This window comes from Bos taurus, chromosome 18 (genome assembly GCF_002263795.3).
Source record: "Bos taurus isolate L1 Dominette 01449 registration number 42190680 breed Hereford chromosome 18, ARS-UCD2.0, whole genome shotgun sequence".
NCBI classification, from domain to species: Eukaryota; Metazoa; Chordata; class Mammalia; order Artiodactyla; family Bovidae; genus Bos; species Bos taurus.
In genome coordinates, this window is record NC_037345.1 from 974,884 (window position 1) to 1,046,972 (window position 72,089).

General features: G+C 41.6%; 1 protein-coding gene and 1 long non-coding RNA gene across 2 annotated transcripts; one reads left to right on the plus strand and one right to left on the minus strand.

Moving 5' to 3' along the window:
- Nucleotides 1-22,450: 22,450 nt before the first annotated feature.
- Nucleotides 22,451-27,215, minus strand: UQCRFS1 (ubiquinol-cytochrome c reductase, Rieske iron-sulfur polypeptide 1). Its single transcript, NM_174813.3, has 2 exons — nt 26,931-27,215; nt 22,451-23,271 (listed from the first exon to the last, which is right to left on the minus strand). Exons 1-2 carry the CDS (start codon nt 27,142-27,144, stop codon nt 22,661-22,663), a joined length of 825 nt encoding a protein of 274 aa, NP_777238.2. The 5' UTR covers nt 27,145-27,215; the 3' UTR covers nt 22,451-22,660.
- On the plus strand, nt 27,190-48,968 carry LOC101902240 (uncharacterized). The gene is made up of 3 exons (XR_812527.4): nt 27,190-27,379; nt 39,395-39,444; nt 48,213-48,968. It is a non-coding gene; the product is annotated as an uncharacterized lncRNA (long non-coding RNA).
- The last annotated feature ends 23,121 nt before the right edge of the window (nt 48,969-72,089 follow it).

Genomic DNA, 72,089 nt, shown 5'->3' on the forward strand with positions numbered 1-72,089 from the left:
AACTGGTTCTTTCAAATTGTGGTGCTGGAGAAGACTCTTGAGAGTCCCTTGAACCACAAGGATATCAAACCACTCAATTCTAAAAGAAATCGATATTCATTGGAAGGACTGAGGCTGAAGCTCTAATACTTTGGCCACTTGACACAAAGAGCCAACTCACTGGGAAAAAACCTTCCTGCTGGGAAAGACTGAAGCCAAAGGAGAAGAGGGTGGGAGAGGAATGAGATGGTCAGACAGCATCACTGTTGGACCCAATGGACATGAGCTTGAGCAAACTCCAGGATATAGTGAAAGACAGGGAAGCCTGACGTGCTACCGTCCATGGAGTCGTGAACAATTTAGCAACTAAACAACAAAAAACACGGGCAGTCCAAAGGAGGTCAGGAATAACTAATTGGAATTGAGCTCAGAACTCAGAGCATCAGCTAAGTTGAGAAAGTGAGAGGCCTTTTGAAAAGTTTTGAATGGTATAAGCCTGTGCCTCATTAAGGGAATTATGTAACAGTAGCCCTGGAAGAATCCTCATCCAAGTTAGCATCTAGAGAGATGATATTGCTCTAGGTGGTGGGGGCGGGGGGAGTGGGGCGCTGTGGCAGGAGTACAGAGTTTCATCCAACTGTAAATTAACCATAAGATCTCAACAACTTAACACACAGCTCCATCTGTTAAATGAGAAAGCTTGGCTAGACCAATCGTCAACATTTTGGGGTACCCAAGTTTGCAATCACCCTCCAGGAAAGAGTCCACAAACCTACAGCATCTGTCTGTACTTGAGGAGGCTCCCAGCGGTAGAAGACTCCAAAGTCAACTGCAAAGAGTCAGCCTAGCTTCAGCTTCTCTGCTTGGTCCTCAGAGCCTTGAAACACAGCACCTGGGAGAGGTCTTTGAACAGACAGGTGAAAACTAACATCTAAGGAAGACCACATCACCTGGGAGCTTCCTTTGCTTTGTGTGATTAAAATAGTATAGAAATATTTCACAGGACTATTGCTAAGATAGCAATAGTTCTGTTTGAGAAATGTAACTAATATTGGGACTTTGGGGACTGAAAAAGAGCTTTCCAACATCAATTAATAGACTGTTGGATAATGTCATAATTAAAGTTGCTAGAGTGGTCATTAAAACAGCATAATTATGCTAAGTAGTTTGTAAAAGAAAAAAAGAGAGTGAAAGAGTAATGGAACACACCCATGGCATGAACTGGTAGGTAATTGGGCTGATAATTTATTCCAATAATCCTCACAAGCTGTCATCAAGTCAAATTATTAAGGGTCTTCCCCATAAGCTAATTTGACAGCTGGCTTTAAAAGGTGACAGGATAGGACAAGGCCTGGACTAAACACAAGGGGCAGGGGACAAGGTGCAAAGTGACAGGCAGCCACATTGAACTCTCGTTTCACTTTGGGAGGCCTGGATAAAGACAAACTTTGCAACTCTGAGAATCAGAATCTACCCCTGTAGTTTTCTAGGACCAGGTTTGGGTGTTTTCTGCTGACCACTTCAAGTTCTTCCCTTCAAAATCAAATACCATACTGGGTGAAGTAAGTCAGACAGAGAAAGACAAATACATGATATTGCTTATATGTGGAATCTAAAAAGTAGCACAAATGAATTTATTTACAAAACAGAAATAAAGTCACAGACATAGAAATCAAACCTATGGTTACAGGGGGAGAAGGGATAAACTAGGAGATTGGGATGGACATATACATACTATTGTATATAAAATAGACAACTAATGGGGACCTGGGTTGGTGGCTCAGACGGCAAAGCACCTGTCTACAATGCAGGAGACCTGGGTTCGATCCATGGGTCGGGAAGTTCCCTGGAGAAGGAAAAGGCAACTCACTCCAGTACTCTCGCCTAGAAAATCCCGTGGACGGAGGAGCCTGGTGTCCATGGGGTCACAAAGAGTCGGACACGACTGAGTGACTTCACTTTCTTTCAATAGGGACCTACTCCATAGCAGAGGGAAATCTACCCACTACTTTAATAACTTATATGGGAAAAGAATCGTAAAAAGAGTAGATATATGTATAACTGATTAATTTTGCTGTACAAAAGAAACACAGCATTGTAAATCAACTACAGTTCAGTTCAGTCGCTCAGTCGTGTCCGACTCTTTGCGACCCCATGAATTGCAGCATGCCAGGCCTCCCCGTCCATCACCATCTCCCGGAGTTCACTCAAACCCACCTCCATCGAGTCGGTGATGCCATCCAGCCGTCTCATCCTCTGTCATCCCCTTCTCCTCCTGCCCCCAATCCCTCCCAGCATCAGAGTCTTTTCCAATCAGTCAACTCTTCGCATGAGGTGGCCAAAGTACACTCCAATAAAAAAATTTTTAAAGCAAAAACAAACAAACAAACAAAAAAAGTCAAATGCCTTACAGAAACCAGAGCTGACCCAGATGAGTTATGGCTGTGATAGGCTGTGCAGACTGTTTTATAGGCAGCCTTCTCCCTGTTAGTATTTCAAGAATATCCTTACTCTAAATTACTCTGTAGAGGGGATATAATTTGTATTAAGAAAAGCACCTAGATTCATTTGTAGGAAAAAATACTGAAATTACACACATCCAAATATTAAGAGTGTTTATCTTTGGGTAAGATTTTGGTGATTTCACTTTTTTGTGCTTTCAAGGTTTTCTTATTTTCTATTTGTGGGAAAAAAAAAAAAACATATAAATTAAGTGCTGCCTTTAACTTTTCAGGTAATACATAAGAATGTTTTACACTTTATGCTATAACTGTTTTCTTCCCATGAAAAGTTTAATAAAAGAAAAATATTAGATCTTAAATGATCTCTTGTTCCACTCTCTAGTTGAAGACCCAGCTTCTTCTCTTCAAGTCTAATAAATAAAAGAAAACCACCCAAAGGTATAAAACCCACAATCTGTATCTACAACATTTACTATTGGGATTTTTCATTTTCTTATTAATCTACCTCTTGTTGTTTCCTTTTCCTCTCCCAGAAAACATTAACTCCTGAGCATGGCCCTGCATTTTTTTTCTGACAGTTCTACTCAGATATCTCATCTCACTTGGCCACAAAAGTGAAACTCCAGTTCTTACTGATGTTGTATCTACCCACTCACTCAACTATCTTTTCCAGGAACAACCACTTCAGCCAAGTGGTGAGGGCAAGTGACAAATACACCCTTTTCCTTCGGTAACATGATTTATACTGACCTTCCCCACTGAAATGCCATTCCTGAAATGCAGCAGTAATGTGGCGGCTGCAGAAACATACTTCCCTTTGGCCCTCTGCCTCCTCATTCTCTCACACTTGTAATTCTTCTGTGTCAATCAAACAACTTGCAATCCTTTTCTTCCTTGTAACCTCAGTGTTTCAAAAAGCCAGATCCCAAAGTCTTCCTGTTTTGCAGGTTCTGTTGGAGAGTCCCCACTGGCCACTAGATGAAACTGTGTGTTTCCAAGTGTTTTGGATCAGATATGCTCGCACTGACTGACTACAGGCAAAAGAGGGCCTCTATTTTTCTCCCTTGTGCCTAATTTGCTGATTATATGATAATTCTAGACTGAACCCAGCACACAGAAGCCAGAAATAGAGCTCTAAATTCATTTCAGGTTCTTTGATCTAATTCTTTCCTGAAAACATTGACTTCCCTTGGGCCACAAATTCACAAATTTAACTTCACATTAGAATTTATTGGGGGCTTTAAATAATTTCAGTGTCTAAGTTACTTCCATACCATTTTTAATGAGTCCAGAACAGTTTTTTAATCACATATATATGTAATGTAAGCCCTGACAGTTTTTCCTCCCATAATGCAAGTGCCTGACTTAAGCTTTGATTGCCAAAGCATCCATTTCAAAGAGGCATCCACTTCAAAGCAGATCTCAAATAAATACACAATTAGATAAAGAGCAAAGCCAGTTGTCTTCTCCCACTGAGACTCCTTTATTTTAGAGATCTTGGTTGATTTTGATAACTAACCATTTGAGCCACTTGTTTTCTCTTTTCCTGCCCTTAGATAAAGAAAATGTAACTATACGTCAATGAACACAGATTGTTTCTATACCTTGGCTATTGTAAATAATGCTGCAATGAACATGGGAGTGCAGGGATCTTTTCAAGTTAGTGTGTTTCTTTTTTCTCTTCAGATAAATAACCAGACGTGGAATTGCTGGATCATACGGTAATTCTATTTGTAACTTTTTGAGAAAACTCTATACTATTTTCCATAGTCACTGCACTAATTTACATTTCCACCAATGGTGCACAAGTGTTCCCTTTTCTCTACATTCTCACCAACACTTGTTATTTCTTGTCTTTTTGATAATAATCATTATAAAACAAGTGTAAAATGATACCTCTTTGTGATTTCGATTTGCATTTCCCTGATGTTTAATGATGTTGAACATCTTGTCAAAGACCTGTTGGCCATCTGTGTGTCTGTTTTGAAAAAATGTTTATTCAGATCTCAGTTTTTGGTCAGATTATTTTTTTTGCTACTGAGTTGTATGACTTCTTCATATATTTTGGATACTAGCCCCCTATCAGATATATGATTCGCAAATATTTTCTCCTACTCAATAAGTTTTCATTTTGTTGATGTTTTCCTTTGCTGTGCAGAATCTTTTTAGTATAAGTATGATGTAGTCTCGCATATTTTATTTTTCCTTTTGTTGCTTTTCCTTTTGGTGTCAGATTAAAAATACAATTGCCAAGACCTGTGTCAAGGAGTTTGCTCAGCAGGAATCCCTGAAACCAATGAAGTCACAATCTCCAGGTGTGGATTGGATGTCAGGGGCTTTTTAAGTTCCCAGATGATTCTAATGAGCAAACAAGTTTGAGAACCACTTCCTTAGGCAAATCCTTTCATGAAAATTATAGGGAAACCTCCTGGTGGTTCCCTCACAAGAGGAAAATTGACTCCTTCTCTTGGACCTCCTTCCCCACCTATTGGCAAATGTCCATTTTTCCCATAAAGCTCATTGAATTTAATTCTTCCCTAATAATTTTTTCTTTTCTTAATTTTGGGGAACAATTGACCAATATCATTGCATATATTTAAAGTGTTCAACATGATTTGACATACTTACACACTGTCAGTTGATTATCAAGATAATTAATGCATCCATCACATCATACAGTTGATCCAGTTAACTTTGTAGGGCGGGGTGGGGTGGTCCAGTGAGAATGCTTAAGATCTACTCTCAGTAATTTTCAAAATGTACACTATCTTATTATTAACTGTAGGAACCATGCTGTTCACTGGATCCTCAGAATTTATCCTTATAAGTGAAATTTTGTACCCCTTTACCTACATCATCTCATAGCCCCCAGACCCCAGCCCATGTATTCCCTTTTTTAAGATTACATGTCATAGTTTAATTAAAACTAAAATTAAATGAAATTTAAAGTTCAATTCTAGATACATTAGTACATTTCAAATGCTCAGTAATGCATACGGCTAGCCACAAAATCATCTAATTCTTCCAGTTCAGATTTTAGAACATGTTCTTCATTGCAGAGAGTTCCATCAGACAGCTCTGGTCTAGATAAGAATACATAATTATTTGAGAAGATGCAAATGAATTTTCTGCAGTTACTCTCCATCCTTCTTCCCTTCATATTTGAAAGAACCAAAACAAATTGTGATTTGATACATGAGTAATACAAGTAAAGGTTTCCAGTGATTCAAATGTAATACATTTATTGTGTTCTTTATTTCTATTATTGTTACATTGTGATATATAACAAAATAATTGTACAACTCACCATAATGTAGAATAAGTGGGAGTCCTGAGATTGTTTTCCTGCAACTAGACAGTCCCATCTGGGGTTGATGAGAGACAGTGACACCCAAAGTGTGTTGCTTATGTCCAGTCTACTCTGTAATCTCGTTTTGGCTGCTGTCACTGCAGAAAACCCTGCTTCACAAAGATAGGATATTGGAAATGGGAGCAGGCTTTTCGGTACTTTTGTGGAAATCTCAGTGTATTTCGCCTTGACTTTAATCCGGAATGTATGGAGATATGAAGCTGTATCAAACATAATTTTAAGGCCACTGTCATTTGCAATTTTAAGCAGTTGATCCTCTTATAGTGTGGACAAAGTTGATTCACCTGGCTTATTCACAAATAGGTCATGGTTCCATTCCTTCCCAGTTTGGGGGTATTTTGTGGTTGGGAAGTAATGCCCAAATTCTTTTGAAAGCTGAGATAAGGTGATCATGCACCAGCTTGGAGAAAGAAGGCCCTGGCTCAGTCTCTTTCGACCTCTGCTAATGTTTGAAATGTCAAAAATCGCAATGCTCACTTGTCCCCATAATTCCAGTTTGGTTTTGAATGCAGCCACTTTGTCTAAAGCTTGAACACAGTTGTCCTTCTCCCTAAAGTGGTGGATTGAGTCTGTCGAGTAGGTTAAATGTCACATAAATAAGCAAGATTTGTGACCCATTCTGTGTCATTGAAGTGTGCTGCCAGTAGTGACTGTTTTTCTGAAAGAAATCTCTGAAGTGACTCTAGTAATGCAAACACTCTGGCTGTGATCTACCTTTAGACAGCCATCTCACTTCTGTGTATAAGAGAAGACATGCACTGTATCCATCTCCTCTCCGAGCTGTGCAGACAGACCTTGGTTAAGGGCATGTACTTTACTGTGGTTGACGATTTTAATTACATCCAGCAAAACATTGTTCAGTCAGGGTGACATTTTTTGGCTAGCCACCACTTCTCTATGGATGAAACAGTGTGTAGACTCACATTCAGAAGCAACCTATTTGATCCAAGCAGTGAAACCAAAAAGCTATCCAGTTGTGACAGCTTCCCCATCCATGCACGTGCAGACACAAAGGGACCAATGCAGAATTTTCCTGATATGTAATCAAAGACTTGAGTAGTTCTGCATCTGTGGGGTTGGTTGGCAACAAAAGTGCACATAACATATCCTCCTGCACATCCTCCTGAAAATATATCACACAAAACCAAGCATTGTTGCCTTGTTGTCAACACCGGTGGACTTGTCAAGTTGGATTATGTACCATGGTGATTCATTAATCCTCTCTAACAGTTGTGCCTCTATTCTCTTCTATTCCATCAATTCACCTAGTTATGGTGCTAGCCAAAAGTGGAACAGGTGCTGCCTTTTTAACTGAAGTCTCTCCTAAAAGTTCACAACAAATGTCCTTAGCAGCAGGCGGGATCAATTTTTTTTCTTCTGAAAAACTCCAAAGTTTTGTCTTTTAATGCAGGATCCTTGGTCTCCATGTGGCAAAGCGATTTTGAAGTTTCATGGCTTTGTTGTGTTACCTGGTCGCCACATATTATAGAGTAGGCTTGGAGAATGTGAATCACCTATGGCAATGAACCCATAATTCCAGAAGGACTCTTGGTATTTTCTTTAAAATGCAGCTGTCTTCTTCTTCTTTTTGGGGGGGGGAAGTCTTAAAACTTCTGTTGTCTCATCATTGGGTCTTTCCCTCTTTTCAAAGAAGCTCTCTGGCGATGCTTGTTTTTCACTCATTTTGGCAAGGGTTAGCTTGTGGGCTTACCAAAACCATGCCTGAGACAGTGTGCAGCGCGGGAAAGAGGCACAGACAAAAGTGGGAAATAAAATAACGGGCCGGCCGTGCGTGGATTCTGACTTAAAGCCTGCCACCAGAAGCAGTTTGTCACTTGCCACTCACTGATAGGGCTTTGATATGAGTCTGCAAAAAGTTGCTTCACTATGGTCTCTGCAGTCAAACGTCTCTGCTAATGATGATCTATATTTGCAGCCACTCCCACCACTAGCCTCACTGCCTCAACTCCACCTCAGATCATCAGGCATTAGATTCTCGTAAGGAGCCTGCAACCTAGATCCCTCAAATGCACAGTAGGGTCCAGGCTCCTGGGAGAATCTAATGCCACAGCTGATCTGACAGGAGGTGGGGCTCAAGCAGTAATGCAATCAATAGGGAGCAACTGTAAATACAGATGAAGCTTTGTTTGCTCACCCACTGTGCACCTCCTGCTCTACAACCTGGGTTCCTAACAGGCCAGAGACCAGCACAGACTCCTACTGGTCCGTGGCCTGGGGCTTGGGGACCCCTGTTATACACTTAACTTTGCAATGTCCTCTTTTTCACTTACCAAAATGTCATAGATATTCTTGAGGGTCTATAGCTATGGATATAAGTCCCTTTTGCTCCAGTCTCTTTCCGCGTATATATAGACAGATTTGCGCATATACACTTATATATTCATAAATATATATACACATACAGGGGCTTCCCAGGTGGAGCTAGTGGTAAAGAACCCGCCTGCCAATGCAGGAAATGTAAGAGACGCGGGTTCAATCCCTGGGTGGGGAAGATCCCCTGGAGAAGGGCATGGCAACCTACTCCAGTGTTCTTGCCTGGAGAATCCCATGGACAGAGAAGCCTGGCAGGCTACAGTCCAGGGGCTCACAAAGAGTCAGACAACTGAAGCAACCTGGCACACACAAGCACATATATACACATACGTATTATTTTACAAACTGGGCTACTACGTATGCTGGGCATGGGCAGGCAGCAGGTACTTAGTGGCATTTTCTTGCTTCTTCCTTGTTGGCTTGTTTCCACACACCCTCTGCCACCTCTTCTGACCTCTCCATATCTACCTTGCCAACTAAGGAATAATAGCCACCTGGTTCTACAAGAATCGAGTCAATAGCCACTGCAATTGCTGACTTACAGTACACCCTGACAGGAATTCGGGGCAAAGGTCAGGATGAGACACTCTGCTCTGGGAAAACTGGCAGAACAGGCCCTCAGATAGTTAGATATTTTCAGGAAAATTTTATAAACCTGGATTCTTGCATATCTCGTCCTGTGCTTAGAAAAGATTAAAATCATTAAAAGAGATGTCTGTTCCTTGTGACTAGCACTAGCATTCTGCCAAATGTGTGCTTGATCGCATGTGCCTCTTGGCCAAAAGCACATGTATACTGACCACTCCTGTCACCTCTTTGGAGCAGTTCCTCGGAGCTCTCAGTGAGTCCTCAGATAAACCTGAAACTCACAGCTCTCATTTTGTACACTTGTTTTCAGTCAACAACCTCAATTCCAGATAATCCATTTTAGCACCTGGTATTCTTCCACACTTTTCCCACACTCATAAAATCATATGCAGAAGCATTTATACATTTTTATTGTTTTTATCATTGTCACTTTGTTTCTAGTTTGGACCTATTATAAATTCACCAAAACAAATACTTTTACCTTCATCTTCCCATAATTGTGTTTTTATTTCTATGAGGCATGTCTCAGAAAAGTGACTGCGGCACCAATAAGTATGTGTATTTTTGGTTTTGGAAAAAAGTCTCGAGAAATATATTAAAATGATCTATATCTGCCAGCAATGTGTGAAAGTGACATTTTCTCACACTTATTCAATAGCCAAAGATACTGTTTTTCTGTAAAGTTTTGCCTGTATAATGGATGTAAAATGATACCCCATTACCACTGTGCTTAATCTGACAATAGGGAGATTTTATACATTCTTATCTATTTACTGGTCACTCAGATTTACTTTTCCTCTATTTGCTTATGTATTCCTTTTTCTCATTTTTTTTCTGGAGTTTTGTCCTTTTCTTGTCAATTTATAAAATCTCTCTCTACATTATACATATTAACTAATCCTTTCATTAGAATTTTAATAAACTCTCTTATTTGATTTGGCTAATATCTTTTGTTATTCAAAACTTGGGGGTTTTTTACATAGATCTATCTGGTCTATCTTTTCTGCTATAGTTTTTTGTTATTTTTTTTTTTAACTGAAGAACAATTGCTTTACAGAATTTTGTTGGTTTCTGCCAGACATCAACATGAATCAGCCAGGTGTACCTATGTCCCCTCCCTTTGAATCTCTCTCCCATCTCCCTCTCTACCCGACTCCTCTAGATTGTTACAGAGCCCCTGTTTTGAGTTCCCTGAGTCAGACAGCAAATTCCTGTTGGCTACCTATTTTACATATGGTAATGTAAGTTTCCGTGTTACTCTCTCCATACATCTCATCCTCTCCTCCCTCCCCTTCTCCCCGTGTCCATAAGTCTGTTCTCTATGTAAATGTCTTCATCGCTACTCTGCAAATAAATTCATCAGTACCATCTTTCTAGATTCCATGTGTATGCATTAGTATACAATATTCTCCACGATATGTATGATATTAGATACGATATTTCTCTTTTTGACTTACTTCACTCTGTATAACAGGCTCTAGGTTCATCCACCTCATTAGAACTGATTCACATGTGTTCCTTTCAATGGCTGAGTAATATTTATTATACACATGTGTACCAGTTTTTCATTATCCATTCATCTGGCAATGGACATCTAGGTAGCTTCCTTGTTCTAGCTATTGCAAACAGTGCTGCAGTGAACACTGGGCTACATGCGTCTTTTCCAGTTTTGGTTTCCTCAGGGTATATGCCTAGTAGGGGGACTGCTGGGTCATATGGTGGTTTTATTCCTAGTTTTTTAAGGAATCTGTATACCGTTTTCCATAATGACTGTATCAATTTGCATTCCCACCAACAGTGCAAGAGGGTTCCCTTTTCTCTACACCCTCTCCAGCATTTATTGTTTGTAGACTTTTTGATGATGGCCATTCTGACTGGTGTGAGGTGTTATTGTAGTTTTGATTTGCATTTCTCTAATAATGAACGATATTGAGCATCTTTTCATGTGTTTGTTAGGCATCTGTATGTCTTCTTTGGAGAAATGTCTGTTTAGGTCTTTTTCCCACTTTTTGATTGGGTTGTTTGTTTTTCTGGTGTTGAGTTGAATGAGCTGCTTATACATTTTAGAAATTAATCCTTGTCAATTGTTTCATTTGCTACTATTCTCTCCCATTCTGAGGGCTGCATTTTCACCTTGTCTATAGTTTCCTTTGCTGTGCAAAAACTTTTAATTTTAATCAGGTCCCACTTGTTTGTTTTTGTTTTTATTTCCATTACTCTAGGAGGTGGGTCATAGAGGATCTTGCTTTGATTTATGTCATCAAATATTCTGCCTGTTTTCCCTCTAAGAGTTTCATAGTTCTGGTCTTACATTTAGGTCTTTAATCAATTTTATCTTTGTGTATAATGCTAGGAAGTGTTCTAATTTCATTCTTTTACATGTAGCTGTCCAGTTTTCCCAGCACCACTTACTGAAGAGACTGTTTTTGCCCCATTGTATATTCTTGCCTCCTTTGTCAAAAATAAGGTACCCATAGGTGAGATTTATCTATGGGCTTTCTATCTTGCTCCATTGGTTTGTATTTCTATTTTTGTGCCAGTACCATACTGTAGTTTTGAAGTACAGTCTGAAGTCAGGAAGGTTGATTCCACTAGCTCTATTCTTTCTCAAGATTGCTTTGGTTGTTGGGGATCGTTTTGTGTTTCCATATGAATTGTACATTTTTTGTTCTAGTTCTGTGAAAAACACCATTGGTAATTTGATAGGGATAGCACTGAAACTGTAGATTGCATTTGGTCATATAGCCATTTTTTACAATATTGATTCTTCCAAATCAGGAACATGGAATATCTCTCCATCTGTTTATGCCATCTTTGATTTCTTTCATCAGTGTCATTTAACTTTCTGTATACAGTTCTTTTGTCTCTTTAGGTAGGTTTATTCCTAGATATTTTATTCTTTTTGTTGCAATGGTGAATGGGATTGTTTCTCTAATTTCTCTAATTTTTCATTATTAGTATATAGAAATGCAAGTGATTTCTGTTTGATTTTGTATCCTGTAACTTTCTAAATTCACTGGTTAGCTCTAGTAATTTTCTGATATTATCTTTAGGATTTTCTATGTATGGTATCATGTCATCTGCAAGCTGCAAACTTTTCTGCTACAGGTTTTAAGTGTCCTGTCATGATTAAGAAGGCCTTTCCATCCTCAGATTACATAAACAGTTTTTCAGATTTCTTAAATTTTTTTGTCTTTCACACATTTTAACCTCCCTAAAATTTATGTGTAATAAGAGCTTAGATCAACTGTTTTCTTTGAAACAGATAGTAGGTTTTGCCAGTACCACTTATGAAACAAACCATTTTTTCCCCTCTGAACTGAATGCTGTTTTCCTTGTACTAAATTCTCATATACCCTGATATCCAGTTCTTGATCGTCTGTTTTGTTCCACTGATCTGTTTGTTCTCATGTCAATGTCATATTAATATAACTACAATTATTTTATGGTAGCTTCTCATATCCTAAGCAAATCTTCATTCTTTTTTATATTTTTCTTGGCTATTTCTGGATATTTCTTCTATATAAATTTCATGACCATTTTATCCTAAATAAAAGAAAGTAAACAAGAAAAAAAGAAAGGCTGTAGCAATCCTAAAGCGCAAATTCACTAAATGTACATGTTAATTTGGAGAGAATTTGCCTTTTAATGAAAATAATTTATCCCATTCAAGAGCCTTTCCATTTATTTATATCTTGATTTAGACTTTTTTTCTATATTCCTGTATGTTTCTAATGAAATGCATTCATGTTGTATATTCTTTTGGTCATAGACATATTTAACAAATATTTATTTAGCGTCTACCATATATCAAGCACTGTTCTAAGTGCTGAGAATACTGACTTAAAAAGGCAATCTTCACCCAAGGGTAGCTTACATATTATAAAGTGAATCTGAAAGTCACTCATTCATGTCTGACTCTTTGCAACCCCATGGACTATACAATCCATGGAATTCTCCAGGCCAGAAGACTGGAGTGGGGAACTGTTCCTTTCTCCAGATCTTCCCAACCCAGACCAGGGATTAAACCCAGATATCCCACATTGCAGACAGATTCTTTACCAGTTGAGCCACCAGGGAAGCCCAAGAATGCTGGAGTAGGTAGCCTATCCCTTCTCCAGTGGATCTGCCAGACCCAGGAATCGAACTGGGGTCTCCTGCAATGCAGGCGAATTCTTTACCAACTGAGCTACCAGGGAATCCCTTACATATTATAAAAGTAATTATTTCCCCCATTTTCAGCTTTAGGAGCTTTACTTCTGATGTAGTGAAAAGCTCCAATTTAGAATACTTGTCTTACAGCACCTTACCAAATTTTTAATTCTTTTAATTAGGACCTTTAGGTTTTCTGGAAATATTGCATTATCAACAGGAAAATATTGTTGTATCTCATTTTCAAGGATTTGTACCAATTACTTCATTTTCCTGTCCTATATTTTCTAGAAACTCCAAAACAGTGTTAAATAATGCTAGTGATAGTGGGCATCACTAGCTAGTCATAATCTTTAGAGTTATCCTAGTGTTTCACAATTTAGAATATTTGCTACTAGTTTTGTTAATTAGCCTCTCTCACATTTCAAACTTCTCCTTACCTATTTATTTATATTGACGTTAGAAATTATTTTTCCACATCCATTGCTAGCTTTGTGTATTTACTTCTTCTTTGTTTTTTTTGTTTGTTTTGTTTTGTTTTTATTTTTAAACTTTACATAATTGTATTAGTTTTGCCAAATATCAAAATGAATCCGCCACAGGTATACATGTGTTCCCCATCCTGAACCCTCCTCCCTCCTCCCTCCCCATACCATCCCTCTGGGTCGTCCCAGTGCACTAGCCCCAAGCATCCAGTATCGTGCATGGAACCTGGACTGGCAACTCGTATCATACATGATATTTTACATGTTTCAATGCCATTCTCCTAAATCTTCCCACCCTTTCCCTCTCCCACAGAGTCCATAAGACTGTTCTATACATCAGTGTCTCTTTTACTGTCTCGTACACAGGGTTATTGTTACCATCTTTCTAAATTCCATATATATGCGTTAGTATACTGTATTGGTGTTTTTCCTTCTGGCTTACTTCACTCTGTATAATAGGCTCCAGTTTCATCCACCTCATTAGAACCGATTCAAATGTATTCTTTTTAATGGCTGAGTAATACTCCATTGTGTATATGTACCATAGCTTTCTTATCCATTCATCTGCTGATGGACATCTAGGTTGCTTCCATGTCCTGGCTATTATAAACAGTGCTGTGATGAACACTGGGGTACACGTGTCTCTTTCCCTTCTGGTTTCCTCAGTGTGTATGCCCAGCAGTGGGATTGCTGGATCATAAGGCAGTTCTATTTCCAGTTTTTTAAGGAATCTCCACACTGTTCTTGACACCAAATTACATCACATTTCTAGAATAAACCTTACATGGTCCAAGTTTACTATTCTTTTGCTACACTGATTTTGGGAGGAGGGGGCAATGCTGGGTATGGTGTATTTTATTAATAGTACATGGTAAGGTAGGGTTCCCTAGGACCTTCCTCTTCTTCAGAGTCTTAAATGGAAACTATACTGGCATAGGAGGTTCTTGTGTGTTGGGGGATCGAGTTGGGGCAAGGACTCCACAACTGAGGGCCCCTCACTGTGCCTGGTGGTCCAGGACTTCTACTCTGTAGAGGCCATGTGGACCAATAACAGCCACCACCCTCTTGCTATAGTCAAATACACCATCCTATCAGGAAAGAAACTTGACAAAGCGGTCACTGAGGGCGTTTTCCTACCTGTGTTCAAGATGGAAGAGTAGGTTTCAGTGCTAAACTTGCAAGAGAACCTGGTTGTCAGTGTAGCCCAGGATAAACTTTTGGGGGCCCTCTGATGTCTCACCATCTTCTTGACGTCATCATGTTTAACAGGTTTTTCTAGATGGCAGGCCAGATCCACATTAGGGGTGGAGATATGAAAAGTCATGTTAGTGAGCTTCCCATTCAGCTCGGAAAACCTTGCCTACAGCCTTGGAGATGGGCTTTCCATTGATGAGCTTCCCATTCTCAGCCTTGACTGTACTATTGAACATGCTATAGGTGAAATAATATTGGAATATGTTGACTAGAATATGTAGACTAAGTGGGCTGCCCAGGTAAAGAATCTGCCAGCCAATGCAGGAGACATAGGAGACACAGCTTAGACCCCTGGGTCAGGAAGATCCCCCAGAGTAGGAAATGGCAACCTGGGGTTCCAGTATTCTTGCCTGGAAAATCCCATGGACAGAGGAGCCTGGCAGGCTATAGTCCATGGGGTTGCAAAGAATTGGACACAACTTAGCAACTGAGCATACATACACATATGTTGACTAAGTAGCTGATATCAATGAAGGGGTCAATAACAATATCCAAAATATCCTGTGAGAGTTATAAACAGCCCTGACGACCAGGTGTTTAGTACAGCCAAATCCATTTACTCCACACTTGATCATCATGTCTCAAGGATGGTGTGACTGTCTAAGGGGAGGAACAGAGAGCCCAGATTTCCGTTACTGGTGAAAAAAATACCATAAAATTGCACTTATTCAGTAAATGAGACTGATGTCTTATTTTTATATATTTCATATCAGGCTTTTAATATTAAATTTTTATACTTAATTTGATCTCTGCTAATTGGTACATTCAAGGTTTCCACTTCTTGGATAAATTTTGGTGTATTTTGCTAGTAAATCATCTGTAACACCTGAGCTTTGTAACTCTGTTGTAGTAGAGCTGCATTCCTTTATTAGTAACCTCTTCCATCAAGTGACAATGGTCAGCTCTTTTGTCTCATGTATTTTTGTTCTGTCTCATTTTTATTTTCTTGGTCTTCTCAAATAACCAGACTTTGGATTCAGTTAGTAAAGTCCTTGGATGTTAAAGGGGGCAGGGAGGTCTACAATGTGAACCATTAACTGTAGAGGAATTTAGCTTTGCTCTCTATTAGCATCAAAACCATGTACACATGCAAATCTGAACTTCCAGGGAAGAACGCAGGAATACCAATCTTCAGTTGATAAAACAGTCTTGAATATGGATACATTTTCACCTAATCACCTTTCTACATACTTAATCATATTCTAAAGACATATTCATATACCTCGTTGGTATACCTCACTACAAGCTGTTGTATGTTTAGTTTATTTACCTTTCACACCCTTTACCTCATTTGAGATTTATATTTAAGAGGGTCTAACATAAAATCCTTAACCAAAGGGAAAACGGTCCCCAGTCTGATTTTTCTATCCTGATATCAGTTGGAATCTTCAGAATGCACTCTCCCTCCAAATGGCCAAACGGGCCACAGGAGAGACTGTGTCTTTGGGTAGAGCTAAGAAAGCCTGCATTCCCTCAGAAACAGAAGAGACTGGGTTAGAATTTTATCACACACAGATTAAAGAAAATGGCAGATTTCAGACACTCACCCTAGACTGGATGATTATGTGAAATGTGTTAGCATTTTTTCCCCTCCAGTTAAGGAGTCCAAGTTTTGTTTGCTCTTTTAAAAATGTATGAAAAATCTATTACTTATTCTTTGATTACCTTTGCAAATATTCTATTAAGAATTTCAAAAGTCAGATTATTGTAAGCTTTTGTACTCACATTGGCCCAAGTTTAGGCAAAAATATCAAGTGTAGTTTATTGAATTTGTGATTTTCATTCACTGATAAACCTGTCATGTGTTGTTATGGAAAAATTATTACAAAGATGTTGCTAAACCTCTTCACAAAATTAATTTTACTTTTGCACTCCAACTAGAGATTTTCAATCTCTAATTGAATGAGTAAGCACTTGAATAGTCTTATGTGATATATTTTGGTCTCCTTTAAGTAACTAAAGTAGAAACCATCTCAACCTTGCATTCCTGGCAGTACTATATTTAGGACATTTTTTTTTTTTAATTTTACATAATTGTATTAGTTTTGCCAAATATCAAAATGAATCCGCCACAGGTATACATGTGTTCCCCATCCTGAACCCTCCTCCCTCCTCCCTCCCCATTCCATCCCTCTGGGTCATCCCAGTGCACTAGCCCCAAGCATCCAGTATCGTGCATCAAACCTGGACTGGCAACTCGTTTCTTACATGATATTTTACATGTTTCAATGTCATTCTCCCAAATCTTCCCACCCTCTCCCTCTCCCACAGAGTCCATAAGACTGTTCTATACATCAGGGTCTCTTTTGCTGTCTCGTACACAGGGTTATTGTTACCATCTTTCTAAATTCCATATATATGCGTTAGTATACCGTATTTATGTTTTTTCTTCTGGCTTACTTCATTCTGTATAATAGGCTCCAGTTTCATCCACCTCATTAGAACTGATTCAAATGTATTCTTTTTAATGGCTGAGTAATACTCCATTGTGTATATGTACCACAGCTTTCTTATCCATTCATCTGCTGATGGACATCTAGGTTGCTTCCATGTCCTGGCTATTATAAACAGTGCTGCGATGAACATTGGGGTACACGTGTCTCTTTCCCTTCTGGTTTCCTCAGTGTGTATGCCCAGCAGTGGGATTGCTGGATCATAAGGCAGTTCTATTTCCAGTTTTTTAAGGAATCATTTTTAACCCCAGTAAGTAGTGCTGACTATTAATAGAGAAAATAATCCATCCTTCCTACCTCAGAGAAGAACTGATCAATTCACGTGCTTGATACTTTTCCTCTCCAAGCAAAATGGCCCCTTCCTAAATCCCAGGATGCAAAGTGAATAGAAGAGGGAAAAAATGGTAGAAATAATGATGTCAATTACATTTAAAAGTTTTGAAAATAAAATTAACTAAAGAACAAACCTTTTGACATTGAAATCTTCCATGGGCCAAAGAAAGGTCATTATGAAGTAATTGAAAATAAAGTACAATATTATAATACCAGATTTTCTTTAAATGTTGAATTATTTACTCTCAATTTTTTCTTCTGGGAATGAAGTCTAAATTTAAATCCAAAATATCCTGTACTATATATAGTTCCTTCCTCAATACCAGAAAGGTAAGATACACAGATGTTACATGATTGTTCTAGTTTTTAAAATGTCAAAGCTGATATTTACAAAGTACGCCCTAGAAATCTTTCCTTTCAAATGCCACTCAGAAATTCACCTCTTTCCCCCGTTCAGAATTCAATTCCATGACTGAGTACTTGCTATGGGCCCCAGCCTCTTGTCCAGTGGTGGGGAGACAAAACAGGATAGTGAATGTTACAATGAAGTAAAATATAAATATCTAGATGGATATGCCCTGGTTATTTTGGGGAAACTTGCTGAAGCGTCTACGCGATTTAAGTGCAGAGTACCACACCAGGTCTTAAAGGCAGAGGTCAGCCTAGTTAATAAAAAAGAAAGGAAGGGAAACAAGGCAAAGGGTCAGTGTGGGAAGAGGTTAAAAGGAGAACAGCAGTGACAACAAGCAAGTCATGTTATTGGAGCAAAAGGTTTACTGACGGGATGCAGCCAAGTAGCACCTTACAGAGGTTCTATGTTCAGGAGTTTCGAAGTCATCTCTTGACCTACACTAATGCATTCATTCATAAAGAAACACCTTGAGGGTATTATTTTTCAGATGAAGGGAAGCACAAAAAGATGAAGTGATTTATATCAGATCACCTAAGAAATAGCAGAGCCAACACTGGAACCCAGGAACCACACCCATACTCTTCTGGTAGCTATGTGGAGGATGGATGGGTTTTTAGGGGACAGGATTGGAGGAAAGACCTGCTTGGAATCTTGCTGCAATTAGACCAAGCAAAAATGGACAAGAAATTGGTATAGTGCTTTGAGATCTTTTTCAATTATATATATATGATGGCTATCAGAAATACAGGCTCTGGGCTCAAGACACCTTGGGCTGAAATAAAACCTACCAGCTGTGATTGTCAACAAGAAACTTCTGCATGCCTGTTTCTCTTGTAAACTAGGAATAGCAACCAAGTTTTGTTGGTTGTCCTCCCTGATAGGATTTGTTGTTTTAAATGTGATAATACACATAAAGTACACTTAGCCTGGGTGGCTAGGAGACAGTGCTCTAAAAGTTTGTCATTACTAGAATGCTACAGATTGTCGTCAATCCTAAAGGAAAGCAACCCTGAATATTCATTGAAAGGGCTGAAGCTGAAGCTCCAATACCTTGGGCACCTGAAGCCAAGAGCTGACTCACTGGAAAAGACTCTGATGCTGGGAAAGACTGATGCAAGAGAGGAGGTAACAGAGGGTGAGATGGTTGGATGGCATCACCAACTTGATGCACATGAACTTGAGCAAGCTCTGGGAGATGCTGAAGGACAGGAAAGCCTGGCATGCTGCAGTTCAGGGGGTTGCGAACAGCCAGACACAACTTAGGGACTGAAAAACAGATTGCTGAGACAGTTACGGATCTGTTTTATTAAGAAGACAATTAGCAGGGTTTGTGGATTGACTGTAATGGAAAAGGAGGCAGGAGGGACTAGAAGTTTTAAGCCTGCCAAGTGCAATGAAGTTGGCTTCAGAAAGACAGGACTTCCTTTTCTTTTGGACATTTTGAGTTTCAGGTGTTAATGCAACATCCGTGAACAGATGCCAGCTAAGCAGCTGAATGGAGTATGAAGTTTAGAGAAGTGACCAAGGGGAGTCATTAGAAAATACAGATGAGAATGTGTCAGAACAGTGGGTCAAGGATATCAGTCTTAAAAAATATGGACATTTTGGGTTAATATAAAAAATGCAATGATATTCACATGACATGAAAGTACAGAAAATGAGTTTCAGCAGCACCGGAATGAAGAATGACTTCTCTGAAATTCAGACAAACAGTACATTCCCATTGTTCAGAAAAATTACAGAGTACTTAATAGCCCGTTTTGATATCAGATAAGGACTCAGACTGAGTAAAAGATTTTCCAAAGGTATGATTTGAAAGATCATGGTAAATCTGGTGTTATCTCTAACAAATTCTTTTTTAAAGAAATACTCTTTCCTAAAACCCCTCTTTTAAGAGCATGTGGCATGGACCTCAAGATTGCCCCAATTCCCTGTATAGAGAAGTACATGCTAATAATCTCACATCAGGGTGCCAACTGGTCAGGTTTCCCTCATTTTTCTCCCTAATATCTAGGATTTTGTTTCAGCAAACTAATAAAAAAGCTAACAGACATCTGCTCTATCCACTCACTTAGCAAAGTAGTATAAAGTAATTTTACTTGTCCAGTCACTTGTGGAAAAATCATCTTCTTAAAAATTAAATGGGATACTGGGATTTAATGGTTTAACATCATTAGTCAAAGTACCATGAAAGACATAAGCAGCCCACCATATACAGCAATTCCGGCACAAAATGCCTGTGAAATATCCAGGAATCAGTAAATTGCCTATTTTTGTCCCCCACTTCCAGGTAGCCTCTAATGCAGTTGTGTTTCAGCATTCTATTTTGAGGCATCACTTCAGGGTAGGAGAAGAATATAACTTTTCTCTACAGAAAATGGTGCAGTTAACCTTTTTGGCAGCACTTTTTCTTCTTCCAGCACGTGGATCTGTTTTCCTCAACTGAGCATATTACATTCCTCAGAACCACCTCCCGCAATACTGAAAGCACCCTGCAACCACTATGACATCCAACGATGGCCACAAATGCCCCGTAAAGCAGCAGAGCTGCCCCGGCTGAGCACGGGTTATGAAAGGTTGGCTCTGTTAATTAAAATTCTGAGTCTGGACCAAATACAACAAATGCTTATTTAAGGAAGTCAATTCTATTACGGAAGTAAGATTAAGGGGCTCATAAAATTTTAGTTGGAAGGATTTTTAGAGAACAACTGTCCTAAGGAGAGTAAGTGACAGGCCCGTGCTGAGGAAATGGCGAAGCCAGAAAACCCTCAAGTTCTAGTTTAGTACTTCTTCCACTACACCACGCCCCCAACTCATGCAACTAACAACTAGCAACTACCTGCTGGATACTGAGCTCAGCAGCTTCAATTATGTACAAATAACAGTTATCAATACTTTTTGACATAGGATGACAAATGAACAGTCACACAATTTGCTGGGTTCTAAGGATTCATTCAATGTTTCAAGGTCTCTACTCAAGGTTTAATTCACCTTCAAATTAAAAGTTGAATCTTTATCACCCCACAAAGTTCCTCCAAGCAATGATTCTACAAATGCAAAGTTCCTATATTAGTATATCCCAAGAAGTTATGAATACCTCCTAGGGCCACTTAAAGAAAACAGCCTCAAAATTTGTCAGCTTCTACTGGAGATATTGTAGTTTTAAACAGTACGTTGTGGACAATTGGGACCATTAAAAAAGTAGCATGAGTATAGGAAAAGGTATAGGATTTTGCCCATGAATATTTAAAAAATGGAATTTTCACCAAAATGATAAACAAGCAAAATATCCAACAAATAGATACTGATTCTCTTGGCCTCACCATAAATCAGGGGGGGGAAAAAAAAAAAAACTTCACATGAAATGATCCAAATATTAAAACCAAACACTATAAACATATATTACTCATACATGATACAGTTTCACTATTTTTAAATGAAACAATACCAACTTTTCCTTGGTAATCTACATAGGAATAAAAGGTCAGAGAGCCCTCCATTTAAAATAGAGAACATGTCAAAAAGTAGCAAATTTGCAGGTTTGTCTCACACTTATACTTAAATACTTGAACCTAAATGTCATTATACGTAGATCTGGAACAAAATACTATTAACTGCCCCATATATTGTACCTGCTAATTTTCCCTCTAGAATGGATGGCAAAAATGAACCGAAGATTTACTTGTAAGCCTGGAAACTGACATTTTCTGACACACACTGATTTTTAAAGTCTAGAACCCTAAAAGACCAGTTCCCTCTGGAAGACCTAATCACTGAATCTCATTTGCTATTTTACAAAAACATGTGTGATCACAAGGTGTGCCCAGTGGAGTACATTACTAACCCACCTCCAAATGGAAAAGACAAGACAAACCTATCAAGATAGCTGTGATCTCAACAAAGGGCAAAGCCCACTTCCAGTTCCTACAGAGAACACCAGATCTTGGTCTTATTTGACCTGTGAACTGGAAGCAAGAAGCAGAAAGAAGAGGGGGTTAATTCAGGTTTGTCTTCCTGTCCCCACCCTCACTTCACAGTGAAAAGTGGTGTCTCCAAATCCAACTGGAAGAAGCACCTCAAAATGTTACCATCAAAGAAACAAAACCAGCAGGATCATTTTCACACAAAGGTAGTAATAAATCTCAGATATACTATGCCCTCTCTGCCTCCTGACAGGATGGATGTATGAGCTCTGGGGGATATAAATACCTCCACCAGATGAAGGAAATAAAAGAGCAGCACTTCCATTTTGGAAAGCTGCTCTCAGAAAATACCCCACACCACTGCCTCTTAAAACTGAAGAATTCTAATTAATAAGTTACTCCCATAAATGATGAATAAAACTTCTTGGCCTGTCATACAGGTGGGAGTGGAAGGTGTGCATAGCCAGGTGTGCAAAACAGCAAAGAAACTTGGATACTATTGTTTCTGCCAATGCCAAAAAACATCTCCCAGGTCTTGGGAGATGACCGGCTAATTCTACCTCAACCTAACAATGAGCTCTGTAGAATCTCTGTCCCTCACAGAAGAAGGTAAATAATTAAGAAAGTCAACTACAGATTTCACAAATATTTTATACACTCATCTACAATTTTTAATTAGAATTAACTATCAAAGACACTGCACCCTTTGAGCATAACAATGTTTAATGGGGGTTTTTTTAGGTGAATGCTTGAAAGTATTCAACATTAAATTCAATTTACATGTTTGCAAACACATTATTAGCAATTCTTAAATATTTCAAATCAACTAATTCAAAGCACAGAAGGCTTGTTCTCAAGTAACTCTTCTGAGGTGACATGAAGACTGAAAGAAGCCTGTAACTCGAGTCCAGGTCTCTAACCAACAATCACCATATCATCGCTGGTGAACTCATATGAGGGAACTTCAAGGTTGAGAGGTGCAGGCCCCTTCCTGATCCTGCCAGACGCATCATAGTGTGACCCATGGCAAGGGCAGTAATAACCACCAAAATCTCCTGCATTTGCAATGGGTACACAACCAAGATGAGTGCAAACACCTATCAAGATAACCCACTCAGGTTTCTTTACTCGTTCTAAGTCATGCTGTGGGTCCCTCAACTGGGACACTTCAACTGCAGCTTCCTGGTCAATTTCCTTCTTGGTTCGATGGCGCACGAACAGGGGTTTGCCTCTCCATTTGAAAGCCATGTTCTTCCCCTCTGGAATATCGGATAACTTGATTTCAATTTTCGACATGGCCAACACATCGGCAGAAGCACTCATGCTGGAAACAAACTGAGAGACGACATTCTTGGCAGCATATGCAACACCCACAGTAGTTGTTGCAGTCACCAAATAGGAGAAACCTTTCCGAGCCTCACTGCTCTCTTTTGAAGACTTTGTACTATCTAACACTTCAGGGCGACGATAGTCAGAGAAGTCAGGCACTTTGATGTCTGTATGGGAATAACGGACAGAAGCAGGGACTGCAAGATAAACAGAAGGTTAAAAAAACACAATTAGATGAGGACCCTGAAAGAGGCATACATCAGGGAATGGGCCCTTATGAATTCATAAGCAAAAACAAAATTATTAAAACATGAAATACAGCACTCACTGGTCTCAGAAATGGCCAAGTTGGCAGTGCCAGCAAATAAAATACTGAAAACAAAATTAACTCAACCACTACCTATCATATTGGTATGAACTCATAATATGTATAATTGACTCCACCTGATAGAACACTGCTGATTCAGAATTTGTAACAATTCAGTGCATCAGGTTAAAAAAAGTTAAACAGTACTGCAAACAGCAATATTTTAACTCTCCAAAAATTCAACCTAAGATATACTGTGAAACTATGCTAAATATCATCCATATTTTCTGGATTAGAAGAGACCCTAAAACTCATCTAGTCCATTCATTAAACTGATATGAACATCTTATTAACCCAAATGTCTAACTTTATATTCCTATCTACCTGGTCTCCGAACTTCTAAAAATTCATAACTTAAGAATTGTTAAGATAATAAACATTCTGTAAACAGTATAAATGTAGTAGCAGAAAACTTAAAAGAGATTTCTATTTTAGATTTTGGGGTAAAAATTCAAGTAAAACCACTAATGGGCAGAAAAGACACCCTTATCAGACTATGTAACTATCAAAATCAAATGAAATCTCCAAAAGAACCAATTATTTCAATTCAGTATAATAAAAAAAGAGCAATTTTTTTCATATTTAACATCAGTGAAGAGCAATAACATCTATAAGAGTCGGGTATTACTATTTTTTTTTAACTGCTGTGGATCTCTCAACTGGGACACTTTACTCCAGGCCATAAATAGGCCAATGTTAATATCAAATGAACATTAAATAACCAAATAATTACTGTTTATGCAGTACAGTAAGTCCCCCATATACAAATGAATTCTGTTCTGAGAGCGCATCTGTGAGTTCAATTTGTTCCTAAGTCCAACAGAGTTAGCCTAGGTACCCAACTAACACAATCAACTACACAGTACTGTACTCTAACAGGTTTACAATACTTTTTACACAAATAATACATAAAAAACAAACACAAAAAATAAAATATATTTTTAATCTTGAAAAGTACAGAAGTACAACAGGTGGCAAACAGGGGCTGGCATCAAAGAAACAGGCAAGAGGTGCCCACTGGAGGAGGGAGAGGAGGTGGGAGATGGTAGAGCTGAAGAACAGTCAGAAATAGAGGAGACAAAGGGCAAGCTGCAATTTCACTCACGCCTGACGCTGATGGAACACATGTTCGAATCTTTGAAAGTTCAAAACTTGGAGGTTCTTATTGTATTACGGATGGAACAGTTTACTTTTTCAAACAACAGGTATGTCCTGTCCCATACCATTTTTTAATGTCTGACAAAAAATTAACTTACAGTATACTTTTAAGTATGTTTCAGAAAGTAAATCTCTTTGCAAAGTGCATATTCGTTTAAAAAAATCTACAACACGGATCTGCTTTTTAGAAAAGGAGACACTAAAAACTCCTCAGTTTTAGAAAATGTTTCCAAAAGAAACATGAACTTACAAAAAGCATTTCACGTAAGCTGCAATTCTACTGGACCTACTAGGCTGTCTCACCTAACATACTGCCTTGAGCAGTCAAACATGACAGTAAGGAATATGTTTCACATGGTCAGTAATTTTATGGAAGCCATAAGTAGTCAAAAACAATGGAGAAACCTATCTATGTACTTTTCTAACTCACTCAACATTTTTTGGAGGGGACAAGGACACAGGTAGTGACTACTGGATACTCACAACTATAGCAAAGTGACATTATACCACATACTACCCTACTTAAGTGTGACTGACTTTCCCCTAGGACTGTCTGGGATTACACAGGAAAGAGATGCATAGCATACCTAAAAGATAAAGAAACCCAAGTTCATACTTAAAAGCCCTGTCTACAATCCTTCCACACAGGGAAATGCAGAGAATACTGAAGAGAATGACTTTGACATTATCATCCAGAGATTTAGTAGCAAAAGAAATCCAGTTGTCTACTCACATTTTATTAGTAGGTTACACTTTATATTGAACTCCATCATTAAGAACACTTTGGGAAATTAAAAGTGCTATATATTGTAAAAATCATTCTCTAAATAATTCACATGAATTCTATTAGGTGTGACTTTTAGTAGCAAAGACGTTAACCATATTTAGCTCTAAATGAAAACAAAATCAAATACTTATAGAAACATCATCTAGAAATGGAGAAAAATTAAGGCATTATAACAAAACAGTTTTGTTTTAAAGTGAGCTCTGCTGCTGCTGCTAAGTCGCTTCAGTCGTGTCCGGCTCTGTGCGACCCCACAGACGGCAGCCCACCAGGCTCCCCCGTCCCTGGGATTCTCCAGGCAAGAACACTGGAGTGGGCTGCCATTTCCTTCTCCAAAAGTGAGCTCTAATGTATCCCAGTTCAGGGATCTTCTTCTGCCTCAACTGCCCCTTACCATACCCTCTATTAACCATCTTTCCACAAACCATCTATACAGAAAATTTTAACGTGAACTTAAGCTTCAAGCTGAAGTCACGATTACAGAGAACACGTTTGCCTTATACCTCTACCACTTCTTGGAAAAGTCAGGTAAGCCCGTGATTTTTAGAAGAAACTCTTTAGCCATATGACCAACTCCAAGATATTTTTCATCTTTGTTACTGAAATTTTCTCCTCCCTAATTGTTTCTCATTTGGGTCCAAATTACCGGCTTGGGCAATTTCTCTAAAACCGGGGGGCACACTAAGAAAAACTGCCACTTTATTCACTCACAAATACTCTGCACCAACTACACGCAAAATCTGAAGTTGTGGAAGACAGAAAAATAAAGGATACTCTCTATACCTTGAAGCTCAAGGTCAGAGGAATCCTCAATAAATCCAATACAGAATAGAAAGTGTTATGTGCTATAAAACATAAAGGAATCAGCAACATAAGATTTTACTAACCTGATCCTGAACTGAGAGGATAGGTAAAACTTGGAAATGTGGAAGACTGGGAGGGGCGTTTAGAGTAAAGATAAAGGATGAATGCAGGCCGACTTAAGAGGGTGGGGGACAACTTGGTGTAGCGCCAAGGTCAATGGGACCAGGCAAGTAACAAAGAATGAAGCAGGCCTGAGGAGGACTGTGATGAACTGGAGAAGCACTTGCTTCAGTGAAGGGTGCAACCAGTACACACGATAATGGAAACCAGAGCCCAGCACTGCCAACATTCAACATTTCAAGAGGCGCCAAAGATGGTCCGTTTTTAACAACTATGCAGGTAAAGGTCGACTACAGGTACCTGGCTCACAAGCTGCCAATTAAGGATCTCCAAACAGTGCATAAAAACAGAACAAGGCACCAAAGATAAACTAGGATCTGCTGACAAGAGGCGTAAAATATACTCTTGGTAAGAGCCTATGGCTAAATCAGTCTTTCAAATCTTTCACTATTACAGAGGCCTGGGAGGCGCAGAGGCCTAACCAAGGTCAACCAGGCCCGCAGGCCATGCCATTCCCAACCAGGGCTCTGTTCCATTACCCGCAGCCCCCTGCCGTTCTCGACTGCTCCCTGAGTCCAGGGCCGGAAGGAGCAAGACAAGAGGCACCCTTCAGCCCGGCTCACCATTGAGGCTCACGGAAGCGACCAAAGGCCGGCCCGCGGCCTGGCCTCTGAGCGACTCCCGGCACAGGACGGAGCGCTTCAAGTCCAGCACAGGCGACTCCGAGGTGGCGGGCACCGCGGCCTGTACCAGGGGCCGCAGCGCGCCCGCCACCCCGCGGGACGTGGCCGATAGGACGGGCGCGAATGGGCCCGAGCGGGCGGCAACCGACAACATGGCGACAGCAGCTCCAAAACCCAAGCCGGTCACAGGGACGACCTTCCGGCCGCAGCGCAGGCGCGAACGGGCGACGAGGGCGCGGGATCGTGACGTCAGCGCGCCAGCTGAGAGGAAGCCCCGCCTCCATAAGGGGCGGGGCCAGCACGGAAAGCCGCGGCGTCGAGGGCGGGGCGAGGGCCCGAGCGCAGGATGAGGAGTGATCTCATTTGTTAGCGCCTGATTACCAACAAAGGTCCGTATAGTCAAAGCTATGGTTTTTCCTGTGGTCATGTATGGATGTGAGAGTTGGACTGTGAAGAAAGCTGAGCACCGAAGAATTGATGCTTTTGAACTGCGGTGTTGGAGAAGACTCTTGAGAGTCCCTTGGAGTGCAAGGAGATCCAACCAGTCCATTCTGAAAGAGATCAGCCCTGGGATTTCTTTGGAAGGAATGATGCTAAAGCTGGAACTCCGGTACTTTGGCCACCTCATGCGAAGAGTTGACTCATTGGAAAAGACTCTGTTGCTGGGAGGGATTGGGGGCAGGAGGAGAAGGGGACGACAGAGGATGAGATGGCTGGATGGCATTACCGACTCGATGGATGTGAGTCTGAGTGAACTCCGGGAGTTGGTGATGGACAGGGAGGCCTGGCGTGCTGCGATTCATGGGGTCGCAAAGAGTTGGACACGACTGAGCGACTGAACTGAACTGAACTGATGTCTAGTGGCTTGAGTGTCTGCCTCTGGTATTTGCCCCAAGAAAGGCGGCAAAGGAGGCCACCAGAAATGTCACAGGGGCCGATTTTGCCCCCGTTCGGGCAAAAACCTCATCTGTGGGGAACGAGGGATAAGAATGAATTATCATAATAGTTTGAATTGGGATAATAATAATTCTTAACGTAGGTAAAATGTTTATATATGTAAAATACGGTTAGTCATATATATATATTATATATTTTATATATATATATATTATATATATACATAAAGAGCTTTCCTGGTGGCTCAGACAGTAAAGAATCTACCTGTAATGCAGGAAACCTGGGTCCGATCCCTGCATCAGAAATATCCCCTGGAGGAGGGAATACCCACTCCAGTATTCTTGCCTGGAATTCCGTAGACAGAGGAGCCCGGTGGGCTACTGTCTACAGGGTCACAAAGGATCGGTCATGAATGAGCGGCTAAACGAGCGGCTAGCATACATATAAAACCCAGAGAAGAACCTGTAGTAGTAATCACTATGTGTTTACTATAATGAATATTATTTTTATGCAACTAAAAACTTTAAAACATTTTTAAAAGTCCAGAAACTTATGTGCAAAGCTTAATAATAATGGTGATGGTGGTGGCTTATGTTTATTAAGCATTTACTATGTATTAGATTTTGTGCTTTACCTTCATTCTTTCATTTATAATCAACATCTTTATAAGTACTGTTTTACCAATGAAGAAAGTGAGGGTTAGAGGAATTATGTTCGCAAGACAAGATAGCCAGCAAATTGTGAGGTGGGGGGAGTCTGTCTTCTGAGCCTATGCTCTTAGCTATTGTCACGGTTTCCCTAAGGTTGATTTCAGGGGATGCAGAGATAAATCCCTAAATCACTTTCTATCAGATGGTGAAAATGTTACTTCTTTTTTACTCCTCTTTAAATTCTTCTGATTATACCAATGAGAAAGTCCCAGTTTGGTGTTAATCTTTAATTCTTCTCAAGATTTACTAATCTCCCTTTAACAAAATAGGCCTTAAATTCAAAGCCTTTAGGTAGTTGAATCTAGAAAGGACTTAATAATAGTTTATTTTCATGGTACACATTTTGTAACAATACTGATTTTCCAATGACTGTAATGAGATTACATTTATTCAGTGAAAAGTTAATTAATTTAAATAATTGGCTTTGTGCATGCTTAATTGTGTCCAGTTCTTTGCGACTCAGTGGACTGTTAGCCTGCTAGGCTCCTCCATCCATGGAATTTTCCAGGCAAGAATACTGGTGTGCGTTTCCATTTCCTACTTCAGGGGATCTTCCTGACCCAGGGATCTAACCTGCATCTCTTGCAGCTCCTGCATTGGCAGGCAGATTCTTTACCACTGCACCAGCTGTGAAGCCCAATTTAAATATCAAGTAATTATTAATACAGGCAGTCCACAGGCTTGGCAAGAAGTGTGATGGTGATGCATGTGTGAACCAATGAAGTTTCTCTACAGTTCAACTTAGTTCAGTCACTCAGTCCTGTCTGACTCTTTGAGATGAGCAAAAACCCAAATGATCGAAGCAGACCCTTCCAGAGCAGCTAGTACAGTTAGAGTACTTTACATGAAATAACATTTAATATCACAACAACCCCCTGAGGTGGGTAAGAGTAAGTGAAGGATGAATGGTGAAGGAAGGAAAGAGCTTCACAAGTTGAGCAGAATAGGAAGACTCTCTAGATTCTAGAGATTTCTAGACTCTCAGGGTTCAATCCTAGTTCTGCCATTCACAAGCTCTGTCCTGAGATGATTTATGTACAACCTTTGTGTATGCCTCAGTTCTTCTCTGTAAAAAGAGAATAATGAGAGTTGTTTAGTCACAACATCATGTTCCACTGTTTTGCATCCCCATGCCCACTAGGCTCCTCTGTCCATGGGATTTCCCAGGCAAGAATACTGGAGTGCATTGCCATTTCCTTCTCCAGGAGATCTTCCTGACCCAGGGATTGAAACCCGTTTAGCAGGCAGATTCTTTACCACTGCACCACTTGGGAATCAGATATTAATCGTATCTACCCCCAAAGTGTTACTTTGAAGATTAAAGGGATTTATATATATCCTGGTGGCTCAGACAGTAAAGCGTCTGCCTACAATGCAAGAGACCCAGGTTCGATCCCTGGGTCAGGAAGATCCTTGGGAAGATCCTCTTTAAATTTTCTAGTTGAAGAAACTGAGATTCAGAGAAGACAAATGGCTTACCCAAAGACATCGTTTTTTTCAGTTTTATTGAGATATAACTGACATATAAAATGTGTAAGCTTAAAGAGTACAACTTCTTGATTTGATACATATGGAATGTAGCATGATTATCACTATAGCCTGCTAAAAATCTAAGTCATCTCACATAATTATTACCATATCTTTTTGTGGTAAGAACATTTAAGATCTACTCTCTTAGCAACTTAGTTATATAACACACTATTATTAACTATAATCATCATGCTGTACATTATTTCCCCAGGAATGGTTCATCTTATAACTAGAAGTCTCTACCCTTGACCAACATCTTTCCATTTCCATCAATTCCCAGCCCCTGGTCTAACTCAATGAAACTATGAGCCATGCCATGTAGGGTCACCCAAGATGGATGGATCATGGTGGAGAGTTTTGACAAAATGTGGTCCACTGGAGAAGGGAATGGCAAACCACTTCAGTAACCATGCCTTGAGAACCCCATGATCAGCTGCTGAACCCCATGAACCCCACTCTATTTTTATGAGTTCTGCTTTTTTAGATTCCACACAAAGTGAGATCATACAGTGCTTGTCTTTATCTGAATTATTTCACTGAACATCACACCCTCAAGGTTCGTCCAAGTTGTCCCAAATGGCAGGAGTTCCTTTTTTCTCATGGCTGAACAATATTCCATTGTGTATATGTATATATGTACCACATCTTTATTCATTTATCCATTGACACTTAGATTGTTTCCATATTTTAGCTACTGTGAATAATACTGCAATAAACATGGGGATGCCCATATCTCTTCATGATACTGTTTTCGTTTCTTTTTGATACATACCCAGAAGTAGGATCATTGGATCATTTTTTTGTAGTTCTATTTTTTTATTTATTGTGGAATCTCCATACAAGTTTTCCAAGTTGCTGCACAAATTTACATCCCCATTAATAGTGCACAGGTTTCCCCTTTTCTGCACATCCTCTGCATGTGCCATTCTGTGAGGTGGCATCTCACTGTAGTTTTAACCTGCAGTTTACTGCTTATTAGTGATGTTGAACACATTTTCATGGACCTATTGACCATTTGTGTGTCTTCTCTGAGAATATGTCTATTGAGAATCTCTGCCCATTTTTACTTGGATTGTTTATTTGATTATATTGAGTTGCATGAGTTCTTTATAGATTTAGAATATTAATCCCCTATCAGATATACGATTTGCAGATGTTTTCTCCTGTTTTGATGGTTGCTTTCTCATTTTGTTGATAGTGTTTCAGCTTTGCAAAAACTTTTTAGTTTCAGATAGTACATGCGTGCGTGCTCAGTCGCTTCAGTCATGTCTGACTCTTTGTGACAATATGGACTATAGACTGCCAGATTCTTCTGTTCATGGGATTCACCAAGCAAGAATACTGGAGTGGGTTGCCATCCTCCAGAGGATCTTCCTGACCCAGGGATTGAACTTGTGTCTCCTGTGTCTCCTGCGTTGCAGGTGTATTTTTTACCAACTGAACCACCTGGGAAGCCCAGTTTCACATAGACTCACTCATTAATTTTGCTCTTGTTGCTTGTGCTTTCAATGTCATAGCCAAAAATTTCTTCCCAAGGCCAACATCAAGGAGCTTTTCCCCTATGTTTTCTCCGAGGACTTTTATAGGCTTTGTTTCTACATTTAAGCTTTAACCCAGTTTGAGTTCATTTTTGTGAGTGACCTAAGATGAGAATCCAATTTCATTTTACTCCATGTGGTTTTCCAGTTTTCCCAACGCCATATTTTGAAGACACGATCCTTTCCCTTATTTAGTATTCTCAATCACCTTGTCAAATACTAGTTGATTGCATATGCAAGGGTTTATTTCTCAGCTCTCAATTCAGTCTCAGTCTTCTTAAATTTTCTAAGGCTTGTTAGTGACCTTTCTATGATCTAAGCTGAAGAATGTTCCATGTGCCCTTGAAAAGAATGTATATTCTTCTGTTGCTGGATAGAACGTTCTATATATGTCTGTTAGGTTCATTTGTTCTAAAGTTTGGCTCAAGTCCAACATCTCCTCGTTGTTTTACTGTTTTTCAATATATCCGTTGTTGACAGTGAGGTATTGAATTTCTCTACTATTATTATATTTCTGATGTGGCACACATATATATGTATGATTATTATATGTTCTTGACCTTTTTATCTCTTGTTACCATTTTTGGTTTAAAGTCTATTTTGTGGTATAAGTATCAGTTCAGTCACTCAGTCATGCCTGACTCTTTGCAACCCTGTGGACTGTAGCACACCAGGCTTTCCTGTCCATTACCAACTCCTGGAGCTTGCTCAAACTCATATCCATCAAGTTGGTGACGCCATCCAACCATCTCATCCTCTGTCATCCCCTTCTCCTCCTGCCTTCAGTTTTTCCCAGCATCAGGGTCTTTTCCAAGGAGTCAGTTCTTCACATTAGGTGGCCAAAGTATTGGCGCTTCAACTTCAGCATCAGTCATTCCAATGAATATTCAGGACTGATTTCCTTTAGGAGTGACTGATTTGATCTCCTTGCAGCCCAAGGAACTCTCAAGAGTCTTCTCCAACACGACAGTTCAAAAGCATCAATTCTTCGGCACTCAGCTTTCTTTATAATCCAATTCTCACAACCATACATGACTACTGGAAAAAACATAGTTTGACTAGATGGACCTTTCTTGGCAAAGTAATGTCTCTGCTTTTTCATATGCTGTCAGGTTGGTCATAGCTTTGCTTCCAAGGAGCAAGTGTCTTTTAATTTCAAGGCTGCAGTCACCATCTGCAGTGATTTTGGAGCCACAAAAAATAAAGCCTCTCACTGTTTCTATTGTTTTCCCATCTATTTGTCATGAAGTGATGGGACTGGATACCATGATCTTAGTTTTTTGAATGCTGAGTTTTAAGCCAGGGTGAAACAAGATGGTGGAGTAGAAGGACGTGTGCTCATCTTCTCTTGTGAGAAGTCCAAAATTACAACTCACTGCTGAACAATCATCATCAGGAGAATGTTGGATCCCACCAAAAAAAGATACCCCACATCCAAGGGCAAAGGAGAAGCCCAAGAAAGATGGTAGGAGGGGTGAAATCATGTTTAGAATCAAACCTCACACCTGCCAGAAATGCTCAGAGGGCTCAAACAAAACCTTGTGCACACCAGGACCCAGAGACCCAACAGAGACTGAGCCAGAGCTGCCTTTGAATGTTTGAGTGCCTCCTACAGAGGTACGGGTTAGCAGTGGCCTGCCACAGGGGCAGGGGCTGGGTGCAGCAGACTGGGTCCCACAGCATGCATCATAAGCCCTCTTGGAGGAGTTCACCATTAACCCCACCACAGAGCTGCTGAACAGATGACCCGCAAACTACATAACTATTATACCAAATAAATTCTCACACTGTTAACAAAGTTCTAGGACCCACAACAGATTTCCAAACCTGGGAATCTGGCAAAGGGAACTGAGAACCCCCAGGGAGTTTGACTTTGGAAGACGGTGGGTTTTGATTACAGAACTTACAGAGGACTGGGAAACAGACTCTTGGGGGTCACAAACAAAACCTTGTGTGCACCAGGACCCAGGAGAAAGGAGCAGTGACCCAACAAGAGACTGACCCAGACTTGCCTGTGAGTGTCTAGGAGTCTCCAGTGGAGGCGTGGGTCAGCAGTGGCCTGCTGCAGGGTCGGGGGCACTGTGTGTGGCAGAGTACAGGACCTATTGAAGAAGGTCACCACTATCTTCATTACCTCCACCATAGTTTGGTCTCAGGTCAAACAACAGGGAGGGAACACAGCCCTGCCCACCATGGAAAATTGGATTAAAGGTTTATTAAGCATGGCCCTGCCCATCAGAACAAGACAAGTTTCCCCCACAGTCAGTCTCTCCCATCATGTAGCTTCCATAAGCCTCTTATCCTTACCCATCAGAGAGCAGGCAGAATGAAAACCACAATCACAGAAAACTAATCAAACTAATCACTTGGATCATAGCCTTGTCTAACTCAATGAAACTATGAGACATGCTGTGTAGGGCCACCCAAGATGGACAGGTCATGGTGGAGACTTCTGACAAAATGTGGTCCACTGGAGAAGGGAATGGCAAGCCACATCAGTATTCTTGCCAGGAGAACCCCATGAACACTATGAAAAGGCAAAAAGATAGGACACTGAAAGATGAACTCCCCAGGTTGGTTCAGTTCAGTTCAGTCGCTCAGTCATGTCCAACTCTTTGTGACACCATGAACCCCAGCACACCAGGCCTCCCTGTCCATCACCAAATCCCAGAGTTTATGCAAACTTATGTCCATTGAGTCGGTGATGCCATCCAACCATCTCATCCTCTGTCGTCCCCTTCCCCTCCTGCCTTCAATCTTTCCCAACATCAGGGTCTTTTCAAATGAGTCAGCTCTTTGCATCAGGTGGCCAAAATATTGGAGTTTCAGCTTCAACAGCAGTCCTTCCAATGAACACTAAGGACTGATTTCCTTTAGGATGGACTGGTTGGATTCCCTTGCAGTCCAAAGGACTCTCAAGAGTCTTCTCCAACACCATAGTTCAAAAACATCAATTCTCCTGCGCTCAGCTTTCCTTATAGTCCAACTCTCACATCCATACATGACTACGGGAAAAACCATAGCCTTAACTAGATGGACCTTTGTTGACAAAGTAATGTCTCTGCTTTTTAATATGCTGTCTAGGTTGGTCATAACTTTCCTTCCAAGGAGTAAGCGTCTTTTAATTTCATAGCTGCAATCACCATCTGCAGTGATTTTGGAGCACAAAAAAATAAAGTCAGCCACTGTTTCCACTGTTTCCCCATCTATTTGCCATGAAGTGATGGGACTGGATGCCATGATCTTCATTTTCTGAATGTTGAGCTTTAAGCCAACTTTTTCACTCTCTTCTCTCACTTCCATCAAGAAGCTCTTTAGTTCTTCTTCACTTTCTGCCATAAGGTGCTCAATATATTACTGGAGAACAATAGAGAAATAACTCCAGAAAAAATGAAAAGACAGAATCAAAGCAAAACAACACCCAGTTGTGGATGTGACTGGTGCTGGAAGTAAAGTCTGATGCAATATTGCATAGGAACCTGGAATGTTAGGTTCATGAATCAGGGTAAATTGGAAGTGGTCAAACAGGAGATGGCAAGAGTGAACATCGACATTTTAGGAATCAGTGAACTAAAATGGACTGGAATGGGTGGATTTAACACAGATGACCATTATATGTACTACCGTGGGCAAGAATCCCTTAGAATAAAAGAAGTGGGGAGTCAAGAGATACCTGGAGTAAAAGGCCAATTTGGCCTTGGAGTACAAAATGAAGCAGGGCAAAGACTAACAGAGTTTTGCCAAGAGAACGCACTGGTCATAGCAAATACCTCTTCCAGCAATACAAGAGACGACTCTACACATGGACATCACCAGGTGATCAATACTGAAATCAGATTGATTATATTCTTTGCAGCCAAAGATGGAGAAGCTCTATACAGTCAGCAAAAACAAAACCGGGAGCGGACTGTGGCTCAGACCATGAACTCCTTATTACCAAATTCAGACTTAAATTGAAGAAAGTAGGGGAAACCACTAGACCATTCAGGTATGGCCTAAATCAAATCCCTTCCAATTATACAGTGGAAGTAACAAATAGATTCAAGGGACTAGATCTGATAGACAGTGCCTGAAGAACTATGGACAGAGGTTTGTGACATTGTATAGGAGGCAGTGATCAAGACCACTCAAGAAATGCAAAAAGGCAAAATGGTTGACTGAGAAGGCCTTACAAATAGCTAAGAAAAGAAGAGAAGCTAAAGGCAGAAAAGAGAAAGGGAAAGATATAAGCATCTGAATGCAGAGTTCCAAAGAATATCAAGGAGAGATAAGAAAGCCTTCCTCAGAGATCACTGCAAAGAAATAGAGTAAAACAATAGAATGGGAAAGACTAGAGATCTCTTCAAGAAAATTAGAGATACCGAAGGAACATTTCATGCAAAAGTGGGCACAATAAAGGACAGAAATGGTATGGACCTAACAGAAGCAGAAGATATTAAGAAGAGGTAGCAAGAATACACAGAACAACTATACAAAAAAGATCTTCATGACCCAGATAACCACGATGATGTGATCACTCACCTAGAGCCAGATATACTGGAAGGTGAAGTAAAATGGGCATTAGGAAGCATCACTACAAACAAAGCTAGTGGAGATGATGGAATTCCAGTTGAGCTATTTCAAATCCTAAAAGATGATGCTGTTAAAGTATTGCACTCAATATGCTAACAAATTTGGAAAACTCAGCAGTGGCCACAGGACTGGAAAAAGTCAGTTTTCATTCCAATCCCAAAGAAAGGCAATGCCAAAGAATGTTCAAACTACCACACAACTGCACTCATCTCACACACTAGCAAAGTATTGCTCAAAATTCTCCAATACAGGCTCCAATAATACATGAACGGTGAACTTCTCTATGTTCAAGCTGGATTTAGAAAAGGCAGAGGGACCAGAGATCAAATTGCCAACATCTGTTGGGTCATCAAAAAAGCAAGAGAGTTCCAGAAATACATCTACTGCTTTACTGACTATTCCAAAGCCCTTGACTGTGTGGATCACAATAAACTGTGGGAAATTCTGAAAGAGATGGCAATACCAGAGCACCTGACCTGCCTCCTGAGAAATCTGTATACAGGTCAAGAAGCAACAGTTAGAACTGGACAGGGAACAACAGACCAGTTCCAAATCCGGAAAGGAACATGTCAAGGCTATATGGTCACCCTGCTTATTTAACTTATCTGCAGATTGCATCATGCTAAATGCCAGGCTGGATGAAGCACAAGCTGGAATCAAGATTGCCGGGAGAAATATCAATAACCTCAGATATGCAGATGACACCACCCTTATGGCAGAAAGTGAAGAGGAACTAAAAAGCCTCTTGATGCAAGTGAAAGAGGAGAGTGAAAAAGTTGGCTTAAAGCTCAGCATTCAGAAAACTAGGATCATGGCATCCAGTCCCATCATTTCATGGCAAATAGATGGGGAAACAGTGGAAACAGTGACAGAGTTTATTTTATTGGGCTCCAAAATCACTGCAGATGGTGACTGCAGCCTTGAAATTAAAAGACGCTTGCTCCTCGGTAAAGAAGGATCTTTTTTTATCTGTGGGTGGGGTACACTGGGTCATGCTGTGACCGGGTCTAGTGATACAGGATACAAAATGTGGGGGCACGTGACAACACTGGGTCTGGGCGTGTGCTGTCTCTTTGACTGAGGGGTCATAAGGCATCAACTGTGTAGTCCTTAGTGGACACTGTAGGGGTCACAGTGGCTGCAAAGGCTCTTGCAAATCTTCCTCAGTGACTTCTCCAGGTCTGGTAGCCAGGTACCTTGGCAGGCAACGGTGATGCCCACAGCTAGTGGTAGGCACACAGTTGTCTGCAGTAACCAGCTTTAGCTTCCTACATGGTGGCAAAAGCCAGTTCCAGACACACACACAGAGATGGAACCCAAGGCAGGCAGGAAGGCCGAGTATGGACTCACTGGCGGCTACCAGGGCCCTGTGTGTTAGCAGTCTTCGTTGGCTGCACCATTTCCCTCTAGGCATGAGTATTACAGAGAGGCTGATGATGAGCATCAGGTTACTGATGGGCAATGCACAGCTGGAGGGGCTAGCCCCAAGCACATGCCCAGTGGTAGAGGTCAACCACGGCGCTGGCATCTTGCACTTGTGCAGCCTTCGAGGCCTTGACTGGCTGCCAGTGCAATTCCTGGGCTCCAGCTGGGGAGGGGTCTCAGGCAGCTAACATCAAATACGAACACCTGTGAGGCAAAAGCTGCTGAAATCTGCAGGGCTTGTCCGAAGAGCAAGTCACTGTGAACCGTGATCACTCCTGCTGTGTGTGAAACTGGCACCCCTATTTTTCTTCTCTGTTCTTGGCCATCTCTGTGTTTTTCTACTTTGCCAGTCTGAGTGGGATAAAACTGAAGCAGGACCTTTGTGCAGTGTCTTCTTAAAACTGGGGAAGCCAGTGGTTCACCCTGCTCATCCTCCCCTGGCGAGGAGAATTCTGGCTGGCTAGGACATCCCCTCTTGTCACTGAGCAGTGCTGGCTTGAATGCTGGGTTGATGTAGGTTAAAGGGAACTTTCTTTCTTCTTTTCTTGTGAGGTTTTTCTCAAGTTTTTGTTCCACTGTCTGGCTAAAGTTTCTTATATAGTCCATATATAGAGCTCCCAGAGATTTATTTTTTTGCAATGAATAGGCAATTGCTGGTCTGTGTGAGGGGAATAGAGACTGGGTCTCCCATGTCGCCATTTTGATGACATCACTAGCCCAAAGACATCATTGATAAATAAAGGCCATTTATTTGTTCTGGATTCTAGTCCAGTGTTGCAGCAGGAAGAAGGGCAAATCTGTGGTTGAATATCTGTCCTCTCCTAGAAGGTGGAATCCATGAGTGGCAGATATATGGGAAGTTGAATCTCTGTAAACCAATCCGAATTCTACTTGGGAGTTGTTTTTGTTTATTTGCTTGTTTGTTTTTTAACTGAAGAAGCTATTATCATTCCTGCTTCACATCTCTTTCCTTGAACGATGCATCTTGATAGGCTCTGGGGGCAGACAACCTAGTCTGCATACTAGCTCTGACCCCTATCACTGTATGACTTTGAATAACACTGAGCTTCAAATTTCTCAGCTATAAAATGGGGAATAAAAATGAGATTGCTATGAGGATTAAAAGAAATAATGCACATGAAGTACTTAGTGTTTGGTACACAGCAAGAGCATAATGAATGTTTCGCCACCTGATGCAAAGAGCTGACTCATTAGAAAAGACCCTCATGCTGGGAAAGATTGAGGGCAGGAGGAGAATGCAGCAACAGAGGATGAGATGTTGGATGTCATCACCAACTCGAGGGACATGAATTTGAGGAAATGCCAGGAGACAGTGAAGGACAGGGAGGCCTGGCACGCTGCAGTCCATGGGGTCTCAAAGAGCTGGACACGACTGAGCAGCTGAACAACTACAGCAGTGTAGTCACAGGGTTCTTACCAGAGAAAAGCAGGAGATCAGCGAGGGCAGAAGATATTATGCTGCTGACTTCGAAGACGCGGGAATGGGGCCTGGAGCCAAGGAATCCGAGCAGCTTCTAGAAGCTGGAGAAGACCAGGAAACAGATTCTCTCCTAAAATCTCCAGAAATAACACAGGCCTGCAGACCCACTTAGACTTTTGACCTTCAGAACATAAAATAATAAATTTTGTTGTTTTAAGCCACTAAATTTGTGGTAATTTCTTACAGCAACAATAGGTAACTAATACACACATTTGTCTTTTCTCTAAACAGTGAAAGATCTAACCACATTGGGCCTGGATCCTCAAGTAGGAAATGTCTGGGTAAGTCCTTGATTGTTGGTCTGGGTTCTTTGCCATCCTACCCACTTGGTTCGGTTACGTCTGACAGGTCTCTGCTGAGGCCCTGAGTCTGGGGCCTCAGGTTCACACAATCCCATAAACAAACCTGATCCATTGCCAGTAGTGGTAGTTTATCAACAAGCAGTTAGCTCTCCCAGTCTCAAGTCTGTGAGTTTTATTCTCTACAGTTTTGACCCTTCCATCTGGGCGATGGGTGTGTTTGGAGCCAGGGAGGGAAGTGTGTTTTAAGGAGACTGTGCTAGGATCCTCCAAAGATCATCCTCAAGCCTTATAATAACAGTAGCTCTGTACATGATCTTGGATGGTGCAAAGCTGCTGAGATGCCTTTGGCCCTGCCTCAGGGGACGTTCTTCCTCAGCCACTTTCATCTCACCTTGTCCTTAATTGTAAGGCAATCAGCCTCCCTGCTTCAGGGCTCCCCGTCTGTCTCCTGTTTCCACACCATTACCCTGGGAAATGCCTGGCTCCCCATTTCCAGCTCCAGTCTCTGACAGTTTCAGCCTCTCCTCTCAGCCCACATCTCTCACTTGAGCACTGAGACATGAAGACTGACAGCCACTAGAGAATTGCACAGCCTGTCCCCGATTTAAGCCATTTAAAATGCATTTCTGTTCCATAAAATCCATTTCTTTAATTCTGTGCCCCTACATCTTTGAAAGATGGTAACCCTAGGGAGGAGAAGAAATTAGCCAGGGAGGAGAAGTTCAGACGTGGTAATATTTTAATTGCTCATTCCTTTAACACATTAGTCACATTCATTAAGTATGATTAATTTTCAGGCTTTGTTGAAAACCATATCAGTTTCCCTATCAGTCACACATCCATCTCTTGCCAGGTGAGCTGCTGCAGTGGCACAAAGTACTCCCCCTTTTTACACTCTGATTGCACAGTTTCATTCATTCATTCAAAGGATTTTTTCCAGTGGCTTCTATATGCTAGATAGTGTTATGTGCCAACTCTAGGCAATAAAGCAGTGAACAAAATAAATAAATGTGTCTTTTAGGACCTTACATGCTAGTGCAGGAAGAAAAACAACAAATAAACATATACAATATGCCAGATGGTGGTGTATTCTATGGAGAAAAGAAAACAGGACTAGGGGAAGAGAGTACCAAAATGGCAGGAGCAGGTCAAAGGTTTAGAGAGATAACTCAGTTCAACCATATAAAGGGAGAGATATATCTCAGGATGGACATAAATTTGAGCAAACTCCAGGAGACAGTGGACAGAGCGCCTAATGTGCTACAGTCTATGGGGTTGCAAAGAGTCAGACATAACTTAGCAACTGAACAGTTGTTCAACTGCCAAGTCTTGTCCAACTCTTTGTGACCCCATGGACTGTAGCACGCCAGATTTCCCTGTCCATCACCAACTCCTGGAGTTTGCTCAAACTCATGTCCATTGCGTTGGTGATACCATCCAATCATCTCATCCTCAGTCATCCCCTTCTCCTCCCGCCTTCAATCTTTCCCAACATCAGGGTCTTTTCCAAGGAGTCAGATCTTCACATCAGGTGGCCAAAGTGTTGAGTTTCAGCTTCAGCATTCAGTCCTTCCAATGAATATCCAATGAATATGAATGAATGATTTCCTTTAGGAGTGACTGGTTTGATCTCCTTGCAGCCCAAGGGAGACTCAAGAGTCTTCTCCAACACCATAGTTCAAAAGCATCAAGTCTTCAGTGCTCAGCTTTCTTTATAGTCCAATTCTCACATCCATACATAACTACTGGAAAAACCACATTTTTTACTAGATGGACTTTTATTGGCAAAGTAATGTCTCTGCTTTTTCATATGCTGTCAGGTTGGTCATAGTTTTTCCTCCAAGGAGCAAACGTCTTTTAATTTCAAGGCTGCAGTCACTATCTGCAGTGATTTTGGAGCCCCAAAAAATAAACTCTGACACTGTTTTCATTGTTTCCCCATCTATTTGCCAAGAAGTGATGGGACAGGATGCCATGATCTTAGTTTTCTGAATGTTGAGTTTTAAGCCAACTTTTTCACTCTCCCTTTCACTGTCACTTTCATCAAGAGGCTCTTCAGTTCTTCTTCACTTTCTGCCATAAGGGTGGTGTCATATGTGTGTCTGAGGTTATTGATATTTCTCCTGGCAATCTTGATTCCAGCTTGTACTTCATCCAGCCCAGCATTTCATATGATGTACTCTGCATAGAAGTTAAATACACAGCCTTGAAGTACTCTTTTCCAGATTTGGAACCAGTCTGTTTTTCCATGTCCAGTTCTAACTGCTGCTTCTTGACCTGCATACAGATTTCTCAGGAGGCAGGTCAGGTGCTCTGGCATTGCCATCTCTTTAAGAATTTTTCACAGTTCGTTGTGATCCATACAATCTAAGGCTTTGGCGTAATCAATAAAGCATAAGTAGATGTTTTCCTGGAACTCTCTCGCTTTTTTGATGATCCAATACATGTTGGTAATTTGATCTCTGGTCCCTCTGCCTTTTCTAAATCCAGCTTGGACATTGAGAAGTTCACCGTTCATGTACTGTTGGAGTCTGGCTTGGAGAATTTTGAGCAATACTTTGCTAGTGTGTGAGATGAGTGCAGTTGTGTGGTAGTTTGAACATTCTTTGGCATTGCCTTTCTTTGGGATTGGAATGAAAACTGACCTTTTCCAGTCCTGTGGCCACTGCTGAGTTTTCCAAATTTGTTAGCATATTGAGTGCAATACTTTAACAGCATCATCTTTTAGGATTTGAAATAGCTCAACTGGAATTCCATCATCTCCACTAGCTCTGTTCGTAGTGATGCTTCCTAAGACCCACTTGACTTCACACTCCAGGATGTCTGGCTCTAGGTGAGTGATCACACCATTGTGGTTACCTGAGTCGTGAAGATCTTTTTTGTACAGTTCTTCTATGTATTCTTGCTACCTCTTCTTAATATCTTCTGCTTCTGCTAGGTGCATACCATTTCTGTTCTTTATCGTGCCCATGTTTGCATGAAGGTGGCCTCCTTCCCCACAGCCGAAAGCCACCCCCGCCCCCATGAGGAGAGGAGGCACTGCCGCCATGTCCTGACCTGGCTCCCCCACAGTAGAGATTCAGTCAGATTATTGTGTTTCTTTTGAGGCCAAACATCGTGAACCACTGCTGTTGCCTCCTGAGAAAAAATGGAGGCTGAGCCCAAGTCCTAACTTGAAGAGAGCAGAAAAACTTCCAGTCTTGCACGTTCATGAATGAAAAGATGGTGCAGGAGAAGGATGTTCACTCATCTTCTCCTGCAAGAACTCCAAAATATTTTTTTTTAATATTTAGTTTTAACCTGGCTTTTTCACTCTGATCCTTCACCCTCATCAAGAGGTTCTTTAGTTCCTCTTCACTTTCTGCCATTAGAGTGGTATCATCCACATATCTGAGGTTGTTGATTTTTCTCCTGGCAATCTTGATTCAAGATTGTAACTCATCAGCATGCCTTTTCTAATGATGTGCTCTGCACATAAGTTAAATAAACAGCGTGACAATAAACAGCCTTGTCGTACTCCTTTCTCAATCCTGAACCAGTCAGTTGTTCCATACAAGGTTCTAACTGTTGCTTCTTGACTGACATACAGGTTTCTCAGGACACAAGTAAGATGGCCTGCTATTCCCATCTCTTTCAAGTTTTCAATTGAATAGTAACAAAAATACCTTGGGAAAAATATGTTTCATGTATCCACCAAATGAATATTGAAAACCTCCTACAGCTTCACTGATAGCTCAGTTGGTAAAGAATCTGGCACAATGCAGGAGACCCCAGTTCAATTTCTGGGTCAGGAAGATCCCCTGGAGAAGGGATAAGCTACCCACTACAGTATTCTTGGGCTTCCCTTGTATCTCAGCTGGTAAAGACTCTGCCTGCAATGCAGGAGACTTGAGTTTGATCCCTAGGTTGGGAAGGTCCCCTGGAGAAGGGAAAGGCTATCCACTCCAGGGTTCTGCCCTGGAGAATTTCACAGACTGTTGTCCATGGGGTCGCAAAGAGTCAGACACAACTGAGTGACTTTCACTTTCACTAGGCGCTTGGCCCTGACCTGGAGGGGCTCGTGGCTTGCAGCGGGAGACAGCCATGCTGTGGGCCAGGCATGTGGCACACAATGAGAAAATGCCAATAGGTGCATGGACCAAGGGGAGCAGAGGCTCTGAAGCAGGAGGGCTCAGAGAGTGTGTCCTGAGAGGGGTTGTGAGCCTCGCCCTGAAGATGCAAGAGAACACCAGCAGGTGGAAGAGCAGGTAGAGCGGGTGCTTCCCTGGTCCTGCCTGTCTGCCCTTCTCAGAGCTCCAAGGCCAGTCCCTGACTTCCTTGAACTGAAGGCTCTCCATTGCCCATCCTACAAGCCAGAAGTGCGAGGGAATAACCAGTCTGGCCCACCCTAGCCCTCCAACAATGACTGATAGCCCCTCACTGCCTTCTTTTGAGAGAGGCTTCTGAGGGTATGTTCTACATTGCCCCATGTGTTCCTCGGTGGAATTCAGCCCCTACTCACATGCCCCTACCCCAGCTCTCCTGGTGTGATAACTGCATGATTACACCCTCCTTCCTGGCTGCCTTCCCTTCCCATCTCACTTCCTCCCTGCTTTGCTGGTGTTCTATCCACCTCCCAGACTGACAACTTGTCTTCTGCCGGTTGTCTTGGGCTCAGCTTCTGCGGGAAGGGGGAAGGTAGAGGGGACCTCACGTTCCCAGAATGAGGGTGATTTCAAGTGGACAGAATAGAAGCTAGGTCGGAGAGGACGGGTTTAGGGGCACAGAGATTGGGACCTTTATTTATTTTCTATTGTGTAACAAATACCACTCAAATAATGCCCATTTATTACTTCTCAGTTTCTATGGGGCAGGAGTCTGGGCACAGCTAGTTGGGCCCTCTGCTCAGGTTTCCACCAGATGCAACCAAGGTGTCAGCCAGGGCTACGACCTCACTTGAGGTCCAGAGTCCTCTTCCAGGCTTGCAGAGTGTCAGCAGAACCCAGATCCCTGTCGTTGGAGGACTGAGGCTATCACAACTGGAGGCCAGTGCAGTTCCCTGTCATGCAGCCCTCTCTACAGCAGAGCAAAGGGTTCAGCCTCAAGAGGAGAATCTCTCTCCTAGGATTTCTCTGACCCCTTCGATCTCTGACTTCTAGACCCTCTTTGATGTGGGCTCAACTGATTAGGTCAGGCTCACTCACACCCCAGGGGAGGACTCTGTACCAGGCCTTTACACCAGGGGTGGGAATCTTGGGAGCCTTCTTAGACTTCTGCCTACCCCACTACCTCACTGTGAAGAGCCTTGCACACTTAATTAAGAAGCTCAGGCTTTCTTTCTCCAGGAAGGGGAACCATGAGGGCCAGGAAGCTTGGAAACAGCATGGAGATGGTGCTGTCTCATCGTCCATGTGTTTGCTGTGAGCCCCGCAGTGACTCCAAGACAGTGAGCAAACGTGTTCCCACGTGGGCGTACTTAACACATGGCCCACTTTGTCTTCCAAACAACCACACTTTTGCATCATGTCAGGGCTTCCTCTCCATTCCTGGCAGACTGGAGAGAACATGGGGAGAGGGAGGCATAGGATAAACAGTTTTGATGGAGAATTGTGAATTGTGCATTTTCTGGAGGGAAGGGTGCATTTGGAGAGGTAGGGTAAGTTGAAGGGGTTACCTCTGGAAAGCCTCAGGCAGCCCATGGAAGACAGAGAGACTGCTCATGTAGAGAATCTTCCTCCTCCCAGCTCCTCCTCCCTCTGCCCCAGTGGTATCATGGCTCTGTACTTCTGGTCATCATGCTCCCAAGCACGAAGTTCTGAACCTACTCAGCTTGGACTCAACTCAAAACCTCTGTGAAGCTTTGCCTGTCACTCAGGAGAAGCTGCTGCCGGATCCCATATTGCAGAGAGAGACTCAGCAGAGGCCCCTTCATCCTGGAAGAACTAGGCCCCTTGAGTCTCCATGACATCCCTGGGCATCTCTAAATGTCTAGAATATGAACTAGAAAAGCAGGAGGGAGATTCAGGCCCACCCAGGATCCCTGCAGGATCTGCACACACAGTTTGTCAATACTTCCCCTTCAAATTTATGCTCAGAAAACACTGAGGGAAGTTAAATCCAACCACTAGTTTGTCCAGCATTGCCCAATAAATGTATATGTTAAATAAAATATTTTATTTGTACTTGTTTCAAAATTGATGGATACAAGAAAGATGATTGTAAAGTGCTTGGTATTTAATTTGTATTCCAAGGTAATTGTGAAGGCAGCACCCATTTGTAATTTCAAAGGTCCTTTTACCCTTGAATCTTAAAAGCATAATAGAAACAAAAATAAGTTATAAAACTTCCATGAAAAAAATTAAGCGTGCTCCATGATTTTGAAGCTCCACTTGAGTTTGTCCATTCACTTGCTTTTCAAATACACTCACCTATTTTTCCTAAAATTCTTTTTAACAAAGGAAGGAAAATTCTGTGGCAGGTAGAGTCACACACCAGAATAAAAGGGCAAACCTCCAGCATGCTAAGAAAAGCTCAATACCACCTTCTGTCTCTAGATGATGATAATTAAATCAGATATCCCATAATAAGGTGTGCTGATTAATAGATTATTTGATTACCAAGTATAAGTGTACCTGCATCAATACAATTGCCTAAAAGCTCTAAATTAGAAGATGTGCAATAAAGTATAACTGAAAGTTCGTAAGAATTGGTAGTTTTAATTGTAAGGAATGACTAATTGATCATTCAGATAGTATTGATCTACAACTTTTTGTAATTCTTTGAAATTTGATTTGTCAAATTTGAGTCCAAATAACTGATAATCTGTCCTACTAATGGAAGAGCTGGAAGGGACTGGAATGATAAAGGATGAAAGGCTAGAACCACAGACACAAAGGCCTAAGCTCCTCTAATCCCCCATTGGGCCGCGTAGGTCCTCATCTGGAGGCCTTTTGTCCCCACACTCAGTCCTCTCCCTGCAAAAACTCCACAAGCCCAGGGAGTCCTGCAGCCTCAGGCAGACCTGGGCAAGTGTCCAGCCTCTGCCTCTCATTCTATGTCCCCTTGCCTCAGTCTTCTTAAGCTGATGGGGGTTAGAAGGTGAGAGCTTTGTGATACGGCAGTGCTATGTGCTGATCACCCTGAGCTCCCAGGGGAGGTTTGACACCCTTACCAGGTTCCCAGACAGCAGCCTACATTCTCCTCTGTGTCAGCTCCACTAAATAAACTCCTTAGGGTGCAAATAGAAGCTTGCACTCTTTTGTTCCCCCACAGAAATATTGCTGCATCCACAGCTGCAGAAGAATGACCGAATCTCTTCTATTCAGTCTATAATGGCACTTTATGGACACAGATGGAGCCCAAGAAATTTGTGCTGGTTGAAGGGAAGTCACAAATGCACTTTTTCTTGGGCTCCAGAGACAGAGGAGTGCAGCCAGTGATTATGCTGATTGGAGACAGAACCTGACACCTGGGGAAAGAGAGACCCCAGAGATGGGGCGGGGGCAATAGGGAAGAAGAGGAAGGCAAGAGAGACCATGTGGGCACTCGTATGAGAGGATATGGTAAGCCCTGAGGACCGTGCCTCTAATCACTGATCTGGGTGGAGTAAAAGCCAAGCACTAGACAGGCCTCTGTCCAGGGAGCACTGGTTCCCAGCTCCTAAAGTAAGAGGTATCCCTGGCTTGCCCTAGAGGACACAGGGGCCTTCATAGACCTCTTCCTGGGATGGGATGTGAACACCTGAAGATTCTGAAGGGCAGGTCTTGTGTTCCCCCAACCCAGGACCCAGTTGGGGCTCTCCACTTCCTTTCCCTGTAACATGGTGAGGCCAAATACTCTGCCAGACACTAACTTTTCCCCAGCACTTTTGTGAAAAGAAAACCCAGATCCTAAGAGAACCTGGTCTGACTTGCTGATGACACCAGAAGAGAGAGCTGGCCATGGAGCTCTGCCCACCTAGGGAGTGAGGGCCGCTCTCTGCCCACTGTCTGTCCCTGGACCCTCAGATCCTCTGTGGGTAAAACTCTGCAATTGCACTCACAACCTGAAGCCTTTGGCTCATCACTCCCATTTGCAGGAATGTGACCAGACAAGTACACAGTATGTAAAGGTATTCACTGCAGTGCTGTTTATAACAAAGAAAAATTATCCCCAGATGATGCAAAATTGGTTAGATTGGGGTACATTTATAAATGTCTTTAAAAGTTACATCATTGATCTATGTTCAATAATATGGTAAATGATATTCAATACGTTACATGAAAAAAGCATCATATAAGTCAGGATGCACAAGATCAGGTTTTTGTTAAAGGTGTATGGGTGGATGTCCTGTTGTTCAGTCACCCAGTGATGTCCAACTCTTTATGATCCCATGGACTGCAGCATGCCAGGCCTTCCTGTCCCTTACCATCTCCCAGAGCTTTCCCAAGTTCATGTCCATTGCATCAGACATGTGGGTGGGTATATTTCTGTAAATGTCCATTTTTGCAAACAAAAAACATCTAGCAAGCTGCACATCAAATGTTAATTATCCCCTTTGGATAGGGAATTTTTTTCATATTTTTATATTATATTCAATGACATGTAATCATATCGTTATAATATATGATAAATTGTATATTATACATTTTAAGCTTTCTTTTATTTTTCTATATTGTCTGATTTGCTTACTTTGTTTTTATTATATTACTATTTTTATAAAAAATATGAATAAATTAACTACCATTTGGAAAGTGATAAAAAGTAAATCTCAGTTTTTTCTGTTTCAGCTACCTGAGGACGACATGAGAGGATGTCCATGGACCGAGCTGGAAGTGGCTGAGAATTCTGGCCCTGCTTCCTCCCCTGCGCGTCTAAGCCCTGCCCATCATTCTGACCCGCCCCTTCCTGCTCCTCCTCCCTGCCCTTGGTGTTCCGGCTTTCTTGGGCACCTCGCTGTCTTCTAACATCCAAGCTCACTCCAGCCGTCCCTCTGCCTGATATGCTTCACTCCTCAAGACTTCACACAGCTGGGCCCTTTTCGTCACACGGGTCTCGGCTTAAGCGCCACCGCCCCTTGACGCCTTCCATTAGCACCCACTTTAAACTGGTCTTCTCACCCTCCACACCCCTTGGTGTTCTCTGTCATTCTGTCCTTTTTACTTCTTGGTTGAACTCCTAACCGTCTGAAATGACAATGCTTATTCTTTGCCTTCTCATTTGTAGTCTATTTTGTTCACTTCTGTGGGCACCTGATGGTGTCTGCTATGGCCAGATTAGGACCTTCAAAGAGACTGAACGTGGATTTCTGCTGCCCTCCCTCGTGGGTGCATGCTTAGTTGTTTCAATCGTGTCCAACTCTCTGCAACCCCATGGACTGTAGCCCGCCAGCCTCCTCTGTCCATGGGATTCTCCAGGCAAGAATACTGCAGTGGGGATCTTCCCGACCGAGGGATGCAACCAGTGTCTTTACAACTCCAGCATTCGCAAGCAGATTCTTTACTGCTGAGCCACGTGGAAGCCCAGCCCTCCCTTATGACCCAAAATAAAAGCAATGCCATTTTTAATATAAGGAATTCCAGTGGTTCCTCAGTTTTACCATATTCCTCTCTGTTCACCATGGTGACCCCATGAAAATACATGGCTTGTCACACTATATTCAGTGAATAGACATCGAATGAATGAACAGATGAAAATGAGTGTGTTGTCTCCTGAGCCTTAGAGAGGAAAAGGAAGGCAGAAGAGGGCTGTCTGAGAGACAAAAGGGTCCCAGACCACTGGGCATGTAAAAATAATAACAGGTTTGGGACAGTGAGACGAAACCCCCAGCCTCCACTGGAGTGGGGATCACCCCAAGGTCAACCCCTGGAACAGCCAGGACAGAGAGCAACCACACCTGGCAGTGCCCTGACCCACCCAGGTACTGGAAGTCATTTTCTAAACCTGGGGAAATGTTAACTTGTCAATCTATGAAGTAAAACTATTTTTAAATAGGAAAGAGAAAAAATAATCCTTTCCCAATGATACCATCACATTGACATATAGCACAATGTAATTTATTTTTACGACTGAGTTATAAGTTGTTAAAAATAAAAGTTACATTGGAAATCTTGACATAATAATCTTACCTATAGTAACCTGAATAACCAGCCATAACCATTGTTATTTTTTCTGTTAATGTTTACTTTTTTGAAAGTTCAACTTGTTCAATGTGTTCATCTTTTAATGTGAGGTAAAAGGTAATTTGCATGAACACAAATAGCACAGTATCAATTCAGTGGCATTATAAATTAATTAGCTACAACCCCCCATAATGACTTGGGAAAATACAACTGTGCTATCCATATCTTTTATTTATAGCTTTTCTTGCTACATTATACCCCTTTCAATATTAAGTGCTTAACACGCTTGCTTCTTAATAAGGTTAATTATCCAAGACAGGTTTGTGGCACCTTGTCTAAAGGCCATATACTCTACTTCTTTGGCATCTTGGATTTATGCATTTGCAAAAGGTGGAAAGCTAATCAGTTCAATTTTCCTTCATTCCACACCCTAGCAGGCCCTTCTCTTGTTTCTGTTAGTACTTGGTGGGCCTCTGTTTATGATTCTGGTGAAGAAACATCTACAGCTTGGGTTATTTAGCTCTCATCGCCTTCACTGTGAGTGAGCATGGGGTGCTCGAAGTGAGCCAGAAAGGTCAAAGCCAGCTCCAACCCTGCCGTATCTGGGGCAGAGCATGGGTTCTGGGGTTCTTTGGCTCAGAAAGTATTGAAAAATGAAATTGTTGGCTAATATTTAAAAATCTGAAGATTTCTCTCTCTCTTTCTCTCTCTGTCTCTCTCATACACACACACAAGCAGGTGTTGGTATATCATGAGAAACCAGAAAGCTGAGCAGTATTAGCCGCATTCCTAAGCTTCAACCAGAAGGAGCTGTGTGGGGGCCCCTCCTTAGACAGGCCTGACTCTAGGCCTTCCCTTCAGTCCCCACCAGTTCCTGTTGGCCTCTGGATACAGAGGTTGAGTGCTGCTTGTCATTTGTCACTTTATACTAGGCCAATTTGAAATGTTTGTGTTACCTGCCTGTCTCCTATTGCTGGAAAGGACATCTTATGAGAAGCATTGTAAAGTCCAGGGAGGCAGGCCTCCAGCAAGTAATTCAATAACCCACAGACAATTCATAAAAGACTATTTCAGAGTATGGTAGGTGCTATTGAAAAATAAATAGGCAATTGTGAAGGAGAGGGCTGCTGGTGAGAGTAAGGTCTGCTCACCTTGGATGATCAGCAATGATTTCTCTGTAATGGTGGCACGTAAGCAGAGACCAGAGGAGGTGGCACAGGAAGGGCTAGGCAAGGGTTCAAGGTATGTTCAAAGAGCTTGAGGTGGGAATAACGTTGGCATACTATAGGCTTCACAAGAAGGCCAGGGTGGGAGGCTCTAGAGATCTAGCACAAAATGGGCAAAAGAGGTCAGGCAGGGTGTCATCAGCCTGATCCCAAGAGCAGAGCCTCAACAGACATTTGCGTGCAAGTACTTAATTTGGGAATAAGATCTCAGAGATTTAGGATGAGAGAGAAGGGAGTGAAACAAGGAAGAAAGAAAAACCAATATAAAGATGTTTCCTTGAGTGATTCCCTGTTGTGGGGAAAAGGAGCCTTACCAAGTGTGCCTCAGAGCTGTCAACGTAAAGGCTAAAAGATGAAAGCATTTACTTACTGGCTTCCATTCCCCATTGAGCAAGTGTGGCCCAACAGGAATTATCTTCTCAGAATGTCTAGATGTAATAGGCACAGCTATAGAGCATATTCCTGGGCATCTAACATTTCAAGATTCAGTTCAGTTCAGTTCTGTAGCTCAGTCATGTCTGTCTCTTTGCGACTCTATGGACTGCAGCACGCCAGGCCTCCCTGTCCATCACCAACTCCCGGAGTTTACTCAAACCCACATCCATTGAGTCGGTGATGCCATCCAACCATCTCATCCTCTGTTGTCCCCTTCTCCTCCCACCTTCAATCTTTCCCAGCATCAGGGTCTTTTCCAGTGAGTCAGTTCTTCACATCAGGTGGCCAAAGTATTGAAATTTCAGCTTCAGCATCAGTCCTTCCAATGAATTATCGGGATTTATTTCATTTAGAATTGATTGGTTGGATCTTCTTGCAGTCCAAGGGACTCTCAGGAGTCTTCTCCAACACCACAGTTAAGCATCAGTTCTCTGTGCTCAGCCTTCTTTAGAGTCCAACTCTCACATCCATACTTGACTATTGGAAAAACCATAGCTTTGACTAGATGGACCTTTGTTGGCAAAGTAATGTCTCTGCTTTTTAATAAGCTGTCTAGGTTGGTCATAACTTTTCTTCCAAGGAGAAAGTGTCTTTTAATTTCAAGACTGCAGTCACCATCTGCAGTGATTTTGGACCCCCAAAAAAATAAAGTCTGTCACTGTTTCCCCATATATTTGCCATGAAGTGATGGGACCTAATGCCATGATCTTAGTTTTCTGAATGTTGAGTTTTAAGCCAACTTTTTCACTCTCTTTCGCTTTCATCAAGAGGCTCTTTAGTTCTTCCTCGCTTTCTGCCATAAGGGTGGGGTCATCTGCATATCTGAGGTTATTGATATTTCTCCTGGCAATCTTGATTCCAGTGTGTGCTTCATCCAGCCCAGCATTTCTCATGATGTACTCTACATATAAGTTAAATAAGCAGGGTGACAATATACAGCCTTGATGTACTCTTTCCCGATTTGGAACCAGTCTGTTTTTCCATGTCTAGTTCTAGCTGTTGCTTCTTGACCTGCATACAAGTTTCTCAAGAGGCAGGTAAGGTGGTCTGAGAGAAATCCCAGTGCAAGAACAAGAGATACAGGGGGATGAGGCATTGTCAGATTCTATCCATGCAATGCTGGTCAGATCCAGCATGAAACTCTGTTCTACATTTACCTTGCTTAAAAAAAAAAAAAAAAGAATGGGACTGAGAAGATGTAAAATGGTACCAAAGAGGCCCACTACAGTAATAGCGTGATGGAAACCTCTTCATCTTCCCCACACCAAATCCACCAACCTTTCATCTGTGCTCATACTCTGCTTTCTCTCCTGGTAATAAAGTCAATGTATCCGTGTGCAGTCAAAGGGGCCCATTTCCCCTCCATTCCTCTTTCTACCTCATCAGTTTCTGCCTCTACTTCTGGCCATACTACCCTCATACATACGTGCCCTGACACGTCATCTTTTAAAAGAAAAAACCTTGAGGATAACATAGAAGAAATGGGTAAGTTCCTAGAAATGTACAACCTACCAAGTCTAAATCATAAAGAAATAGAAAATCTAAACAGATAAACAGACTAATAATCAGTAAAGAGATTGAATTCATAACCTAAAACCTCCCAACACAGAAATCCCAGGACAAGATGGTTTCACTGGAGAATTCTACCAAACATTTAAAGAATAAGTAATGCCAATTCTTCTCAAACTTGTCCAAAAAATTGAAGAGGAAGGAACACTCTCAAACTCATTTCATGAGACCAACATTACCCTAATAATACGGCCATATAAGCACACTACCAGAAAAGAAAAATACAGACCATTATCCCAGAGGAATATAGATGCAAAAATTCTCAATAAAATACTAGCAAACCATGTATATTACCACATGTAAAATTGATGACCAGTGCAAGTTTGATGCATGAAGCAGGGCACTCAAAACTGGTGCTTTAGGACAACCCAGAGGGATGGGGTGGGGAGGGAGATGGGAGGGGGTTCAGAATGGGGGGACACATGTGCACCCATGGCTGATACATGTCAATGTTTATCAAAAACCACCACAATATTGTGAAGTAATTAGCCTCCAATTAAAATAAATGAATTAATTTTTAAAAATACTAGCAAACCAAATTAAACAGCACACTGAAAGGATTATCACTATGATCAGGTGAGTTTTGTCCTAACTCAAGAGTGAAAGATTGAAAAAAAAAATTTTTTTTAACATCAGAAACAAGACAAGGAAACCCACTCTCACCACTCCTATTCAACATAGTTTTGGAAGTTCTAGCTAGAGCAAGAGAAAGAAAGAAAAGGCATCCAAATTGAAAAAGAAGATGTGAAATTGTCTCTGTCTGCAGATGATATGATCTTTTATATAGACACTCCTAATGATTCCACACACATAAAAGTTAGAACTAATCAAATTCAGTAAACTTCAGGATATAAAACCAACATGCAAAAACCAGTTGTGTTATACAGAATGAAGTAAGTCAGAAAGAGAAAAACCAATTTCATATATTAACACATACGTACAGAATCTAGAAAAAACAGTACTGATGAATCTATTTGCAGGGTAGGAATAGAGATGCAGACATAGAGAACAGACTTTAGACACAGAGGGAAAAAAGAGTTGTTGTTGTTCTTCGATTGCCTAGTTGTGTCTGACTCTTTGCAACCCCATGGACTGCAACATGCCAACCCTCCCTCTCCCTCACCATCGCCTGGAGTTTGCCCAAGTTCATGTTCATTGCATCGGTGATGCTGTCAAGCCATCGCATCCTCTGACACCCTCTTTTCCTTCTGCCCTCAATCTTTCCCAGCATCAGGGACTTTTCCAGTGAGTTGTCTATTTGCATCAGATGACCAAAATACTGGAGCTTCAGCATCAGTCCTTTCAGGAGAGGATCACTGAGAGAGTATCACTGACACATATATCCTGCCATGTGTAAAATATACAACCAGTGGGAAGCTGCTGTATCGACACAGGGAGCTCAACTTGGTGCTCTGTGACAACCCAGAGGGGTGGAATGGGGGGGGGGGGGCGGGGAGGGAGCTTCATGAGGGAGGAGACATATGTGTACTTGTGGCTGATTCACATGGTTGTGTGGCCGAAGCCAATGCAATATTGTAAACCAATTATCTACCAACTAAATATAAAAAAGAAGTAAAAAAAAAAGTTGTGTTTCTATACACTATAAGTTATCTGAAAAAAATAAAGAAATTTTCCCATTTGCCATAACATTAAAAACAATGAAATACTAAGAAATGAATTTAGCCGAGGAAGTGAAAGATCTTTATACTGAAAAATACAAGACTTTGGTGAAAGAAATTGAAGAAGACACAAATAAATGGAAAGATATCCAGTGTTCATGGGTCAGAAGTATTGTTGTTCAGTTGCTCAGTCTTGTTTGATTCTTTGCGACTGCAGCACACCAGGCTTCCCTGTCCTTCACCATCTCCTGGAGCTTGCTCAAATTCACATGCATTGAGTTGATGATGTCATCCAGCCATCACATCCTCTGTTGCAGGGAGCCGGCATATTGCATATTGAGTGCAGCACTTTCCACAGCATCATCTTTCAGGATCTGGAATAGCTCAACTGGAATTCTATCACTGCCGGGAGCCAGCGTGAGGAACTCCGCCCATGACAAAGGTCATGAGGAAGGAGGCTTGGCATACGCAAAGGCAGGATCAAGCCTCAGGAGTCTCCCTGGAAATTCTCAAGCATCTACCCCCAAAACCAGAGTCTGCCTACTTTCTGCTTTGTGCTTTCACCTACACCTCTGACTTTACAGGGGGCTGTCCCCCACTACCTCTCTCTGAGAAAAGAGTTAGCTTACAGCTCCAGTTAATAATTCCTGGGTATGACAGTGTTTCAACCTACAAACTCCTTTGGAAATCCTCTAGCCTGCCTGAATAGGTTTTTCCGGCCACATGTGATTGTTCAGAGCCTCCCAACTGTGAGAGGCGGGAGATGTTCTAAACTGTCTAAACACAGATTCCTTTGAGTAGTTAAAAGATTGATTAGAAATTGTATTGGTGAAGGGTTTTTCACTTGTTGGGCCAATGTTTGCTGCTAAGTCTCCATATCCCTTACCTGCTGTGTCCCTGGCAGTGTATTGATTAATATAATTGGTGTAAATAGTAGCTTTAATGTTTGTAACCTGGGACCCTTGAGTTAATTCTTTTTCTTGTTATAGCCCACCACACCTTTGCTCTGTAGGAATGCAACTTTATCTAATGCTTTTGGAGGGTGGCGCTTGACTTATCACCTTTAGAGAAAAATACGTTTTCTGAAGAAAGGGTCTTAAAATGTTAACAGGCCTCCGGGCCAGAAGATGATGCAAATCACCTAAACTTTTGCATATGATAAGTTTGCAGGAAGAAAGCCTGGCTTGCTGCATGACTCTACCCCTTCCCCCATTATCCTCTATGCATAACTTAAGGTATAAAAACTACTTTGGAAAATAAAGTGCGGGCCTTGTTCACCGAAACTTGGTCTCCCCATGTCGCTCTCTCTCCCAAATTCTGGCTGAGTCTCCATCTGGAGCGCGGAACCCGCCATGCTTGCTAATTATGCCTGGGCTTCTAAGATCCGACCAGGGAGGCCTCAGTGTCTCCTCTCCTTCGGGAGAACAGAAGGACGCCTGCGGCCTACGTAAGTGGTGCAAACTTCTTGTCTTGAAGTTTTATTGGTCTCCCGCGTAAACCAAGCTACTCAGCCTCTTTTCTCCACTGAATTTTCCTACTGAGCTATCCTCATTCTATTACTCTTTATATCTTTGATAAATATTTAAATAAATAGGTCGCCTATGCCGTCTCTCCTTCGAACACACTGGATCAGCCAGGGCTGGACCCCAGCACTCTGTCATCCCCTTCTCCCCTGCCTTCAATCTTTCCCAGTATCAGGGTCTTTTACAAGGAGTCAGTTCTTCACATCAGGTGGCCAAAGTATTGGAGTTTCAGCTTCAGCATGACTCCATCCAATGAATATTCAGGACTGATTTCCTTTAGGACTGACTGGTTGGATCTCCTTGCAGTCCAAGGGACTCAACAGTCTTCTCTAACACCATAGTTCAAAAGCATCAGTTATGGTGGCATTCAGCTTTCTTTATAGTCGAAGTCTCACATCCATACATGACTACTGGAAAAACCATATTTTTGACTAGACAGACCTTTGCTGGCAAAGTAATGTCTCTGCTTTTTAATATGCTGTCTAGGTGATGGACAGGGAGGCCTGGCGTGCTGCGATTCATGGGGTTGCAAAGAGTCGGACACAACTGAGCAACTGAACTGAACTGAGGCTGGTCATAGCTCTTCTTCCAAGGAGCAAGCCTCTTTTAATTTCATGGCTGCAGTCACCATCTGCAGTGATTTTGGTGCCTTGCCCAGAAAATAAGATCCTCAAAGGAAGGCCCTCAACTTGGTCAACTTTATCTTGTTCTCTACTATACTCTCAGCCTGGCAGGTAGCAGGTATTACACAGGTATTTGTATAATGAATAAGTAAAGGTAAGAACAACAGCTGGGGAACAGCCTCCCTTGGAAGCCTCTGGAGAGTTTGCAGCTCTCTCTGCTCTGTGTGTCTGTCAGTTCCCTGCCCACACATCCTCAAAATGCAAAGCCCTGAGGCCTAGGGCAGTCTTATCCATCTCTGATTCCTAAATCTCAGTGCTGAGCCTGGCCCAGAGTTGGAATATGAATGAATGAATGACCAACGGGTAGAAGTTTCAGGAGTAAAGATTCTGACTTCCCAGAAAGAGAAAGATGAATACCATGTGATGTCACTTACATGTGGAATCTAGAGTATGATATGAATGAACTTATCTATAAAACAGACTCAGAATGTTTTTTGGTTGCTTGCCAAGGTGGAGGATGCGTGGGAGGGTTGTATTGGGAGCTTGGGATTAGTAGATGCAAACTTTTATATACAGAGTGATTAAACAGATAAGTCCTGCAGTACAGCACGGGGAATTGTATTCAATATCCTGTAAGAAACTATATTGGAAAAGAAAAATAATGGACTCTACATCTGCCTCTCCAGGTAAGAAGTTGCTAAAGTAATTAGCCTCCAATTGAAATAAATGAATTAATTTAAAAAAAAAAAGAAGAAGAAGTTGCTATATAACACAGGGAGCCCAGCCTGGTGGTCTGTGATGACCTAGAAGGGTGTGATGTCTGGAGAGAGGGGAGGCTCAAGAGGGAGGGGATATATGTATAATTATGGCAAAAAAGCAAAACAACATTGCAAAGGTATTTTCCTCCAATTAAAAAAAAATTTTAGGTAATATAATAATTGAGTGAATAATATCAAAAGAAAAATATTCTGACTTACTATTATTCATTTCTGCAGTTGTGATCCATGCCGTCAAAGGATTTGGTGTAGTCAATAAAGCAGAAGTAGATGTTTTTCTGGAACTCCTTGCTTTTTTCATGATCCAACAGATGTTGGCAATTTGATCTCTGGTTCCTCTGCCTTTTCTAAATCCAGCTTCAACATCTGGAAGTTCTCCATTCACGTACTGTTGAAGCCTGGTTTGGAGAATTTTGAGCATTACTTTGCTAGTGTGTGAGATGAGTGCAATTGTGTGGTAGTTTGAACATTCTTTGGCATTGCCTTTCTTTGAGATTGGAATGAAAATTGACCTTTTCCAGTCCTATGGCCACCGCTAAATTTTCCAAATTTGCTGGTATATTGAGTGCAGCACTTTCACAGCATCATCTTTTAGGATTTGAAACAGTTCAACTGGAATTTCATCGCCTCCACTAGCTTTGTTCATAGTGATGCTTCCTAAGGCCCACTTGACTTTGCATTCCAGGATGTCTTGCTCTAGGTGAGTGATCACACCATCATGGGTATCTGGGTCATGAAGATCTTTTTTGTACAGTTCTTTTGTGTATTCTTGCCACCTCTTCTTAATATCTTATGCTTCTGTGTGTTCACAGCAAATTGTGGAAAAATTCTTAAAGAGATGGGAATACCAGACCACCTGGCCTGCCTCCTGAGAAATCTGTATGCAGGTTAGGAAGCAACAGCTAGAAGTGGACATGGAACAACAGACTGGTTCCAAATCAGGAAAGGAGTATGTCAAGGCTGTATATTGTCACCCTGCTTATTTAACTTCTATGCAGAGTACAGCATGCAAAATTCCAGGCTGGATGAAGCACTGGAATCAAGATTGCCAGGAGAAATATCAATAACCTCAGATATGCAGATGATACCACCCTTATGGCAGAAAGCAAGGAAGAACTAAAGAGCCTCTTGAAAATGAAAGAAGAGAGTGAAAAAGTTGGCTTAAAACTCAACATTCAGAAAACTAAGATCATGGCATCTGGTCCCATCACTTCATGGCAAATAGATGGGGAAACAAGGAAAACAGTGACAGACTTTATTTTCTTGGGCACCAAAATCACTGCAGATGGTGACTGCAGCCATGAAATTAAAAGACGCTTGCTCCTTGGAAGAAAAGCTATGACCAGCCTAAACAGCATATTAAAAAGCAGGGACATTACTTTGCCATCAAAGGTCTGTCTAGTCAAAAATGTGGTTTTTCCAGTAGTCATGTATGGATGTGAGACTCGGACTATAAAGAAAGCTGAATGCCACCATAATTGATGCTTTTGAACTATGGTGTTGAAGAAGACTGTTGAGTCACTTGGACTGCAAGGAGATCCAACTAGTCAGTCCCAAAGGAAATCAGTCCTGAATATTCATTGGATGGAGTCATGCTGAAGCTGAAACTCCAATACTTTGGCCACCTGATGTGAAGAACTGACTCCTTGTAAAAGATCCTGATGCTGGGAAAGATTGAAGGCAGGGGGAGAAGGGGACAACAGAGGATGAGATGGTTGGATGGCATCACCAACTCAATGGACATGAACTTGAGTAAGCTCCAGGAGTTAGTGATGGACAGGGAGGCCTGGCATGCTGTAGTCCATGGGGTCACAAAGAGTTGAACATGACTGAGTGACTGAACTTAAATTATTATTTATTATTAATAAAAAGTATTCATTATTTTATGACTATCCCTGAGCCCCTGTTTGTTCCAAGTCATCACCTGGACATCATCCGCATCAGTGGATCCCTCTGTAGATGAGAGGCTCCCAGTCCAAGAAGAGAGACTGAGTGCCCCTGATTTCCAGTGCATTCTCCATGCACCTGTTTGCAGAGGGCTCCCTGCATCCTGCCTCAGTCTCACTGTGGAGGCCAACAGTTCCCTGTGTGCTACTTCTCCAGGCCTGGTGTTCTGCTGTGGCCCACTGTCTTTCTGACTTCTTGCCCTCTGACCAGCTCTTTGACAAGACCTCAGTTTTAGCTCTGCACCCTGCTGTTATGTGGTTACTGCTGCCCCTCACCCACCAAAACCTTCTAGATACTGCCTTCCATTGAGATGTGTCACTGGCCAGTCACTCATACCTTCACTCTGGAGCTTCGATGGGCAGCTGAGGTAAAGTTTGGGAGAACAGAGATAAAGAGAAAGGGGGGAAGAGTGGGAGAAAGGGGAAAGAGTTGGCCAGCAGGCATGCCAACTAGCAGGGCTGTTTTTCAAACTGTGAGCGATGACCAATCCTTAGGTCATACGATCAATTCTGTGGATATCAACCACCATTTAAAAAAATAAAACAGAAGACAATAGTAAATAAAATATGAATGCATCACTTATAGCAAAGTAAGTATTGTTTCACAAACACTTTGTTATTGTTTTAGGTATACATGCCTACATACACACTGGGATATCAATGTAAAAAAGTAGTTTGAGATCAATAACATTTGGAAAACCCAGTCCAAGTGGCTCAAGTGTTGTCTGCAGTCTCCTTTGTCTTGCTGAGGCCCTCACCTACCCTTCTAAAGAAAGAAGACTAAGTGAAATTGATGTGATATGATCGCTTAAATGTCAAGCAGAGCAGAGGAGAGGCCCCCATGTGAACCTCGTCAGCAGCAAATGCCAGAATGGCAAAGGTCACTCATTCTTGTTCAAGAAAAGGCAGCCAGTGAGGTCTCTTGGAGAAACTGCCAACAGAATCCTCCCAGCATGACAGAAAAAGAGCCCACCTGTGTGGGGCACCAGTGTTGCCAGGCACGGGGCATCCCTGCCTCTCGGGAAGCTGTGTTCCGAGAGGGTATGTCGTCCAACGCAGATATGGACAGATCTGTGTTGCTCATCGTGGAGGCTTCAGGGCGCTGGTCCAGCCACCTGAACTGAGTGTTTCTGGTCCTCTTGACAACTTTACAATGCGGATAGTATGATCTTTGCTTCAGAGCTGAGAATCCAAGTCACAGGGTAGTGCAGTGATCATGTCTAGTCAGTGGCAGGTCCAGGATTCAAACCCAGTCGGCTGTCAAGCCTGGGCTCTCTCTGCCATGACACAACTCTCACTACACCAGAAGTTGGGGAGGCCTAAGCTCTGCTCCTGCCTATGGGAAACAGCATTTATGGAAGGAATAACAGGATACTGGGGACATAGCTCTGGGGTGGTTTTTCTCCCAAGCATCAACTTCATAGGGACAATCACAATGTCTAGTTTGTCTCCTGCTAAATCCTTAGCTTCTAAGACAGTGCCTGGCAGTTAGTATCCAATGGAGGGTTGCATGCAAGGATGGACAGAGGCCTGTGTTGTGGACCTGGACCTACCACTAGCTCATCAGCACACATCCCAATACCGGCCTCAGTCTCACACCTGCAGCCGGAGGGCCCAAGTCAGACTGTGCATTCTGGGAGCCAGCTCCCCTCCAGCAAGTTGGGCAGCTTCCCTAGGTGCCACTGGGGACTCCAGGGCAATGCCATTGGACTAGTTCCTTTCTTCCCCCATTCCCATCCCCAGCTCTGGAAAAACGCAAACACCCAGACTGCCAAGTTGTGCCCCCATGTAGCCCAGTTAGGCATTCAGGTAAAGTATGGTATTCAGATAAGTTATGAGCATGTTTGACCCCATGCTGGGTACTAGCTGCAGGCTTGGATCAACATTTAAAAACAAAACGAAATACAACATCTGAATTTACTTTGGAAAACCTATACTGAGTCCTTCCAAGGCAGGTGAAAAGCACAGTGGTTAAACATCCAGGCCCTGTAGCCAAACTTGCTGGGTTTGCCTTCCTACTGGCACAAGACAAGCCCTTCAACATCCTGAGCTCCTGCTTCTCCTTGCAACAATGGGAGCAACAGCCACCTCTCTGGGTCATGCAAGAAGTCTCTCCTGAAAGAATGTCATAGCCAGGGCACGGTGGTCTACCTGGAGCAATGACTCAACATGTCACAAAGGGGAGGCCAGTAAAAACTGTCCAGTGAGTGGAGAGGTCCTCAGATTCAAGCTCAGCACCATCCCACTGAGCACAGGCAGGGGAACCCTTCTCTTGGGTTCACAGTGTCCTGGAGCTTTGTGAAGGGGGCTATCACATGAGATAATAATCTGGGACAGATGAGTCCTGGGGCAGGTCTGGGTGTCACCTCTGCTGGGTGACCTAGGGCAAGGGGCTGACCTAGAGCATATACTGACAATAGGAAGTGGTCACCTCGATGCTGTGCTGACTTCCAAACCAGAGAAGATCGACAGGAAAGTTGGTGTGGTCTCAGGACAAGTTCTCAGCTGGGCAGTCTATGGTGAAAGCAGCTGCCTTGCTATTTTCAGGAACTCACACAAGATCTCCTGAAGATCTTGGCCAGATCAGAGAGCGTGGCTTTTCCCAGTAAGTGTCCTTCTTAGATGGTTTGTCCAAAAGCCTGTACACTCCACTCCTTCCAGTGATCTCCCTTCTTGCTCATCATTCATCATCCCTTTGTCTTGGGAGAACTTTTCTTCCACTCTTTCCTGCTTTCCTGAGAGATACTTTTGTCCTTCCTTCCACCATTGCTTCAAGTCCTGTTCTCCTCTTTCCTTTCTCAGTGAATCTTCATTACCCCTGCAGCCTGAATTATCAGCCATGGAAAAAGCAGTACCCTGTAAAGCAAAGGTATCTTACTTGCTATACCTTCCCAGGAGGTGGGAGGACATTTTACATGGCAAATACCGAGTCCACCACAGAAAAGGGAAGAAAATGACACTGTATGGCCCTCACTGTTTGTCAAACACCAAACTGAGAGCTACACATATATTAACTCACTTGACCGGTTTAACAGTTCCTTGAAGTAGTTACTTCACTCCCAGGAAGAAAAGGACAAAGAGACTAAATGCCTTTTCCAAGGTCACAGTCAATGGCCAGGCTAAAAAGGCAAACCCGGACAGTCTAGGACTAGAATCCTCTCTGCTTCATCTCGCTAGGCCAGGCTAAAAAGGCAAACCCGGACAGTCTAGGACTAGAATCCTCTCTGCTTCATCTCGCTAGGCCAGGCTAAAAAGGCAAACCCGGACAGTCTAGGACTAGAATCCTCTCTGCTTCATCTCGCTAGGCCAGGCTAAAAAGGCAAACCCGGACAGTCTAGGACTATCCTCTCTGCTTCATCTCGCTACTGCCTTTCAGACCAAACAAGACATGTTCCTATATTAAAATATGACAACAGTCACAGAATAATGTGTTTCTGTGGTCTGTAGTGGTCAGTGACTATGATCCATCCTCCCTCATCCCCAAAGTCTGGCTAGATTCTGTCACAGAGCAGAAACTCAGGAAGTGTTGGCTGAGTAAAGGAATGAGTAGCTGTCCAGACTCTTGGTAGTGATGCCACAGTGTCTGTTCTGAGCTAAGACAGAGAAAGCGCCTGATTCCACATAAATCTGAGTCTCAGGGAACACAGCCGCACCCAAGAAGCTGTCTCATAAGAAGAAACGGGGCTGAGAGGATGTCATATTTACCAATTTTGAGGACAGCAAAGACTAAGTCGCCAATACGCCCTACCTGGGGCCAGGGTGATCGACCACATCTGATCGAAAAAGAAGATGTCAGTATCCCTGGGCCCAACTGTCTCCAGTTCTAGGAGACTTTTTCAAACACTGAGCCCCAGATCTCCACACTGGGGTTAAAGGTGCCTTTTGTAATGAAAGAAACATTACAAATCCTCTTACCAATGCTGCCAACATTCTTTTATTCAAACTCGACTTAATTCTACAGCAGGTAGAGCAAGAATAGAGTAAGAATAAGCCCAGTCTTTCAAGGAGGCAAAGTGGCACGTTGGTTTGTTGGTTTCAAACCTGAATGGACAATAGAATATTCTCAGGAGATTTTTTAAAAATTCATCAACTACTTTGAATAATGACAAGCCACATGAGCCCTCCCACAGATAACAATAATAAAACTTGATAAAATAATTTAAACAGAACACTATTTAAAAGTTCAGGGAAGGAACCAAAAGAAGACAGAACTAGAGAGACATTTGCTTTCGGTGAGTTGCACTTGAAAGACACAATTTTGAATTTGTAGCTTTGTGATCTGAGGTTGTTCTTCAATCCAGCGACATGGCATAGAAAATGAGAGTGGAAACTGAAACCTTACCAAATAGAGGTGCTAGAGGTCAGAGTTCAAGATCAGAGAGTCTGTAGAGGAGAAATCTTGGAAGCAAACCATTGCTGACAACTAAATTACATAAGCATGAGGGAGACCCCGGCAGCACGGCAAAGAAACAGGAAAGAGAAGAAAGAAATGCGCTCGTGAAAGAAAGAGCTACTCAGGGAACAATCTATGAACTTGATATTTTTTCAAACAAGTGCAGGTCCCAATCAGACACAGCTCAGGAGGCAATCAGAAGAAAGATGAAGATTCATGGGTTTGAAGTATCAGAAGTCAAAACCCAAGGCTAGCAAACTTTGACAATTGCAGGCAGGGGGAATTCCTACAAGAAAAGAAACCATAATGTAATCCCCACCGCTGTTAAAATCATTAACTGACCAACGAATTACACAGGCACAAAGGAGACCAAAGGAATCGGCTAAACAGTAGCATTTTGTCGTTGTTGTTCCTCAGTCATGTCCGACTCTTTGTGACCCCAGGAACTGCAGCACGCCAGGCTTCCCTGTCCTTCACTATCTCCTGGAGCTTGCTCAAAGTCATGTCCATTGAGTCAATGATGCCATCCAACCATCTCATCCTCTGTCATCCCCTTCTCCTCCTTTCCTCAGTCTTTCCCAGCATCAGGGTATTTCCAGTGAGTCAGCTCTTTGCATCAGGTGGACAAAGTATTGGAGCTTCATCTTCAGCATCAGTCCTTCCAATGAACATTCAGGGTTGATTTCCTTTAGGATTGGCTGGTATGACCTCCTTGCAGTCCAAGGAACTCTCAAGAGTCTTCTCCAGCAGCACAGTTTGAAAGCATCAATTTTTCAGCACACAGCCTTCCAACTCTCACATCCATACATGACTACTAGAAAAACCATGACTTTGACTAGATGGACCTTTGATGGCAAAGTGATGAGTCTGATTTTTAATATACTGCGTAGGTTTGTCATTGCTCTACTTCCAATGAGCAAGCATCTTTTAATTTCATGGTTGTAGTCACAAACCATAGTGATTTTGGAGCCCAAGAAAATAAAATCTGTCACTGTTTCCATTTTTTCCCCATCTGTTTGCCATGAAAGATGGGACTGTATGCTATGATCTTAGCTTTCTGAATGCTGAATTTGAAGCCAGCTTTTTCACTCTCCTCTTTCACTTTCATCAAGAGGCTCTTTAGTTCCCCTTCACTTTCTGCCCTCATCTGCATATCTGAGGTTATTGATATTTTTCCCCACAATCTTGATTCTAGCTTGCAATTCATCCAGCCAGGCATTTCTCATGATGTATTCTGCATAGAAGTTAAATAAGCAGTTTTTTAAGGAATCTCCACACTGTTCTCCATAGTGGCTGTACTAGTTTGCATTCCCACCAACAGTGTAAGAGGGTTCCCTTTTCTCCACACCCTCTCCAGCATTTATTATTTGTAGACTTTTGGATCGCAGCCATTCTGACTGGGGTGAAATGGTACCTCATAGTGGTTTTGATTTGCATTTCTCTGATAATGAGTGATGTTGAGCATCTTTTCATGTGTTTGTTAGCCATCTGTATGTCTTCTTTGGAGAAATGTCTATTTAGTTCTTTGGCCCATTTTTTGATTGGGTCATTTATTTTTCTGGAGTTGAGCTGTATGATCCAGCAATCCCACTGCTGGGCATACACACTGAGGAAACCAGAAGGGAAAGAGACACGTGTACCCCAATGTTCATCGCAGCACTGTTTATAATAGCCAGGACATGGAAGCAACCTAGATGTCCATCAGCAGATGAATGGATAAGAAAGCTGTGGTACATATACACAATGGAGTATTACTCAGCCATTAAAAAGAATACATTTGAATCAGTTCTAATGAGGTGGATGAAACTGGAGCCTATTATACAGAGTGAAGTAAGCCAGAAGGAAAAACGTCAATACAGTATACTAACGCATATATATGGAATTTAGAAAGATGGTAACAATAACCCGGTGTACGAGACAGCAAAAGAGACACTGATGTATAGAACAGTCTTATGGACTCTGTGGGAGAGGGAGAGGGTGGGAAGATTTGGGAGAATGACATTGAAACATGTAAAATATCATGTAAGAAACGAGATGCCAGTCCAGGTTCGATACACGATACTGGATGCTTGGGGCTAGTGCACTGGGACGACCCAGAGGGATGGTATGGGGAGGGAGGAAGGAGGAGGGTTCAGGATGGGGAACACATGTATACCTGTGGCGGATTCATTTTGATATTTGGCAAAACTAATACAATTATGTAAAGTTTAAAAATAAAATAAAATTAAAAAAAAAAAAAAAAGAAGCTAAATAAGCAAGGTGACAAAATACAGCCTTGATGTACTCCTTTCACAATTTGGAAGCAGTCCATTGTTCCACATCCAGTTCTGACTGTTGCTTCTTGAACTGCATACAGGTTCCTCAGGAGAAAGGTAAGGTGGTCTGGTATTCTCATCTTTTTGAGAATTTTCCACAGTTTCCTGTGCTCCACATAGTCAAAGGCTTTAGCGTAGTCAGTGAAGCAGAAGTAGATGTTTTTGGAATTCTCTTGCTGTCAGCATAAGTCTTCTTAGAAGAGGTTGCCATTAGCCCTGCCATAGAGCCCATAGCCCTATCATAGAGACTGCAGACTCCAGGAGTGGGCTGCCTCAGGCCAAACTATAGGGAAGGAGCACAGCCCCACCCTTCAGCAGAAAATTGGATTAAAGATCTACTGAGCAAGGCCCTGCTCAATGGAGCAAGACCCACTTTTCCCCATAGCCAGTCCCTCCCATCCAGAAGCTTGCACAAGCTTCTTATCTTATCCTCATCTATCAGAGAGGGCAGACAGAAGAAGCAAGAACTTCAATCCCATGGCCTTCCGAACAAAAACCACAATCACAGAAAACTAACCAAAATGATCCCATGGATCACAGCCTTGTGTAACTCAATGAAACTATGAGCCATGGTGTGCAGGGCCACCCAAGATGCACAGGTCATGGTGGAGAGTACTGACAAAAGCAGCATTAAGAAACAAAATAAAGAGCAGAGATATCAGTTGCTGCATGCTTACAGGAAAGGCAAAGTTTGCAGCTTGAGTCCAAGCAAATTCATTATGAAAATAAAATCCTCAAACACAGTAAAATACAGATTCACTAAAAATTATCTGCAATGTATAGTTTTCATCTAAAATTTAATAGACATTGGGGGAAAATCAGGGTTGGGGGGCAGGGGGTGGGAAGCAGTAAATAGAAAGTGATTCTGTGAGATAATATGCCTGTTAACTTTGTTAGGGGAAGCACGCGGACTGAAACCACCCACCCTGGCCAGCACCATAGTAACCATTTGCATGAGTTGTTTTACCACAGGAGGTCCTGGTAGGGAACATGGGAGTAATGAGCCACCACCAACCAAAAGAGTTTGGGAAAAGTCAAAAGGGGATACCACGTGTCCAACCACTTTCCAGAATCCTAGCTGGCATCCATCTTGGCTGAGCAATGTGTGAACCACCAGGAAGGACTCAGAGTCATCTGAATCAGAATGATTGGCCAAAGACAACCCAGAAACTAATCCCATCACCATAATACCCAAGACTGCCAGCTGCATGGCAAAGCAGTTCTCATGGGTTCCCTTGCCCTGCTGCTCTCCACCCGGGTGCCCTTTCCCAATAAAATCTCTTGCTTTGTCAGCACATGTGTCTTCTCAGACAATTCATTTCTGAGTGTTAGACAAGAGTCTAGTTTCAGGCCCCTTCCTGCAACAACTTGACTCTAGTAACCATTTCACTATGTATGTGCATACTAAAAACCATGTTGTGTACCTAAGATACAAGCAAGGTTTACTTTAAAACAAAGGGAAAAGAAAGTAACTTCATATGCTTGACTCAGCAGATAAAGACTTCAAAGTAACTATTATACACATGTTTAAATAGTTTTAAATATGTTAAAAAAAAAAACTAAAGAGAAATATAAAATAAATTAACAGAAAATTAATCTTAACATAGAAATTGAGACATAAAAAAGGAAATTCTAAAGCTAAAAATTATGATAACTAAAATTAAAAATCCACTGAATAAGGCTTAGTAGCAAAGTTTAAGTGAGAGAAAGTTATTAGTAAACTTGAAGCTGGATCAATATAAATTAATCTGAGGTATATAGAGGAAAAGTTTGAAGAAAATGAAAGACCTTCACAGATTTGTGAGACAATAGTAGTTTGGGGTCCAACATGCGTGTTGTTTGAATCTTAGAATGGTGAAAGAAAAATAAAGAAAAAAAGAAAATATTCAAAAGTAATCATGGCTCCCCAAAGTCTCAATTTTGGTTGAAAATATTAACTTACCGATCCAAAAACTCATGAACCCCAAATATAATAGAACTAAAGAAAACTCTTTTAGACATAAGCTTATTCAAAGTTATGAAAGCCAAAGAAAGAAAATTTTAAAGGCAGTCAGCAAAATTGGCAGATAACATTCTGTGGAAAAACAATAAGAATAATGACTGATTTCTTATCATATACAATGGAAGCCAAAGGAAATAGGAACAAAATAACTCAAGTACCAAAAGGGAGAAAGAACTGCCAACCAAGGATATTGCATCCAGAATATTACTATTCTTTGAAACTGAAGGCAAAATAAAGACATTTTTGGAAAGCAAAAACTGATAATTTGTCATCCACAGACCTGCACTACAAAAACACTAAAGGAAGATCCTTAAGCTGAAAAAATAGATACCTCTGAAAATAGTAGGTGTTTAAATAAATATAAAACACTATATTTAAAATTTTGTCCTTTTAAAATTATATGACTTCATTAAAATATATTATATTTTTAAAATGATATAAGTTTTAATATTACAAAAATGGGTTTATAGCATACAGTGAATATATACAACAAAAATACCATTAAGAACAGGTTAGCAAAATGAAATTTGCTGTTTCAAATCTTCTCTATTTAACCTAAAGTAACTCAATAATAACAAAAAGAATGTATTATGTTAAAGGTGGATATTGTAACCCTAAGGTCCCAAAAAACAAAGATACATAGATAAAAACCAACAGGTGAATTTAGATGAAATACTGAAATACTTTATTAATTCAAAAGAAGGAAAGAAAGAACAGAGTAACAACAATAGCAATATGAGGTGAATATAAAAAAAAAGAAAAATGACAGACCTCAATATAACTATGTCAATCAGATCAGATCAGATCATTCACTCAGTCGTGTCCAACTCTTTGCAACCCCATGAATCGCAGCATGCCAGGCCTCCCTGTCCATCACCAACCCCCGGAGTTCACTCAGACTCATGTTCATCAAGTCAGTGATGCCATCCAGCCATCTCATCCTCTGTCGTCCCCTTCTCCTCCTGCCCCCAATCCCTCCCAGCATCAGAGTCTTTTCCAATGAGTCAATTCTTCGCATGAGGTGGCCAAAGTACTGGAGTTTCAGCTTTAGCATCATTCCTTCCAAAGAAATTCCAGGGCTGATCTCCTTCAGAATGGACTGGTTGGATCTCCTTGCAGTCCAAGGGACTCTCAAGAGTCTTCTCCAACACCACAGTTCAAAAGCATCAATTCTTCGGCGCTCAGCCTTCTTCACAGTCCAACTCTCACATCCATACATGACCACAGGAAAAACCATAGCCTTGACTAGATGAACCTTTGTTGGCAAAGTAATGTCTCTGCTTTTGAATATGTTACCTAGGTTGGTCATAACTTTCCTTCCAAGGAGTAAGCGTCTTTTAATTTCATGGCTGCAGTCACCATCTTCAGTGATTTTGGAGCCCAGAAAAATAAAGTCTGACACTGTTTCCACTGTTTCCCCATCTATTTCCCATGAAGTGGTGGGACCGGATGTCATGATCTTCGTTTTCTGAATGTTGAGCTTTAAGCCAACGTTTTCACTCTCCTCTTTCACTTGCATCAAGAGGCTTTTTAGTTCCTCTTCACTTTCTGCCGTAAGGGTGATGTCATCTGCATATCTGAGGTTATTGATATTTCTCCCTGCAAACTTGATTCCAGCTTGTGCTTCTTCCAGCCCAGTGTTTCTCATGATGTACTCTGCGTAGAAGTTAAATAAACAGGGTGACAATATACAGCCTTGACATACTCCTTTTCCTATTTGGAACACGTCTGATGTTCCATGTCCAGTTCTAACTGTTGCTTCCTGACCTGCATACAAATTTCTCAAGAGGCAGATCAGGTGGTCTGGTATTCCCATCTCTTTCAGAATTTTCCACAGTTTATTGTGATCCACACAGTCAAAGGCTCTGGCATAGTCAATAAAGCAGAAATAGATGTTTTTCTGGAACTCTCTTGCTTTTTCCATGATCCAGCGGATGTTGGCAATTTGATCTCTGGTTCCTCTGCCTTTTCTAAAACCAGCTTGAACATCAGGAAGTTCATAGTTCACATATTGCTGAAGCCTGGCTTGGAGAATTTTAAGCATTACTTTACTAGCGTGTGAGATGAGTGCAATTGTGCAGTAGTTTGAGCATTCTTTGGCATTGCCTTTCTTTGGGATTGGAATGAAAACTGACCTTTTCCAGTCCTGTGGCCATAGCTGAGTTTTCCAAATTTGCTGGCATACTGAGTGAAGCACTTTCACAGCATCATCTTTCAGGATTTGAAATAGTTCAACTGGAATGCCATCACCTCCACTAGCTATGTTCATAGTGATGCTTTTTAAGGCCCACTTGACTTCACATTCCAGGATGTCTAGCCCTAGGTCAGTGATTACACCATCGTGATTATCTTGGTCATGAAGATCTTTTTTGTACAGTTCTTCTGCGTATTCTTGCCATCTCTTCTTAATATCTTCTGCTTCTGTTAGGTCCATACCATTTCTGTCCTTTATCGAGCCCATCTTTGCATGAAATGTTCCTTTGTTATCTCTGATTTTCTTGAAAAGATCTCTAGTCTTTCCCATTCTGTTGTTTTCCTCTATTTCTTTGCATTGATCGCTGAAGAAGGCTTTCTTATCTCTTCTTGCTAAATGTAAAAAGAATACACACGCCAATCAAAAGGCAGAAATCTTAAGGCAGGATTAAAAGCAAGAACCAAGTATACACTGTCTACAATAGACACACTTTCAATTCAAATACAAGAGAGATGAAAAAAGATGCAAAATGTAAGCATGAAAAACCTGAAGTGCTTCTAATAACATGAGTCAAAATAGACATCAAAACAAGTATTACTCAAGGCAAAAGGGACTTTCCATTACTTTAAAAGGATCAATACAATCAGGAAGAAGTGACACAAGTGTGTATGTGTCTAAAAACAGATTTTTAAGATATATGCATGAAAATCTGATAGAATTAAAAGCAGAAACAGATAAGGCCACAACCATAGTAAGAAACTCTAACACAACTTTCCCAGGAACTAATAGACCAATTTAAGCAAGAAATCTGTAAAAATAAATATCTGAAGAACCTTATCAATTACCTTGGCATTCATAGAACATTTCACTGAACAACTGCAAAATACACACTCTTTTCAAGTACAAATAGATACTTACCAAGTAGACTGCATCCTGTATTATATAATAAATTTCAATAGAAGTGAAATCTTACAGAGTACTACTCTGACCACAAAGGAAATAAATTTGAAATTTTACCTGAATTTAGGCAATAGCTGAGACCTTACACTTTGGGAAGAATATTCTCTCCCAACTTTCTAGTAAGCACTGAACTGGGGCAATAAAAATCATTTTATTTTAAAAGTAACTGTCCTATTTCTACTCTATTAGCACGTGGTCATCCATTCCCCCACTTTGAGCTAATGATCAAAAATGCAACTCCAACAGGAGTTAGCAAAAAAATGAAATGCATCCGCTTATGTAACAGAAAACCACAGCATAAGGATGTGGTCTCTTGCCCTCAGTCTCCCAGGCTCTGATTTCCTCTGGGTGGCTCCCTCTCAGCAAAGTCTCCTGGTGGCAAGATGGCCACCTTAGCTTCAGAGCAGAAATAGAGCTTCTGTTTCCCAAGATGCACCTCAAGCGTCCTTCAGCATTGTTGTCACTACCTAAGTGCAGGTCAGGCACTCTCTCTATGGATGGAGGTTCGTGACATTGTACAGGAGATGGGTCAAGACCATCCCCATGGAAAAGAAATGCAAAAAAGCAAAATGGCTGTCTGGGGAGGGCTTACAAAGAGCTGAGAAAAGAAGAGAAGCAAAAAGCAAAGGAGAAAAGGAAAGATATAAGCATCTGAATGCAGAGTTCCAAAGAATAGCAAGGAGAGATAGAAAGCCTTTCTCAGTGATCAATGCAAAGAAATAGAGGAAAACAACAGAATGGGAAAGACTAGAGATCTCTTCAAGAAAATCAGAGATACCAAAGGAACATTTCATGCAAAGATGGGCTCGATAAAGGACAGAAATGGTATGGACCTAACAGAAGCAGAAGATATTAAGAAGAGATGGCAAGAATACACAGAAGAACTGTACAAAAAAGATCTTCACGACCAAGATAATCACGATGGTGTGATCACTCACCTAGAGCCAGACATCCTGGAATATGA

Excerpts from the sequence above, each read along its gene's own strand:
- UQCRFS1 (NM_174813.3), bottom strand. The coding sequence starts at position 27,144 with ATGTTGTCGGTTGCCGCCCGCTCGGGCCCATTCGCGCCCGTCCTATCG. Across the intron at positions 23,272-26,930 it reads CGCTTCCGTGAGCCTCAATG|TCCCTGCTTCTGTCCGTTAT; the intron begins GTGAGCCGGGCT and ends TTTATCTTGCAG.